This window comes from Arachis ipaensis, chromosome B6 (assembly GCF_059453495.1).
Source record: "Arachis ipaensis isolate K30076 ecotype BB chromosome B6, ASM5945349v1, whole genome shotgun sequence".
Taxonomy (NCBI): domain Eukaryota; kingdom Viridiplantae; phylum Streptophyta; class Magnoliopsida; order Fabales; family Fabaceae; genus Arachis; species Arachis ipaensis.
This window is the reverse complement of record NC_142441.1, coordinates 11,035,319-11,107,407: the sequence shown is the minus strand read 5'-3', so window position 1 is coordinate 11,107,407 and position 72,089 is coordinate 11,035,319. Positions and strand designations below refer to the sequence as shown.

Below are 72,089 nucleotides of genomic sequence, written 5' to 3'. Positions count from 1 at the left end.
ACACTCAACGAACACTGAAAAGAAAAAGAAGACGACTTCATGCAAAGTAAAAGTAGTTAATTTTTATTACCAAAAAAAAAAAAATTAGTTAATTTAAATACCAAAAAGAAAAAGTTGTAGTTAATTTATTCTGTTCACAATTCATATACACAAAATTACAAATTCATGAGAGATTTAGGTGCATTAATTTTTATGTCAAATTAATAATTGACATAAAAATAATTATACTTGAATCTCCAACACTGCTTATGATAAGTGTGATTACAAAATTGATAGGTGTAGATATTTCCTGTGTGCTAATTTGCAGAAATGGTACACATCACACGTGTTAGACCATAAGGCACTAAGGCATGTAAAAAAAGAAAATGAGTAAGAGTACTGAATTGAAAAATAAAAAAGTGATTAATCAGACAGTAAATTTGAGAAAAGCCATAACAATACTTAAATATTAAAAGATTGTAAAAAGTGGGATTATTTTTAAATTTTAATATAAAAATGAAGACCCGAGTGCTAGAATGGCCTTTCTTTGTTACTTGTGAACAATGCCAAGTTTCCAACCCATATTATTCCCTTGTGATTTATTACTATTTTTATCTGAGTTACATGAGAATCTGTTTTAGGTTTTTCATGGAGTAATATTATAGGTACAAGTTCTTTTTCAATTAAATCTAATTAAATTAGTTTAACATCAATAAAATCATTCTCATTATTTTCATTCACCCACTTATAGGTACAAGATTTTATGGAGTGATATTTTTTTTAATATGAAAATTGGAATATAATTTCTACATATAGTTGGGACCCTTTAATTAATTCCTTAAAATGACAAAAATGATACACCAAATTTTAATTTGTAGACAATAAAAACAAGTCCTTCACAAAATAAAAAACTTAAAAAGCAGTAGAAACTAGAAACGTAAAATGGTTAGGTATCTGAGGAATTGTCCTTATAAATAATGCTGGAGATAAAAGTACCAAGTGATGAATATTTTTTTTTTTAGATTCTTTTATCTTAAGATTATTCATATTAAATTATAAAAAAAGTTAGGAGTGTCAAAATGTATTTGAATTTATGAGCATAATTGAGATAATTTAGTTCTTGTAATTCTTTTGATCTTTCTCGACCAAAATATACTGAATCTTTATCTTACTTCAAATAGCAACTCTATAATATAATAAGAATTACAAAAAGATTTTAGTATATTAGGAACCAAAATTTTCATTTATATTTAATTATTGATTCTCACTAAATTTTATAGATTTAAATAAAATAAAATATTTAATTTTATTTTTATTTAAAATTCAAATCAAAAGTAATAATAACTTATTTTATTTAGTATTTATAACAAGAAGATCCTTCAAAAGCAAAACCACCGTAATGAAATGCTACATTAGACCCTATATCCATTGTCTAGTGTGCTCTAATTTTGAGGCACACATGATAATTATGGATAAGCAGTTGCATAGGTTGTTTGTGTTGATGAATGTTCTTATTGTGTTCAGCTTCTTTGATCTCTCAACAGTAGCAGAGAGTGAGAATCATGTTTCTGCAGTAGGAGATCCAGGAATGAAGAGAAATGAACTGAGAGTAGCATTTGAAGCTTGGAATTTCTGCAATGAGGTTGGGGAAGAAGCTCCTCACATGGGTAGCCCAAGAGCTGCTGATTGCTTTGATCTTTCAAGTAAGTCCAATTCACACAACAAAATATAGATCTTTTTGTCTTTGGTTAAAGAATCTGGTTCTAAATTTTATGATGCATTGGTTGTAATGTTATCACAGATTCTCTCAAACACAAGGTAACAAAAGATGATAACAAACTTGGGGTTGGAAAACCAATTCCTGGTATAAAATCAGATTCAATTGATATAAACAACACAGACCTTTATGCTGTTGAAAAAGAACTGTATCTTGGTTCATTGTGTGAAGTTGAAGACACACCAAAGCCTTGGCAATTTTGGATGATAATGCTGAAGAATGGAAACTATGACACAAGCTCTGGTTTGTGTCCCATGGATGGGAGAAAGGTTCCACCTTTTGGTAGTCATGGGAGGTTTCCTTGCTTTGGGAAAGGGTGCATGAACCAACCCATCTTGTGTCATCAACAAACAAGGATAAAAAATGGAACAATGCATGGAATGTTTCATGGTACATATGATTTGGATTCTGATTGCAAGGGTGAGAAAGATGGCTTGTCTTACTATGAAGTTGTGTGGGAGAAGAAAGTTGATGATTCTGGGAGTTGGATCTTCAAACATAAGCTCAGAACTTCAAAGAAATATCCATGGTTGATGCTGTACCTTAGAGCTGATGCAACCACAGGATTCTCTGGAGGGTATCATTATGACACAAGAGGAATGCTTAAAATTGTAAGTATATAGCTTAATTTATCTTCTCTGTGTTCAATAAACCATAAAATTTGGTAAAGTTGCTCAATTTCGTTCCATACTTTCATGTTTTTAGAACACATTTAATGTCTGCTCTAAGAACATTTACAACCGCTTGTTTTTATTTATAATAATTATAAGTTGGATGATTAGGCACTATTATTAACCATTTGAGTCCATGTTTCAGCTTCCAGAATCACCAAATTTTAAGGTCAAGTTGAGCTTAGATATCAAAAAGGGTGGGGGTCCCAAGAGCCAGTTCTACCTGTTAGACATAGGTAGCTGCTGGAAGAACAATGGTGCTCCTTGTGATGGAGATGTCCTAACTGATGTAACCAGATACAGTGAGATGATCATAAATCCTGAAACACCAGCCTGGTGCAGCCCAAAGGGTTTGGAAAATTGCCCTCCATTTCATATCACACCAGACAACAAGAAAATCCATAGAAATGACACTGAAAATTTCCCCTATTCTGCTTATCACTTTTACTGTGCTCCTGGTAATGCTCAACAATTAGAGCAACCTGTTAAAACTTGTGATCCTTATAGCAATCCTCAAGCACAAGAGATTGTTCAGTTGTTGCCTCACCCTATATGGGGTGATTATGGCTATCCAACAAAAAAAGGAGATGGTTGGGTTGGAGATCCAAGAACTTGGGAACTTGATGTTGGTGGTCTTTCAAGTAGACTATACTTCTATCAGGTATGTTAATGTTATTTGAGTTTATGTTTTGTTACATAATAGAAAAATGAATAATGGGCATGTTTTAATTTATGTTGGTATAGGATCCTGGAACAGCTCCTGCTAAAAGAATATGGACTTCTGTGGATACTGGAACTGAGATATTTGTCAGCACAAAAGATGAAGTAGCAGAGTGGACTCTTAGTGATTTTGATGTTATTCTTACAGAACCAAAGTCATGAATCAAATTTATTTATTTACTTATTTATTTATTTTTATTTTTTTCCCTGCTTTTTTTCTGTTGTAAGAGTTAGATTGATTGGCAGAAACTAACTAGCAAGGAGGAATTATCTGACTGAGACAAAAGGGCAAGACATCTTAATCTTGCTAATAAGCTTTCAGAAATCACCAAAAAAAAGAGATCAATTTTTAGTTTTTAACTTTTACTTTTTTTCTTCCCCTTCTCTTCTAAAGAAGCCACAGAGCTAATTCAAAAGCCACCTATTGGATCATTTGATGTTATGTTAATAAAAGAGCTTAGTTTTTAAATGCTGCTTATTATATTATATATCCAATACTCGATCTATAAGATGATCAATTAAGAGAAGAAATCACCTAGAATTATCCATTTGCAAAACAGCTAATTAAGAAATTAAATTCAAATAATTGGAAGAAAAAAAAGGTTCACACTCACAAATGAAGTTAGGATGAGTCATTCCACACAATTATCACGGTCCGTGAAGGACTCCATGTAATTATGTAAAGCAATAGCAGATAGTTGAGCCCAAAGGACCTACCACCACGTGCCCTCACCTAACTTTAACTTATCAACCTAAGTTCTAGTCTTGGAACAAAAGACACCATGAGCTTCATGGGTTCTAGCTAGCAACTCCTTGTTTTGTTTTTTTATTTAAGGTGAGTTTTTCGCAATTGAAATTTATTTGATTTAGAAATTAGCTTTTTTCCGTTTAAAACATATATAAAAAAATAGAAATTGATTTGAGCTATAAAATTTATAGATTTATTTTATAACTGATATTATACTCTTATTTTTTTTAAAAGATTTCAATGAAATTGAAATGAATTGATATTGTAAAAATATAAACCGTCAACTTTATATTTCAAATATAAATTTAATTTTAATGTATCACTAGTATAAAAAAATTTAATATGTAGATCCAATTATATAATACTACACAAATAAAATAATTATATTTTATATTAATTCTGTGAATAATTATATAATTAAATGATCTTATAAAATATCAAACGCATTTTAAAATAAATCATGATGATAACGATGACTGTAACCATTCTACAACCACCAAAAAGGACTTGGATAATTAGGACTTTATGGAGGGGAGGGGTAGGTTCATGGTACTATTTTATTATTTTATAGTAGCATGTATCTACATAGGGCGATTAATTCTTGCGTTTTAATTTTGTTCGATGTACAGAATAAATATTACCGTGACCAATTATATCTCTATTAATTTTACCACATGCAGTGGAAGATTCTATCAATCTCTATAATACACACCTAATAAGTAATAAGTAATAACCATTAAGGATATGTTTGAGAAACTTTAAAAATAACTTTTTTGAGTTTTTAATTTATAAAAAATAATAATATTAATGTCAAGTGTAATTTTTAAAATTAAATTACAATTTTTTAAAAAGTTATTTAAAAATTTATAGAAAAATTAAAAAAAATTACTTCTCTTATAATATTATTACATTTTATCATATTTTTATAAAATAAATATTTTTAAAATTAAAAATTCAAACATAAAATAATTTATTTATAAATCATTTTTAATATAGCTATTTATTATTTAATCTATTTTTTTAAAAAAATTAATTAAAGTATTAAACTGATTATCCAAACTAACCTAAGTAGCGAGTTTGAATGTGCAGGCGTGCGACTTATCCGTAATTGCTCTACAAGCTGCAACCACCCATTACTCTTTATGCTTCCTTTTAACTAAATCCATTAACTACTTAACACTAATTAGGATTGGATCCCCACTATTCATGTTTCGATGAAATTGGACTTTGTCTCTCTTGAATTGCACATGGCCAGTTGCACATGTTTTAGGTAAACACGATCGGGTGATTAAGTTAGATGTTTTTACTTTTTATTCTATCCACATGCAAAAATACTATTTTCAATTTTTTTATTCTCTAAAATTAGAAAACGATTAATGAAAATACTCACAATTTCAGCAGAAAAATTGTCATACTCAATTCAACTCTAACATTTTGACCTATTACATCTTGTCAAATGATAGTTTCCCTTATTTTGCATAACGAATGCTATCATTTTCTTTTAACAGGGGAAGAAAATGAAAATAAAATTAGGAAGCATACTATTTTGTTCATGAATAATTATTAACCAAAATAGTTTTGGCAAGTGACAAATGGTCATTTCAGCAGCACAAGAAAGTGACATAAGCACATAGGCATATTTTTGGTACTCTTGTGCGTAGTAGTAGTGTAGTACAACTGAGATCTCCTTGGAGCTTCTTGTTTCACAATTAAGATTTAACAAGTAGTACAGGAGAAACATTGGACATAGTATATAGTAGTACATGTTGTACTATAATAAATATGTAATTATTAATTCATAATAATGTTATATAAGGAATAGGATTGCATCACATATAATTGCATAATCTGAAAAACCAGATAAGAGATAATAGCCAGAGAAAAAGAGAAGAGATGATAAAGACTGGGAACAGGCAGAGCATGAATGGAGCTATCAATAGACACATTTGTTCATTGAGTTACAGAGGGAAACACACACATATACATACACACATAGATAAAGACATGATACATCATCTCATCTATTGTGGCTACGCTCATGCACTGCCTCTTCCCTGGCTCTCTCTTTCTTTTTCCTTTTTTATTTATCTTTTCTTCGTGGAATAATTGCTGCAATAATCTACTCTATTTTATAAATCCTATCTTTTTAACTGCTCTATTCAATTACCTTTAACTGCTCTATTATTCAGTCACCTAATTTTTCTATCAATTCAATATTTCCAAGCTGTTATGTCAAGTGGCTTGTACAGTTTATAAATATTTTTCTCATCTGCAATCTATAAATTACTTCCCCAAGCTAATATTATAGACTGTACAGTTTATAAATAAATATTACCGTCAATATTTTATAAAAAAATTTATATTCCAATCATTTTCTACATAACAGAATAAATATTTTCAGCGTTTTAATTTTAGTTCTACAGATGAAAGAAAAGAAAAGGCAGATGGAGAAAGAGTGCACTATTTACGCGGGATAAATCAACAAAATACTTAAATGGTACAACATCTGATGTAGAATATAAGAAACATGATATTGAAATAAGACGGAGAAATGTTGAAGTCGTATTAGAAGAGGTACAATTTCTCTGAGTTCCATAATAAAGAAAGTAATTTGCAACGAAAGAGTGAATTTTAGCTATTTCTTCTGCAATTGATAGGTGGATGTTACAAATGGTAAAGAAACCCAAAGCAAAATCAGAAAACTAAAGAAAAATGAAAAAAAGCATGTACTCCCTTCACATACTTAAGAGAACAAACTAAGCAATCTCTTCAACCTAAGGATACTGGCCCATAGCATCAAGAGCTAAGATATGGTGTAAATCAGTCAGTTGAAATATTAAAATTGTGAAAATCATGGGAGGTTTTGACCTTTCTTGGCTCAGTTACAGAATATATGTATAATTTATTTTTAATATATATTTTATATTTGATTATATATTTTATATAAATTACATTTTTTTTGTACAATAACATTGTTGTATATAAAATTATAAATTCTAAAGATAAAAATATGTATTTTTAATTATAATTGCAAAAAAAATTAAAATTCAATGTTATTTTCTTTTGAAAATAAATATCTATATTTAGTTATTTTTATTGTATTTATAAATATTCTTAAAATGTTTCTATTTGTTTTCTATCAAGTCTTTGAGTTGAGAGATATTTTGGTAGTTTATCAAAATATTTTCTATCTATATTTTTAAATATTATTAACTTTTGTTAAATCACCATTTTTTTTCGTTCAACTCCTTATCTAGGAAAACATGCACAGGCGGGTGTGTCTCCCTCAGAATGCAGTTTCTTTTTAAATAATTTATTTTGTTGTTGCAAGGGAGGGCTAAAAGCTCATACCCAGTAGGGACGATAAAGAGTGCATAGAGTGCAGGTTTTGGCTACAACCATTTACCATCCATGAACAAATCTACTTTCTGTCATTTGCCGACTTTTTTTTATAACATACAATAAAATAAAAGAGAGTTCCGGTGACAGAAAAATTAGGACGAGTTCATACCAGTGCTGTTTCTGTCGCAATCCTCCCTCAGGCTGACGAGGTAATTAAATAATTAATAGCTTATCAAAATTGAGCACTTTTTATTTAAGTATATGAAGTAGTAGTTTTAACATTTTGTTTCCTGGACATAATTTAAAGGGAACAAAAGGTATCCTATAATTTATGTACAGTTAGTATGAGACAATATGATATGTTTCTACTTGTCTTTGCTTTTGTGCTGTTATACAGGTTGATGTTTCAATTGAAGAAGGAAGACTTAAAAATTGATACCTACAGATCTGGTGGTCAGCATGCAAATACAACAAACAGTGCTGTTAGAATAACTCACATTCCGCTGGGACTACAATTGCTATATAAGATGAGCGCTCTCAACATCAAGTGAATATTTTCAAAAGATTGGGTATAATTTTCATTTGAATGATTTTAACAGGAAATGTGTTCTATCAGTTAAGGTATCTCAAATTTGATGCACAGCTTATTCCATGGCTATTTTTTTGTTTAAAGAAAGCAACTTTGCAGTATTGATAGTTTGATACATTTTATTCTCAATACTTTCTGAGTGCATGGATAGACTTATCAACCTGAAGAAAAGCTAGAAGACATATTGGAAGCTTGTTGATTGTTATGTCTTTTTATTTAGTTTGTTGATGAATTCAATATTTTGTTGCTGTGAACATTTCTCGTAATTGTGTGTTTATGTTTGTGTTTTTTTTTTTGCTTCTTTACATTGTACATATGTTTCCTTATTTCTTTTAGAACAAGGCCAAAGCACTTACCAAAGCACTTAAAGTAGTGTGTGCAAAGCTATTTGAAATGGAAAGGGTCCGAGCTCATAGATAACACAATCAAAACTTCGGTCGGAATAGGTAGGAGAGTTTTTTTTGTTGTGAACTGTGTTGAATTGCCTATACCTTAGTTTGCTTTTTGGATTGACTTTGAGTTTGTCAAACTGTAAAGATTGGCAGCGGTGATAGATCTGAACGCATCCGGACATACAACTTTCCTCAAGGCCGTGTCACTGATCATAGAGTTGGTATAACTTATCACTCAATAGATGATGTGATGCATGCTGAGAATCTTGAGGTATTTATTGATGCTCTTTTATTGCAAGAAGAAATGGATGCAATTGCAACTTTTAGCTCTTCTCAGTAACACCAACTGATGGAACCAGGCGTTACTGAGTTAGTCATTGTTGTACTTCCCATGCTGAAAAAGAAAGGTTCTTGTATTTTGAATAAGATATGCTAGATTTAGAGAGAAAAAAAGGTAGAAATTCTGATAGCATAGTATCAAATGATGTGTGTATGATTATTTGATAATATAATTACACGATATATTTGGTCACCTGTGTAACTGTGTTTCCCGTTTCAGATTATATCCCTTTATTTTTCAACTTTGCTTTTGCATTAAAACTCTTGCCTTTCAAAAGAGCAGAGTATATTTTGACAAAATCCTGTGAGACAAAATCCAATAAAGGAAAAAGAGTATAGTATGACATAAATTAAGAATATGCAAAAAATTAAATCATTTTGCTAATATGAAAATGTTTTTAAATAATTGAATCATTTGGTGTCTAGTCACCAAAAAAAAGCATTTGGTGTCCAATCTTAGAACGTTAAAGCGTTTTCAAATTCATAACCACGACAAGTCACTTACTTTTCTTGCAAGACATAACGTTGAACTATGAAAAAGATCAATGATAAATTGATAACCATAATTAAAAAGTGATAAATAGCTTTAGGTTTGCCTTCTCTACTCTACCATGGTACAATACAAGTAAATTATGTTAGAAAAATATTCCACATATTTATCTTATTTTATACATCAAATTAACATAAGATAAATGTTTGGAGACTAATATTTTTAATGATAAAACATGAAGAATTGGTTAGTATTAGCTCAAATATCATTTTTTGATGAATCTAACTCCATTTCAAGTGCTGTTGAGAAAATTGATGCAGGAACCGAAATTGCACAAAATTCAGATAGAATTCATGGAAAAGACAAATTTAAACTTACAATGGAAGATGTTGTTCACAATTCTGCAGACCAGAATCTAGGAGACGATTCTATTTTGTCTCCTCCTGATACAGAGATTTCTGAAAATCACAATAGAACTGATCATGTTCATACTCAACCTGAGATCACCTCACCAAAATCAAGAAAGAAAGTTCTTGAAGAACCATCTTCATAAATTCATTATTGAAGATCCCTCTTGGATAAAAGGAATGGAGGAAGAACTGGTCCAATTTGAGCAAAATAAGATCTTGCTGAGATCGTGAGATTGTGTGAATAGGAATAGCATTTCAAAAATTTGTTGTTGTCTTGGACAATCCATGTGTGGTTAAGCAAGAAGCAAGCTACCTGTGTCACGGCTGAGGCTGAATATATCTCAACTTCCTCTTGTTCTCAATTGACTTGGTTTAAAACACAACTTGCACATTACAAATTACAAGTCAATAGTATCCCTATGTTTTGTGACAACTTGAGTGAAATAATTTTTTTAAAAAAATCATATTTTACACTCAAGAACTAAGCACATTGAAGTAAGATTCCATTCCATAAAAGAACATGTGCAAAAGAGAACAATTGACATACAATTTGTGAAATCTGAGGATCAGTTGGTTGATATTTTTACAAAACCTCTATGTGAAGATAGATTTTGTAAATTGAGAACTACTCTAGGGACTATTGATTGCTGAGTTTTTGAATTAAATATGCTTAAAGATTTTTCTGGTTGTTTTTGTCTCGCAGGTTACAGGGAGACAAAATTGGGCAGATGATGACTCCCTCTAGATTCTATAAAGTTCAGACTATGTGTTGATAATTTTAAATGAATTTAGATCTGAACTAAATTCTTGGTGGTCAAATTTGTTTCCTTAAAACCACCACTAAGCCCAAGAGAAAGTTGTTTTATTTTATGTAGTGGGTCTCATTGCTTATTTTGATCACATACGCCAAAAAGAAGAGTATTTGCATTCATCATTTTTCAAGTCAAATCAGTTTCAAAATCTTTTCAATCTTTTATTTGATTTGTCATTTCAAAACTGCCTATATTGTTTTTAAAATTTAAAATTCTTTGAATCTCGTTTTATTGAATTGGTTTGTGTTTTCAAAGGATTTTTGAACATTTAAAACAGTTATTATGATAACTTCTCATCTTCTCTACTACTCCCATTTTTTCTTACATATAGAATACTTTTAACTTGCATTTTTGAATATTTTGGTGTCGATCTGAGTAATGAAACCCAGGATAGAATTTATATCTTATGGGTAGTGGTGCTATAAAGAAATCTAAGAAAAATGGCACAAAGGCAGCCAATGACACAATTTTGAAAGAAGAAGAAGATCCTCTTGCAACCGAGGATGAGGGATCTGATGTCTAGTCTAACTTGATGCAGCTGTTTTTTTATAATCTATTTTTTGATGATACATTTTACAACTTCTGTTGACACTAACACTCATACCTGTTTTGCACTTGTGGATTGCATATTGAACTGTTTTTGCGTGCAGGATTACTATTCTCGATAATAACAGGGGGAGTAAGCATTGTATGAAAATAAATTAAAACAGTTATAGTGAAACAAGTTGAACTTATGATGCTCGAGACTGGCTGCAATTTTTTTTGTTTTACACTATTATTTCAGGCAATTATGAGTATGCATATTGGTCTGATTATAAATATTGCTTATATTTATTATAGTTTTTGTTTTGTTTTGGTATCTGAGTCTTTTTTTTTAAGGCTGTTCCATGATGTTGCTGCTGAAAAACTGTTTCTGAAACATTGGTTTATCATTATTTTTGTTCTATTTTTTTATTTTAGTTGTTGAACTCTATTGGGTGACTGTAAATTAATCTTTACACTTTTACCTGTTCTACATTTTTTTGCATATATGGTGAACTGTTTTTTCATGCAGATGTCCCTCCTTAATGATAAAAGGGGGAGAAAGAAAAATGAATTGAAAGGCTGTTGTCTATTTCTATATTGATCTATGATGATAATGCTTGAACCTGTTGTTTATAATTTGAATTTTCTGCTATTTATTTTTTGAATTTGTATTTAAAAATCTGCAGTTTGATCTGGTTGTGAATATTGTTTATAGCTTAGCATCTGAGCTCTTGAAGAAATATCTTTTAATTAATATTTGGTTTAGCTCTGATTCATGCTTGGTTCAAGGCTGGCTGATGATTTTTGTGAATTGATAAGAGTCTTACAAATTTTGACATATGATGTGTCCCTCCTTGATGACAAAAGGGGGAGAAAAACGAAAGAAGGGCTGAATTGCTGAATTGAAACGGTTTCTTTGCTGCCCTATTTGGACATGAGCATTCTGTTTCATATTTGTACTCTGTTTAATATTTATACTCTGCTTTGTGCTCTGTTTTGGCTCATTGTTTTGAGCACTTTGTGTTAGAGAATTTCACCTTGAGCTCTGTCTGGATCATGTTGTGAAAATAATGGCTCGGTCTTAAAGGTTTCAGGTTTTGAAAACTTTGTCTTCTTGGAACTCTTTAGAGCTTATATACAGGTGATGGTTTTCTTGAATATTTTGTTAATCAGGTACACATTAAGGGGGAGCACATTGAACAAAAGAAAGGGGGAGATTTTGGCAAATCTTTAAAGGGAAGTTATCTATCCTAACTCTTTCCATTCAATTTAATAATGTTTGTCATCAAAGGGGAGATTGTTGAGTTTGAAAAACTGAAATGATGATCAAACATTATTAAAATATAAATTAGAAAATTATTAAAATTATTATTGAGTATTTTATTTAATAATTTCCAATAGGTTGTTTGATGATTTGTGTTCAAGAGTAGGGATGGCAAAATTCTCCGAGACGCGGGGATCCCTGCGGGGACTGCTCCGAATGGGGATCCGATTGTGGGGAATTTTCCCCGCGGGGATGGGGATGGGGGACAAAATTCCCCCGAAGCAGGCGCAGGGACCCGAGCGGGGATTCCCGCTCCGTCCCCGCTATTCCCCGAAATTTATGAATTCCTTGAATTATCCTTAATAGTTTATTTCTCATATATATTTTTTAGTCATTTCTCACACACATATATATAGAAACCCAAAACTTTATTTGCATAACCCCTCTTCAATTCAGAGATCCCTAAGGCTGTCCATACTCCATCCAACCTCTCTGCAGCCACCCCCTCGTCACCCTTCTCACCGCATCGTCACACCTCACCGTGCCATCACCCTTACCGCGTCGTAATTTCTATTTGCGGCGTTCCTTTTCGTAACTCTGCTGTCGTGTCCATTCTCCTTTCTGTTGCCGCGTCTCCCACCTCGTCCACTGCTTTTTCCTTTGGCTCGTCGTTGCGTCCCCCCATTGCGTTATTTCGAAAGAAGTCACCATCGTGTCATTTAGACTTTTTGTATAAAATCTTGCAGTTTTTGTATAAGATAGATACTTGTAGCTCTATTCATATGAAAATTAATAATTAGTTAGAACTATTATGTAGATGGGGAATGGGATCCCCGCGGGAAATGGGGCTCCGTGGGGAATGGGGATGGGGAGCAATATTCCCCCACAGCGGGGAATGGGACGGGGATGGGAGCAAATCTGAGGGCGGGGATGGGGAGCAGGGAGGCATCCCCCGCCCCCGCCCTGCCCCATTAACATCCCTATTCAAGAGTGCATGCAAGCAATTTAATTTCATATTGGGCCAAAAGTTAAACAAGTCCAATTTGATCATCGAACAAATTCAAGCCTTGGACAAAATTAATCAAATCAGGTGGCTGAATGATAAAATGGAAAGAAATCCAAAATAAGTCCAAATCCATCAAAGCCCATGATGAATTAAAGTAAGAAACCAAAGCTTCCTAAAGTCCATATGGTGATCTCATTGGAAAGTCTTCATGACATAGTTACTGGAACCCAAATCTCAATTCAATTAAATGCATTCCTTGGTAACCAAAAAGCCTAATACGTGACTCCATACATTGGTAACTGGAAGTGAAAATTAAATTTGATTTAATCATATTGAGTGCTTTACACGTTACTTTATGCATAGAAAAATGGAAGTGGAACTTCAATTTGTTTTAATTTCATTCATTACTTTCTTCAAAAATTTTCTTTTCTCTTCTCTCTCCTCTTTCTTGTCTTTCGGTCATATCAACAGGAAAGAAGAAGATAGAAAGTTATCAGAAGAAAAGTAAAGTCACAAAGAAAAGCCTATGGAAGAAAGGCTATAAGGAAGGAAGATCTGAAGTAAGGCATGGCAAAATTTTTGCCATTGAAGGCATGATTTGAAGAAGGGCTTCAAGATTTTCGAAGCCAAAAATAGAAGCAATCCGTCTCGGTCAGAGAGGAAGATCTCTGTGGCTAAAGCTCTGTTCCGTTTTTGTTCATCCAAGAGAGAAGGTAGCTACTGGAGTTACGAAGAGGAAGAAGCAAATATGAAAATGTTGGAGCTATCAAGGACCAGAGAATCATCAAGGGTTGAAATTCTTTCTTGGAGCCAAAGTCAAGATCAAGAGCTCAGATTGAAAAAGTTTGATGAAAAGGGTTGAGAGAGGTACTTGCATGTTAGTTTTTGGTATTCTCTCTCTCTTCTCTCTGTCGGAACTGAAGCTGTTTTTGGTTGGAGAAGAAGTTGCTTGGTTGAACCGGTTTCAATCTTGGAAGCTTCCCCTTCTATAATAAGGGTGAATGGCCAAGGTTTGAGATCAAGGAGTGAGAGCACACGTTTGGGTTCCCATAACTCTTTGAGCTGTTTATTCTTCTCCTTCATGATTTTTATTGAATATTTCTTTTTTTCAGTGAGTCTGTCTATGTTTTATTGGTAAAAGGCAAACTATGAGGTTTTGTAAGAAAAAGTCAATAAGTGAAAAAAGACAGAGAGTTAAAGAAAAAGCTATAGTTATCTCAGAAATTATTTGTATGTATTTCTGTTTTGTTGTCATGATCTTGAGGGGATTCCCTTGCAAATTGGGTTAGCACTTTGCAGTTGAAAGCTTGGTAGGAGTCCAAGTCAAGTTCAAATTTGGAAATAGAATTTGAATTTGTCCCAGATAGGATTGGGTAGATGCTAGGGAAGAATTGGTGTTTGTAATCTTATGATTATAGTGAAATTCCGTCACTATTGTGACAGAGACTGGATGTAGGCTGCATTGCACTTAGCAGTTGAATCAAGATACATCTTGGTGTGATTTTCTCTTTCTCTTCTACTCCTATTCTGTTTCTATAGTGTAGGAAACAAAAATAAAAAATATCTCATAACTCGTTACGAAACAAAAAAAAATGTCTCTTGACTTGTTATCAGACAAAAGCAGAAATATCTCCTGAAATTTTTTTAAAAAAACAGAAATTAATATTCAAAAAAATGGACTAAGATTCAAGCCCCTTCTCTTAGCCACTTATTACCATCACTTTGCAATTGAATATTACAAGTTACAACATTACGTTAATGTTAGGCTAGATTGGGCCGAAATATCATAAACTTTGCAGTGTATGGATTGAACACAAATACAAACATGCAACTAGTAACAAAGGAACATTTAGGAACAAATATCATGCTTTTCAATAAACTTAGCAGTGTATGGATTGAACACAAATACAAACATGCAACTAGTAACAAAGGAACATTTAGGAACAACAGGAGTGCTTCTGCTTCAAAAGAAATCTGAAGTTTCGGTTTCTTGTGAAGTAGCCAAATAAAGAGAAAAAAGGGGTAACAATTAGCATAAACTAATAAGTACCTTAAGCCAAACCATATTATAAGTTGTATTTATTTTTTTGTCTCGCACAATATTATAATGAACATTTCTCTGTCATAAATAATATATAAGACAAGTTTCTCACTCAATTTAATAAGTAAACAGATTTGTATTAGGAAAAATGTTAATAGATCAATTTTTTTATTATATTTATCTTGCATTTGAGCTAATACTAACCAATTCTTCATGTTTTACCATTAAAAATATTAGTCTCCTAACATTTATCTTATGTTAATTTGATGTATCAAATAAAATAAATATGTGGAATATTTTTCTAACATAATATACTTGTACCATGGTAGGGCAGAGAAGGCAAACCTAAAGCTATTTATCACTTTTTAATTATCGTTATCAATTTATCATTGATCTTTCATAGTTCAATGTTATGTCTTGCAAGAAAAGTAAGTGACTTGTCGTGGTTATGAATTTAAAAACGCTTTAACGTTCTAAGATTGGACACCAAATTATTTTTTTTTTTGGTGATTAGACACGAAATGATTTAATTATTTAAAAACATTTTCATATTAGCAAAATGATTTAATTTTGTGCATATTCTTAATTTAAGTCATACTATACTCTTTTTCCTTTATTGGATTTTGTCAAAATATACTCTGCTCTTTTGAAAGGCAAGAGTTTTAGTGCAAAAGCAAAGTTGAAAAATAAAGGGATATAATCTGAAATGGGAAACACAAGCGAACAAATATATCGTGTAATTATATTATCAAATAATCATACACACATCATTGGATACTATGCTATCAGAATTTCAACTTTTTTTTTCTCTCTAAATCTAGCATATCTTATTCAAAATACAATAACCTTTCTTTTTCAGCATGGGAAGTACAAAAATGAGTCCCCGAACTAACAGTCACTAATCAGTAATGCTTGGTTCCATCAGTTGGTGTTACTGAGAAGAACTAAAAGTTGCAATTGCATCCATTTCTTCTTGCAATAAAAGAGCATCAATAAATACCTCAAGATTCTCACCTTGCATCACATCATCTATTGAGTGATAAGTTATACCAACTCTATGATCGGTGACACGACCTTGAGGAAAGTTGTATGTCCGGATGCGTTCAGATCTATCACCGCTGCCAATCTTTACAGTTTGACAAACTCGAAGTCAATCCAAAAAGCAAACTAAGGTATAGGCAATTCAACACAGTTCACAACCAAAAAAACTCTCCTACCTGTTCTGACCGAAGTTTTGATCGTGTACTATGAGCTCGGACCCTTTCCATTTCAAATAGCTTTGCACACAGTACTTTAAGTGCTTTGGCCTTGTTCTAAAAGAAATAAGGAAACATATGTACAATGTAAAGAAGCAAAAAAAAAAAAAAAAGACAAACATAAACACACAATTACGAGAAATGTCCACAGCAACAAAATATTGAATTCATCAACAAACTAAATAGAAAGACATAACAGTCAATAAGCTTCCAATATGTTTTCTAGCTTTTCTTCAGGTTGATAAGTCAATCCATGCACTCAGAAAGTATTGAGAATAAAATGTATCAAACTATCAATACTGCAAAGTTGCTTTCTCTAAACAAAAAAATAGCCAAGGAATACAAGCTGTGCATCAAATTTGAGATACCTTAACTGATGGAACACATTTCTTGTTAAAATCATTCAAACGAAAATTATACCCAATCTTTTGAAAATACTCACTTGATGTTGAGAACGCTCATCTTGTATAGCAACTGTAATCCCAGTCGGAATGTGAGTTATTCTAACAGCACTGTTTGTTGTATTTGCATGCTGACCACCCGAACCACCAGATCTGTAGGTATCAATTTTTAAGTCTTCATTCTTCAATTGAACATCAACCTGCATAACGGCACAAAAGCAAAGACAAGTAGGAACATATCATATTGTCTCATACTAGACTGTACATAAATTATAGGATACCCTTTCCCTTTGAATTATGTCCAGAGAACAAAATGTTAAAACTACTACTTCATATACTTAAATAAAATGTGCTCAATTTTGATAAGCTATTAATTATTTAATTACCTCGTCAGCCTGGGGGAGGATTGCGACAGAAACAGCACTGGTATGAACTCGACCTAATTTTTCTGTCACCGGAACTCTCTTTTATTTTGTTGTTTTTTTTTTTTAAACAAAAAAGAAAGAAGTCAGCAAATGATAGAAAGTAGATTTGTTCATGGATGGTAAACGGTTGTAGCCAAAACCTGTACTCTATGTATTCCACTTTCAAATTTTAGTTTCCCAAAAGCACCATCTCCTGCAATTGCTGCACTAGCTTCCTGAGAAAGTAAAGTTCAATCAAGAAATCCATCAGATGCAGGATGAAATGCAGTTCTATTATATCAAGAACTTGAGGAAAGCACAGAAATCAGATCATACAAAAACAAAATGTATAAAATATGTACCTTGTATCCTTTAAAATCTGATTGAGCAATATCTACTACTACAAATTTCCAGCCATTCTTGTGAGCATACTTTTCGTACCTGTATTATGTTAGACAATATCACTTTTTAGAAAACTGTAATAATAGTTTCCATTTGATTTCGATAACACAAATGCAACCTTACATTTTGAAAATGTCCATTGCAAACAAAGAAGCCTCCTCCCCACCAGTGCCTGCTCTGACCTCCAAAATGCAGTCCCTTTCATCAGCATCATCCTTAGGAAGTAAGGACTTCAACAGCAAATGTTGCAGTCTTCGTTCTTCCTCTATGGCTTGTCCCATTTCCTCTGTCGCCATGTTAAGCATGTCTTTGTCATCGGAACATTCAGCCACCAGTGACTTCAAGCCATCAATTTCCTGCACACAGTAGAAAAAAATAACACAAGCTAACGCAAGACAAAACCAAACAAAACAAAACAAGCTTCTTAACATTACTCTTTATTGAAAGAAACATGATGAAGAGAGTTCAATACCTTCTGTTTAGCCCTCAACTCGTTAATAAGGTGTAACGAACTGCTCAGTTTACGAAGCTCCTTATTTGCTCTTGCGTATTCTGATGGTGGTATTTCGGGCTGTCTTCAAATAACAAGAAAAATTAAAACATAAGATAGAGCATGAAGAGTGAAATTTGAACTTAGAAATTGTGAAGAAACAAGAGAAATGAAATAAGGCATTGCATTACCTGATTGAGAAGATTGTTGAGAGTGGCAGACCTGTACTCAATAGCAGATAGTCTCTGTTCCATTATGCTCAAGAGCTCCGTAGATAGTTGAGGTTGCACTTCTGTTAACGAATCAATTCAAATGCGATCAATCTTCTAGCTATAAATGAATTTCACAAGCTCTAACGATCCATCATCAAGAAATTAATACAATAAATTTTAAATAAAGAAGAAAAGAATGGAATGAGGTACCGGCAGAGTAAAAACGTAGTAAAGATGGAATTCGAGGGTGGAATATTGGGTGTGAGAATGGCGGAGTTAATTGGAAGTGCTTGGGCAAGATACAAAGAGAACGACAAATAAATTTTGCAAGAGTTCTCATAGTCGATTCCTTTCTCTTTTCCAAATTCCCGAAGTTTCACCGTAAATAATGAGAGTATTGAGAAGAAGAGATCACGGGCTGCCAATTTCGCGGTTAGGTCGTTAGATGCTCTGCCCGACTGCCAATCCGCCGCACTTTTGTTAATGGAAATCTGATTAATTTTTGGGTAATGGGCTACGTTAAGCCCACCCTCTTCATCTTTAATCAGCCTCTTGCCAACGGTGTATAACATTCCTTGTGTTTTGTTCGTGGTCCTGGGCCCTATGGGGTATGAGCTTTTAGCCCCTCTCTTGCAACAACAAAACAAATTATTCTAAAAGGGACTGCATTTTGAGGGAGACACCCCTGCGCGTGTTTCTTAGATAAAGAGTTCAAAGTACAAAAAAACTGGTGGACTCAGCTCTATTTTTAAGTTAGTTGAGAAATATTATAGGAACAGCAGAAGTTAATAATGTTCAAAAATATAGATGGAAAATATTTTGATAAACTACCAAAATATCTCTCAACTCAAAAATTTGATAGAAAAAAAATAGAAACATTTTAAAAATATTTATAAACACAATAAAAACAACTAAATGTAGCCATTTATTTTTAAAAAAAATAGCATTAAATTTTAATATTTTGTGCAATTATAATTAAAAATAGATATTTTTATTTTTAAAATTTATAATTTTATATATAACTATATTATTGTACCAAAAAAATTTATCATTTATATAGAATACATAATAAATATAAAATATATATTAAAAATAAATTAAATATTATATACAAATATTGTAAATGACTGGGTTAAAAGAAAAAGGTCAAAACCTCCACCATGATCTCCAAATTTTTTATATTCCAACTCTCGATTTACACCCTGGTACAGCCCTTGATGTTATGGGAACCCTTATCTTGAAAAGGATCGCTTAATTTGTTCTTTAAGTATGTGAAGGGACTAAGGGAGTACGTACTCCTTTTTACTTGTCTTTTTTGGATTTTGGTTTCTATTTTTGCTTTCCGGTTTCTAACCCTCAAAATAAAAAATTTTATAACATTATTATTAAATAGTCTTAATAATAAAATATATTTTTTATTTTATAAATTATTATTTTATTAACAATTAAAAAAATTATACGAAATAGATCTTCTATTAATAGTGACTTTTATAAATATTTTAGCAATGTAAATTAATATATTTTTATTTTTTGATTCGTTACATTCGTAAAAGTTAAAAAATTATATTTATTAATAATTCAATTTATTAAAAGTACAGTATAATCGTATTTATTCTCTTGTAAATCTTGTTTTTTAAAACATCAATAGATTTTTTATCCCTTGATCTATATTAACATTTTTCCTTCAACAAATTTTTATTTCATAACAAAATTTATCCTTTTGTTTTTGTTAACCACAATGTTTGATCACTGCGAGATCTCAAGAATAGTCCTATAAAGTTAATTAAAAAGATCTTTTAATGTTAAATTTGAATTTCTTAAAATGAACACTTAAAAAGTATTTTATCCTTTAAAAAAGAACTAAACGGTATTTTAATTTTTGTTTATATTTATCATAATAAGACATTTTAATATGAAAAAAAATTAACTTACAGAGGCATTTAGTATTTTTATTATTTTATAATCAAATCAAAATTATATTTCTTGCATAGCATTATCATTTTCCACTATAGCATCTTTTGAATTAATCTTGTCTTCACTTGTAGAGTGAATCTTGCTTTTTATTTTTGCCTTTCATAATTTTAGCAATTAAGTCCCTTGAATGTTGATCAACAGTACCACTAATTGAAATGACTTCTTCCTATTTTAACTCCTATTAACTAGTGTAGGAACGTGCCATAAAATTATATAAAAAATTTTTTATTAAAATTTAAATAAAAAATATATATAGTAATTATTATTATAAATATTTTATAATTTAAAAATATTAAAAATAATTAATATTTATTTTAATCAATTTGAATTGGTTGAATGATTATCTTATTTGTCTGCTTAAGCAAGTATTTAAAGTTCCAATCTCACCCTTACTAAATAGAGTATCAATATGTGGTGGATTAATCCTCAACTTGCCGAGTTAGAAAATTCGTAGAAAAAAAATTTATTTGTCTTTAAAATAAATTAATTTTTCATTAATAGCAATACTTATGGACTTTTGTCTTTGTTGAAATTTACTTAGGACACTTTTATTTATTGGTATCATATTCATTCTTAAAGTCAAAACAATATGATCAACATTGTTACTTGTTAAAACTTCACATTTTATGAAATAATTTTTAAATTTTCAAATTCATAAACTTATGTCATTACAAAAGTTATTAGATTGATTAATATTTCTTGATAACATGGTGTATCGAAACACCATCATTGAGTATTAATTAGTGTAAAGAGAAACCAATAATAACTTTTGTTATTCAATATATAATTTATTCTATTAAAAAATAAATTAATATTTCCTAAATTTATAAATACATTTTTTTCTAATTTCTTATACCATTTTATTTGATAATATTTACTATTAAAAAATAACAAATGACCATAATATCTATATATATATGATGTGCAAAATAATTTCTTATCTTAAAATTAATTTTGGTTAGTGAAATAAAATTTAAAATATTTTTTATTTTCTTACTCAAATTTAAATTTAAATTTAGAATTGATTAATGACTATTTTTTTAATTTCAATAAAAAAATAAATTGATTAGATGCAAAATATTTAGCATTTAATAATTTCAATCATTTAAATTTTAATTACCAAAAATGGAATTAAAAATTAATTATAAATTTAATAATCGATATATATATATATATATATACACACGTAAATAATAATATCCAATGTATTAATTATTTATTTTTTTGACAGAATTAATGTATAATCTATTGAGAATTGATTTATTATCCAAATTTTTTTTCATAAACTTTGTAATATTAAAAAATAGTGATCTGTTATTATTATTTAAACAACTTTTCATAATTTTTTAATTAGGTAATTAACTTAATTAATAACTTTTATTATTATTTTTATAGTAAAAAAATTAGTTTATACTATTTACATATTTTTCACTACTAATAAATAAATAAATAAATAAATAAATATTTACACTATTATATTTATTGTCCTAGATGATGACTTAAATTACTTATCTTATATGTTAAATAATATTTTGTATGTTAATTTATTAAATATTAAGATAAAAAATTGTTCAATAAATTATATAAATATTCATTACAGAAAAAAAATTTATATATCATATATAATAATCCTTAATATATATATATATATATATATATATATATATATATATATATATTTTAATTATGTGAGTTATTATTGTTATTTTTACTTTTTTTGTTACATTAAAAATAATATTTAAAAGTAAAAAAGAGATAATTAATTTTTTTTAATTTGAATTAAAAAATGTCTTGTAAATATATTCAACTTTTACATATATTAAGTGTTATAATATTAAATAGTATAGTATTTGCTATAATAATGACTCAAAATATTAATCTAAGATATATTTGGGCCTAGTAAGACCTCAATGGAAGCAAGATCAACTAAAATCCATTGTTAAGGTCCCAAATCCGACTTAGGTTCATTAGCTTAAAGGCTCAATGCAGATGAAGTCCTCACGTCCCCTCTTAAATAGACTCAGATTGGATCTCCGTTGCTAGTTAGATATGATAATGAGTACTCAGAGGAGCGTGAGAATTCCCCTTCTCATCCCTCTCTCCTATTTAAAAAAAAAATATCCCTGTTCCTTCTCTGTCATTGCAGGTTCTTCAGTTTTTGTTTAATTACTCCTTAGGAAATGCAGATCTCCTCGGTAAACTTTTGAAAAAAATTAACACAAAAAGACATAATGTAATAATCATAAAATAATCAGTTCAATATAATTCAACACAATTTATAACATATTTGTTATAAAAAATAACATTTCAAAAGGAGAAAACATAAAAATATATTCCAACATAATAACATAACATAATTTTTTGGGATGATATTGAGCGATGTAGTGACGGACTTGAGAGGCAGAGAAAGTGAGTTAAAGAGAGAGGATCGAGGCTCGAGGCTGAGAATGAGTTTGAAAGAAAAAGGAAGAATTCGAATTGGAGGCAGAAATTAGGGTTACTAAATTCAAGAAATGAATTTATGTATATATAAATTAGGATAAATTAATAATTTTATTCTATGGGGCGGGTGCGTATGTCTGTGTCCCCATTAGGGGTGGCAAACAGAAAAACCCGTCTTGTCTCGCCAAAAATCTACGATCTGGTGGGCTAGCCTGCCCGCCCCGCCTAGTAAGGCGGTCTAAAATTTTTCTCCTACCCCACCTAATGGTAGGCTGGTGGATTGGCAGGCTTTCATTTTTTTATAAATTATTAAATATTAAATAATATATATAATTTCACAATAATTTTAATAAATTTATAATTTCTAAAAATATAAAATAATTATAATTATAAATATATAATAAACATAATTATAAACCAAATTTTTTGAAACAAAATAATAAAATCAATGTTGTCTAAAGCAAAACAAATATTGTCGAAAATATATAATTAAACATCTTCAAGTTTATAATCAATCAAACATAAAAATATAATCCAAAATATAAATAGAACATCTTCAATTATCATCTTTATCCTCTTGTAGATTAATAACATCATAGAAATTTGTAAAAAGATGGTCTTGACAAAATAAAAGCTTGGCCCAACGGGAAAACCTGCACCGTCTCACCGAAGCGCACCAAAGCTCATGGATTAGGCAGTGCGGGGTAGGCAGACTTTTTAAGTTTGGCAGTCTCAAATTTTCAGCTCAACCCTCCTTTTTTGTCGGGTTATGCGGGTCAGTCCGACGGATTTTGGCCCGTTTGCACTCCCAAGTTCCCATCCATTTTCGGGTGGCAGGTCATGAGGATTTCACGTGTCCCAATCTAACCCTAAAATGCGAGTAATCCCTGCAAATACATTTTTTAGCTGTTTTTGTGATCATCCATATTGCTAGCATTCATTGGTTTGTGACGTGGAGTTATTCTAGCCACTCAATAAATTCTCAGATAATCAACGTTTAAGTTATATCATTTTTATACAATCACATGTATCCTTATTATATCATTTTTATTAAATAATTTAATTTTTATTTAATTTTGGTCAAATCATATAATATAATTAATTAGTTATAATTAATGTTGTTCACCCTAATGGTTTAATTGAAACATATCGAAACTCTAAAGGTAAAATTAAAACTAAATGTTAAGAATAAAATAAAAACAAAATTGTATTTGCTATCTTAAAATTTTTTTTTATAAAAAATTTATTTATACATTTTTAAAATGCATCACTTTAATACAATGATTTTTATTAAAAATAAAAATTATGATAAATATCTTATATATTTGTTAGTAAATTATATACAAATATTTTTTGAAGTATATCATTTTTATTATATAAAAATAACTTAAATACTTTTAAATGTGATTATGATAATTCATTAAGTATTATATTTTTTTACTAATTTATATTTAATAATTTACCTCTAACTTTTAATCATAATAAAAATGTAAGATATGATGCCAAAAAAAAAAAGCTAAAGCGACATAAATTTTTCACTAACAAAAAAATATATTTTTTTATTTTTTAGACACATATCTATTTTTTTAAGTTATACATTTTAATTTATATAAATTAATGACAATTAAATGTATAAAAAATACTAATTAATAAAAAAATAAAATTTAAGATAAATATGTCCTGAACAAATTGAAATAAAATAAAAACTTTTAATTATGATCATTTATTATAATCACATATATTTACTTCAATATTTATACTTCAAAAATTCAGTATATTAATATTTTATATTTTTATTTTTTAATTTTAGACTATTATAAACATTAGTTACTCTCCAATAATGACAATACTTTTAAAAAAAATAAATATAATTAAATGATCTTAAAGTTATATAATAATTTTCAAAATAACAATAAAATATACAATTACTTAAAATATAATATTTGTGTAGTAATTGAATATAAAAGTAACATATAATATCATTTCGTAAGCAAATAAGTGTTTAATCAAAGAATTTAATATTTATATATATAATAATATGACAAAATAAATAAAAGTTTGAGTTTAATCATAATTTGTAACTGATTTGATTTAATAATTAAAAAAAATTGAATAACCCTTTTTAGAAATATGCCAATTTAAATAATATATATTGAAGATAAAAAAAATATAACTAAATTATATAATACAACATAATATTCCTAAAAATTTGTTTTATAGCAGATCTAATATCAAGATATTTATCATCATATATAGTAAAACACTATAATAAGCCAAGGAGAATGAAATTTTACACAAATAAGCCAAATGGAAAACTGGTTCATGAATCCACCAATGCGCATTACTATATAGTTTGAATCAGGTTCATTCGAACTCTATTCACACATAATTCGAATCAACAATCATGTTGATTCGAATTATACACAAACGCGCACACACACTAATTCGAATCATGTTGATTCGAATTACTCATGATTTAATTCTGCCAATTTTTTATTAAAAAATTAATAATTGATTAAAAAAATTAATAATTTAAAAATTAAGAAATATATATTTTATTTCATGCATTAAAAAAAAGCTAACAAAATATTTTATTCTATACAAAATAATTTTAAAAAATGGCTTAAAAGATATTAGGAGTACTATAAAAATGTGTAATGTCCTAATAATTTAAGCCATTAAAGAAATACTCTACATAGTCAATAATAATTTAGAAATTAAAAAAATATAGTTATAACCAGTATTTACCTAAATTATTAGAATATTACAAACTTTTATAGTACTCTTAACATTTGTTAAGCTATTTTTTTAAATTATTTTGTATAGAAAATGGCTTAAAATGGCTTAAAATTCCCTTTGTTCTAGGCAAAACAATTTAAAAAAAATGGCTTAAAAAAATGTTAGGAGTACTATAAAAAATTGTAATGTCCTAGTAATTTAGGTAAATAACGGTTGTAACTATATTTTTTTTAATTTCTAAATTATTATTGACTATGTAGAGTATTTCTTTAATGTCCTAAGTCATTAGGACATTACAAATTTTTATAGTACTCCTAACATTTTTTTAAGCCATTTTTTTAAAATTGTTTTGCCTAGAATAAAGGGCATTTTAAGCCATTTTCAGCCAAAATGAATTTTAATACACCATTCAACCAAAGCATAATTTAATATAATTCGAATCTATACGTTTCGAATTATACTTGTACATAGTTCGAATTGACTAACGTCGAATTACATGCATGCATGAAGTAGTAGTAGTTTGAAACAATATGTATCGAATTAGATAGGAGAAATTCGAATCAATTCAATTCGAATTACTAAGGAAGAGTGACGTTAGATGTAGTTCGAATCATATTAATTCGAATTACTAAAGTTTGTGAATTCGAAATTAGTTGATTCGAATTATATATATAGTGCGAATGAAGTTGATTCGAATTACTGTGAAGCAGAGCTCTATATATATGCTGTAAACGTGAGTTGCTCTAAACAGAGAGGTGAGATGGCTAGTGAGGATAGTTTTCTAGTCTTGGTACACCACAGAGGGGGGATTAAGAGAAAAACTCGGTCCGGTGTGAAGTTCACCGATAAGGATCCTCTATGTATTATCGTGAGGCCTATGACGAGCTACGATGCCCTCGTTAGCTCTGTGCTGGTGAAGCTTGGTCTGGAAGGAGTGAAAAGGGTTAAGAAGTTTTTCTATCGCATTCCAACCACGGTGCTCCATGATACGGTGAAGTATGATTGTTTCACGATCGGGAGTGATGAGGACTTGCAGGTCATGTTTCTTTGTCGCAGGCAGTTTCCCGAGGTGAGGACACCAGAGCTGTTGGCAAAGTTGGTTGACGTGGTATACAGCTCGGGTGGTTCGAACCAGAATACCAACACTATAGCCACGGTGGCCGGTTCAAGCTCGAGACCTGCAGTTGCTTCATCCTCCGTACCTGTGTATGAGCCACAGATCCAGCCTGTCGCCTCCCCTTCGTTCGCTGTTGATCTCAGCGGCAACGTTGGCGACGAGGTTCGATATGGGGAACATCTTCCGACCGAAGTACATTGTCCTACACCGGCTGGTGTTGGTGAAGGATTGTTTGATGATCCAGATGACGATGATGTGGAGCCGGATATGATCGCTGATGACAGTGGCGATGATCTCGGAGCGAGTGATCCGAGAGGGGCTACAGGTGGATCTAGTTCTGGCACACAGCAGTACCCACCCCATTTTTCATCGTTGGACCTGGATGCCATGAGGCAGGATGGACATCCTGGGTAGCTTACTGGATTTGGCGCTAGAGATACGGAAGGGTCTACCGGTATGACAGAGTTCCAGGTTGGTCAACAATTTTAGGATAAAGATGAGGCGCTGTTGAGTGTGAAGACCTACAGCATCCGCCGAGGGGTACAGTACAAGGTAGTTGAGTCTGACTATCGCAGGTATGTGGGAAAGTGTTCTGAGTTTGGGAATGGGTGCACATGGTTGATTCGGTTGAGTCTCCGGCAGCGCAATGACATCTGGGAAGTCAAACGGTACAACGGACCGCATACTTGTCTCGCCACCTCCATCTCCAGCGACCATAGGAGTCTGGACTACCATGTCATAGCGACGTTCATTATGCCAATGGTGAGGGCTGATGCATCCGTCAACATCAAGGTGCTTCTAAATGCCACGGCCGCACACTTTGGGTTCAGGCCTACGTATAGGAGGGTATGGATGGCGAAACAAAAGGCCGTTGCTGTCATCTATGGGGACTGGGATGAGTCGTACAACGAGCTTCCTAGGTGGGTGTTAGGAGTTCAGTTGACGATGTCTGGTACTGTTGCAGTCCTCAGGACTTGTCCTGTTCGAGTTGGGGGACAGCTGGACGAGTCTCAGGCTTTTTTTCAGAGGCTATTCTGGACGTTCCCCCTTGTATCGAGGCTTTTCGTCATTGCAAGCTGTTGGTGAGTATTGACGGCACCCATCTATATGGCAAGTATGGGGGAACGTTGCTTGTCGCGATTGCACAAGACGGGAACTCCAGCATACTCCCTGTGGCATTTGCACTAGTTGAGGGTGAGAATGCTGAGTCTTGGTCCTTCTTTCTCTCCCACCTCCGCCACCACGTGACACCTCAGCCAGGTCTGTTAGTTATTTCAGATAGGCATAACGGCATCAAGGCAGCGCTCGAGGCTCCTGATGGGGGATGGCTACCTCCGGCTGCATACCGGGCATTCTGCATTCGACATGTAGCAGCGAATTTCGCCCTCACCTTCAAGGGCAAGGACGCCTAGAGGCTTCTTGTGAATGCCGCATATGCCAAGACCGAAGTGGAGTTCGACTACTGGTTTGACATTCTGCGCTCTGAGAATTCGGCAATGTGTGAATGGGCAAACCGGATTGAGTATTCGTTGTGGACCCAGTATTGTGATGAGGGTCGGAGATTCGGTCACATGACGACCAATATCTCTGAGTGTGTGAATTCAATCCTGAAGAGGGTAAGGAACCTCCCTGTGTGCTCGCTGGTGAAGGCCACATACGGAAGGTTGGCAGAGCTATTTGTCCGTAAGGGGAGGGAGGCCGAGGCGCAGCTGGGCACCGGACAACAATTCAGTCAATACCTGGTAAAGTGTATCGAGGCCAACCTCAAGACGGCTAGGTGCTTCACGGTGACTGTTTATGATAGGGATAACTCGGAGTACACCGTAGCAGAAACGACTCCGACTGGTTCGTTCTCACTGGGTAGCTACAGGGTCTCACTAGGTTCTCAGACTTGTGATTGTGGATACTTCCAAGCACTTCATTTCCCGTGTCCACACGCACTGGCATGCTGTGCCTACTCACGTCTTACTTGGCAGCCATACGTCCACGAGGTCTATCGCCTTAGTTCCGTTTTCGGTGTCTATCGGCTGGGATTTACACCTCCAATTCTGGAGGGTTTCTGACCACCATATGACGGGCCTACCGTTATACCGGATCCGAACATGAGGCGTGCGAGGGAGGGTCGTCCGAGGTCCACCCGCATACGTACCAATATGGATGAGGCAGATCCGAACCGGCCAAAGAGATGTGGCCTATGCAGGCAAGCAGGACACACTCGTCGGAGTTGTTCGCAGGCCGGAGGAGCCACCCACACGGGGGGAATGAATAGGAACGTGCTGTTGTTTGTTTTTATTTGTCTTTGTTTCGTCAGTTGTATTTTATTTTCGTTAGAAAGCGATGTTCTAGGTATGGTCATTTATAATTTTTTAGTGATGAATTTTGTATTTCGACCCACATATGTATGTTGAATGTCTTTCTAATTATAAAATTAAGTTACATAAACAAAGTACACATTCTGTGGAAGTGACTAATACAAAATACGATAACATCAACGTAACTGCTGCATGAAATAATGACCTAGGGCACTCAGACATAACACCGATAACAAAAACAAAATACATAATACAAACATAAAGAGACATCATACACCATCATCCCCCAATCATCTAAACAGGTGCGACCCCGTGAAACAACGGCGTGGAACCCGTGTCCTCTGACCTCTCTGTATAAACGGCTCCTCATCCTCAATATCATCGCCATCATCATCCGGAGCAGGCTGTGTGGGCGTCCCGGGCGGGACATGTATGGGTCTGGATGATGACGGCCTAGCAACTGAATGTGACCCAGGAGTATGTGCGGATGCTGGCGTCCCACCGAGGGCAAAAGCCTGCACAGGAGCCGCCGTGGGAGGCTCGTTCAAATCTACATCTAACGGAGCCTGTGTCCCTGTCGTCTGACCCCGTCCTCGGGCAGCCTCATCCTCCTGCATGATGGTCTGGATATCATCAAGGAAATGTGGTCCACCGAACTCGGCGACAATCCCATCACCAGCAAGGAAGTCTGGAAACATGGACCCCGAACTCACCCATGGCGTACTCTCCTGAAGTGTCTGGTCGTCACCGGGAACACCGACGAAGTAATCTCCGAGCGGTCCTATGCCAAGCCCAGTGGCAGTCTGACTCGAGGGATCTCCCATACCAGATCCATACCACTCACCATCATGCCCCCCGTGAACGGGCCTAGCATCCCCCATAGCAGCACCTCTTCCAGCTGCACCCCGACCATGATCAGGGACATCGTCTCTAGCAGCAGCCCCCCTCCTCCTGCCTCCACGCCCACGTCGTCTCCCGCCCCCCTACCAGCCTCATCACCCTCCTCCATAGCATGATCCAGCTACCGCCACTCACGCTGGCTACGACGTGTCCCGACGCCTGTCAGGAACGTCGTCGACTCGCTCCATATCAGGAACTCGGCCGGCACCCCTCTGCGTCGCCTCGTCCGGAATAGGAATACCTCTCTGATCCCCCAAGTACATCTCTGGTGACAAGAATCTCTTTCCGTGCTGATGCCACCATCCCAAGAACTCATGCGACGGACTCGGGTCGGCCACGATGTCGAACTGTAAAATGTGCTCCGCTCGAGTCTCCCAGTGAAGATGCCAGTACTGTAAGTGGGACGGGAACCAACGGTCACCTCCTCTCCCGTCCTTCGACATCAAGAAGTCGATGTTCAGGGCGGGATGCAGTGGGGGCTGTACGCCGCCAAACTGCGGTAACACTCTATCAACCTGATGCCACTCAACCACCGCAAAATATATCAGGGACGTCACACACCGCCATAACATCGTATGCCTAGGCTCCAAGACCTCCGGATGGACAACCTGGATGACGTCGAGTGCGCTATAGGGCATACATATAAATTGAAAAAAGCAAATGAAATCCATTTGACGAATTTGTTAAACGATATAGACTGAAACAAGTATTAAATATAAATATGAGCTTAGCGCACTTACATCCCGAGGCTGTAGCAAGTCGATCCTCAGTCGAACATTCTGCACCCGAGGTCCCTTGTTGCTAATCCCAGGATTGTAACCTGACCACCTGCTTAAGAAGTTAAACATTGTACTACATTCATGAATGAATTTAAAAGCCATTAAATTGCTTGCAAAATTGAAAATAACTACAACAAGAATACATAGTAGAAAACAATAGTGGTACCTCGAGGAAAGGGGCCAGCTAAACGCATCATACCCACGAGGCCTAAAACCAGGAAACTGCCAAAAGATCCACGACTGGAGTAACTGTAATGGCCCACCTAACTTCACGACATGTCTGTTGGTCACTCGGCACATGCACTGGTACAACCACGCTAGTGCCGCCGATCCTCAACTGTAGCCACCCATCTCCTCAAGCCTAGCAACGAAGGGTAGCCATCTGATGTGTATACGATTGCCGGACTTGTTGGCAAACAGCTGGGTGCCCAACAACATCATGATATAGGCACGGGCAAAGCGCCTAACTGTCTCCTCATCGGCCCCGTCGGGGCACTCCCCAAAAGTCTCCTGGAACCAGGTGCAGTTCACTGCAAATTTTTTAATTTGGTTTTCAGGAGGTAAGACGCCGAGCAACTCATGAAACCACTGCCAAGCTGGCCGGCCACCCTCAATGTATAGGTGGAAGTCTGTCAGGAAACCACTAACGTAATGTCCGTCCACTGGCAACCCTAGCTGGTACGCGACGTCCTGAAGCGTGATGGTGCACTCTCCGAACGGCATGTGGAAGGTGTGCGTCTCAGGCCGCCACCTCTCGACGAATGCACTCACAAGGGGCTCGTCTATGCGGAACCATCTGTCGTTCAGTCTCGCAAGATGGTATAATCCGGCCATCTGCAAGTACGGAACGTACCTATCATCAAGACGCATCCCCTGCTGCCGCCGCACGCTCGATATGCAACGCTGGGGCTAGCCAACAGATGAACCGCATAATTAGAACAAATTAAAATACCACTAACATATAAAATTCACGTCGTAAAGAACCAAAAAGGTAATCATTAACCGTTAACAAAAACCATTAACAAAAACCACTAACATAATCCACATGCAAAAATCATTAACAAAAACCACTAAAATTATCCACATGCAAAAATCATTAACAAAAATAATTAACAAAAACCGCTAACATAATCCACATGCAAAAACCATTAACAAAAATCATTAACAAAAAGCGCTAACATAATCCACATGCAAAAACCATTAACAAAAACCACTAACACTAGCATAAACCACTATCAAAAACCATTAACAAAAACCACTAGCCTATACCACTATCCTAAACCGATAACAATAACGTAAACCACTATCAAAAACCATTAACAAAAACCATTAGGCTAGACCACTATCCTAAACCACTATCAAAAACCATTAACATAAACCACTAGGCTATTACCACTATCCTAAACCGCTGATAAAAATCACTATCCTAAACCACTAACAAATACCACTATCATAAACGGCTATCATCAAAGACTACCATTAACCACTAACAAAAAAAGCTATCAACAGCGCAATATCAGAAACCACTAACCTCGTTGTTGATCACCTCGGCGATATGAGCAACTCCATCCAAACGGTAAAGCCTCCCCGAATCGTCCCCATCGCCTGAATATGCCGCTCCGGTCTTTGTCGGCCCGATTGTTGGTCGTTTTCTCTGTGATTTGGTGGGGTTTAAAAATGAAGAAGTGATTCGAATGAACTTGGTTCGAACTCCTTATATAGGTGAAACACTTGTAATTCGAATCAATTCCACTCGAACTACCTATTGCAACCAAAATGCACGTAATTCGAATCAATTGGATTCGAGCTACCCTAGGCCACGTGCTCCAAGTAATTCGAGTTAATATAACTCGAACTATGCATGCATAATTCGATACTACTTGATTCGAACTACGTTCGAATATTGCTTGGGAGTAATTCGATGTGATTCAATTCGAATTACGTGTAAACCTAATTCGAATTTTATTGATTCGGATTATATAAAAGTGTTATTTGGTGGAATGGTGTATCAGAATTCATTTTGGCTGATTTGAGTAAAATGTTTCCTCCCATGGCTTAATAACGTTTTTTACCCTATAATCTAATTTTACAATTATTTAAATGTTGTTTTTATGAAAAATTGTATTATTTATTTTGAAAAAAAATATTTACTCATTATTATAATTAAATAGAATATAAAATAGATATTAAACCAATTATTTCTTTTAATAATTACTCAGTCACAAATATCCATCAAGGATATGAGATTTAAGAGCATACAAAGTAAATATAACACTTACAACTTTTACACTACCACGATAAGATAATTATCACAAGTCTTTTTAGCATAAATTAAATAGAACAACATATAATAATAAAGAAACAATCAAATCTAAAAAAATTATAGAACACTTGTCATACACTATGACGGTTAGTATTGAGAAAGCTTTAACCATTTATTTTTTATTGAATAAATTACCATTTGTACCCATAAAAGATACAGATGTTGACAAATGTACCCATATAAGAATAAAATGACAATTATAACCACGGAAGATGGCTTCTGTATGCCAAGAGTACCTAGACGTTGGTTACACAATTGGTCTGTTAGGGTATTCTTGGCACACAGAAGCTATCTTCCGTGGGTACAATTGTCGTTTTATTCTTATATGGATACATTTGTCAGTGTTTGTATCTTTCATGGATACAAATGGTAATTTATTCTTTTTTATTAGCTATCTTTTTATCTACTCTACACTTCATCTACGAATATGTTAAGGACTAAACCTATGTTTTAACCTTTCAAAATCTCATATATTCTTGCCAAACACAATATTATTATGTTTTTTTTATAGAAACCATTGAATGGAAGAACCGTTAGTAAAAAGATGAGGTTCTCTTATAATATGTATGACTTTTTATGATAATAAAAATAAAAAGTATAAAATAATATTGTGTATATTTAAGTTAATTTTAATTTTTTTAATAACCAAATTTGTCATAATGTAACTGATAAACAATAACAGTTAATACGGATTGGATATTTTTTGAGTATGTTATACATTTTATGATTTTGTACAAAACAATATTAATTTTAATTTATATATTTATTATTGGGTATTAAAAATAAAAAGTATTTGTATTGTTAGTATTTTTCAAATCTTCCTCAACTCATCGTGATTAGGTCTAAAAGATCACCTACCTCGTTGGACATAAATATAATCCAATCAATTTTTATCTGATAGTGCTATACATTCGCATAATCATAGGAGAATCATATTTGCATAATCATAGGAGAATTAACTTTAGAGAGATAACAATATGGTATTTAGTTACCACATCAGTATTTTTATATATAGAATTATCAATCAATTATGTATGGCTTCTGATGAAAATAATATATTCAACATGGATATTATTTGTTAGGTAAAAGATAACAGATTGACAAAGAAAATTAATTACAATGGGTATATTCATTTTAAAAAATATTTTTTATACTAAATTTTTTTTATATAATACTATAAAAAATATCATGGTCACCATGAATTACTATAGGTTCAACTTCTATCGATAGCGATAGAATGCTTAAATTGAGACATTTTCAGACTATAATATTTGTCAAACAAACAATAATTAATGAAACACTCATCCATACCTTCTCATTTTGAGTATATTTATACATAAAAAAAAGAGTTGAAATAGCAAAAGTGATAAAAATGATTATTTTTATAATTTTGTATGGCTATCTATATATAGAAGACCAGAAGACTATGATTATCTAACAAAATTAATTTTATTTATTGCATTCAATTTGAATAAATAAAAAGTCATCTTATTTTATTTTAGTTCTTAATTCACATGATTTAATTTTAGCTCAATATATATGATTTGATTTGATTTCATTATTAGTGAAAAATATATTGAGAACCTATTTTATGCATAAATTTGTTATTTTAATGATTAATTAATTAATACAAATAATTAGTATAATTAATTTGATTTAATAAATTAAAAAATAAATTAAAAATACTAACAAAACATTAAAAGAAATAAATTAAAAAATACTACCAAATCAATTTGATATAAATTATAATAAATTATGTGATATTTAAATATCTAATCAAATAAATTAGTTGATATAGTTGATTTATCATAATAAATTGTATTTAATGACTTAAAAGAAACAAATAGCTAAACACTCTTATAAGCATGCATGTCACGTCAACTCCATCATTAAGTGCAGAAACCTGATTTTTATATAATAGAATAGATAATAAATAGAATATATGAGAATATGATATAAGACATATTTTAATTATGAAATTGGCATTATATAATAGATTTTTTTTTAAATTCTTATTGCTTGTTCGTTGCTAATTTTTACGTAATTATTTAATAATTTTCGCCTATTAAGCTATCAACTATCTAATATTATGATTTAATTAATAAGAATGATGACATTAATATTTTTTCATAAGTCTTGTTATTATTTATAATTAGGAAATAGCCATAAATAAATTTATTTCCTTAATGAGTGTTAAATTTGTTGTCAAATTCTATATTACCTTTAAAATTTTAGCGTAATTAAGTCTAATTTCTACATTTTGAAATGAATTTACTCAAAAAAATTAATATGTAAATCACATTATTATTACAAATTACTTTTTTAACATAATTAGTGGTGCTTGTTTGAACCATTAAATTTAGCTTCTAATGATATTAAAGTCAACCTATTTTATTATCTTGTGCCTTTAAAGAATTTACACGACTAACATAAAAATATAACAACTGAAAAATTTTTTTATTACAATGAGTATATTCATTTTAACAAATATTCTTCTATCCACAAGTCTACTATAAAAAAAATACATTGGCAACTTTGAATTGCTACAGGTCAACTTCCATCCACATTAGTAGAATGTCTAAATTGAGATATATTTATCAAACAAACAATTAATAAAACACTCATCCGTACTTTCTCATTTTGGGTACATTTATACATAAAAGAAATTATACATAAAGAAAAAAAAAGAAGAAGGAAAGAGTTGAAATAGCAAGAGTAATAAGAATTATGATTCTTATAATTTTGTGTGGCCATCTATATATAGTATGTAAACCCCGCTAAAATCGGTAAATTATTAGTTAATATATTGAATTTTAATTAGGAAAGTTAAAAATACAAAACTAATATTGAAATAGGATAGAGCTCGTCGAAACGAAAATTTTGATACCAATTTCGATAATTTGGCCCAAAATCGGACCGGAAGGGCCGAACCGGTTGAACCGGGGCCCAAACCGGACCCATGGGTTCAACCGGGCCCCTAACATAAATGAAGCAGCAGCTTCATCTTCTCCATTTCACCACAGCAACGAAAAACACAGCAAGGGGGAGAAGAGAAGAAACCTAACCCTCACCATTCCTTCCAACTACCATAACTTCCTCATCCGGGCTCCGATTGCCGCACCGTTCGCGGCCACGCGCTCAGCGCGTCGAGCTCTACCTTTCTATCCAAACAATTTCTCTGGTAAGCCTTCTATTGAGTTCAGAATCTCTATCCCTCTTTCTTTGGTAAACTTGAAAACCTATAGTGAATCTTGTCTAATTTTTGTGTTCTAGGTTCAAGTTAGATTCCGGAACTTGTGGGCTCAAGCTATTGAGCATATGGGTATGGTAAGAACACCCTAACCCTAGCTCAATCTTGTTTTTGGTAATAGAGAACTGAATTGGAACATATATATGTGTATTAGGTGTAGTTTAAGAGGGTGTTTATGCATTGAACTTGAATTTGGATTACTTGGAGCTTTGTTGGTGACAAGGCTTGCTTTGGGGCTGTTTGATTGAGCTTGGAGGGGCTGTGATTTTATGTTGAGAAGCTGCCTTGGGTGAATTAAGTGATCGGCCAAGGTATGGTTTAAGTTTCGCACGTTTAATATTTACGGTGTTGTGAAAACTCAGGTTAGAGGAACCATAGAATAAGTTGGATTGTTTGTTGTATTTAATGATTAGCCTTGTAATGTTGTTAGAATAGATTTGTTAGTGAATTTATATATTAGAATTATGAGGTGTGAAAGCTATTAATAGTGTGCTCTTATATTTATTTATGATGGATTAGAATTGGTGTTTGTTAATAAGGATGTAGAGTTGTGTTGTGGTGGTATTGTATATGCTGTAACTAATTATGTAATGATCGGAATTGCATGAGACCAAGTTTGGGCTAAACTTGGGAATATAAGGAACTAAACTGGAAATTTTGGGACTTTTTTGTTAAATATACAATTTATGGCAAATTTTTAAAGTTAGGTTGTTAAATCTGTCCAGCAGCAGAAAAGATCAAACAGGCAGCAACTTGTTTGTCTTGCTGCGACTTTTACGAGTTGAGTCTTGGAGCGAAACCAATTTTGTTATAAAATTTGATTAACTTTCTTTAGTTCTCTAAAATTTCAGAATTTTAAGAGTTGAGGATTGGGAGCTGTGAATTTTTGAATATTGGTGGTCAAAACTAAAAAGAAACAGATTTCAGCAAGCTATGCATCAACTTCCAATGCTTGTAACTCTTAGAATTAAATAGAAATTGGGTTGCAACCAAGACACACTTGTTTTTAGATGAGCTAGGGGTTCTCAAATCAAAATTTAGCTTAATTGGAGTTTTGTAATAAAAGTTATTCCAATTGAAAGGTACTAAGCTTGTTGGTTTTTAAAACAGATTTTGTCTCATTTTTACTTAACTTCCAGGTAATGTAACTTTTTCATTAAAAATGGTATTGACTCAGAACCAATTGAGAAAGAAACCTGGATGAGTAAATTTTAACTACATTAATTTTCAAAGTCATTGGATTTAACTTGGATTTTATATTGAATTTTGAATATCACATGCTGCTGCTGTTTTTCTGGTTTTATGCACTGCAGAGCAGTCACGGTTTTTCCTTTATTCCTGAGGCTAGAAAAATCAGAAAATTATGATATTTAGTTTGTTAGAAAGCTTATTTCAATATGAACGCCTGGACATAAAGTTTGTGCAATTCCGAGTTCATTTGCTATATTAAAAATAGAAAAGAAAATAGAGTGTCGAGGATGTCTTAGTGATAGTCATGAGTTCGAGAAGTTAAAGTTCAATCCTCGTGTGATGTGATTGATTTAATGTTAGAGTTGGGTTGATTTTAAGATTATTCGATATTAAGAAGGATGAGAAGAGTTTGATAAAAAGTTTGGTCAGGACCCGGAAAGGGTAATCAAGTTGAATTATAAGGGAATGACGATGAAAAATGTGAAAGGGAGGTTGTTAATAAAAGGAGTTAATATGCCATGGCTTGATGAATGATTAAATAATGATTATGACTATGAAATGGCTTATGAATAATGCTATCTGAGATACGAGTTCCCTGGGTAAGAGCCGTGGCTCGCCACCACGTGTTCCAGGTTGAATCTCGATACTCTGTTGACCCTACGTCGTAAGGGTGACCGGGCACGTATAAATTCCCGGGTATGGATAGCCCCCATTGAGTGATTATATGATGATTGAATGTGAACTCTATGCATAGACTCTTGGGGATGCGCGACGGGGGACAGTCTAAGGTTTTCGGACTTGTCGGGTTGGCTGGATAACCGACAGATGGGCCCCATCAGCCATAGGACAGGCATGCATCATATGCATTTGTTTGTATTGATTGCTATGCATTTTTTTGGGTATGCCTAATTGATATATATTACCTGCTATTTGTTATACTTGTTATTTGTACTATTTGATCATTACTTGTGCGTGAACTTGTTTGGTTGCTTGTTTCTGTTACATTCTGAATGATGAAAGGATGGAGAAAACGGAGGAAATGGTTTGATGTTAGGTTAAGCTTGAACTTGAGTAAGTTAGGCAGATTTAGAATACCTACCCCTGTTTATGGCTTCTGTTTAGTACTTAAGTTGGTTAATTGAATAACGGAGTTCTAGGATTGCCTATGGCATTCTCAGGACCGTATTTCTTATACGCGTGGCACTTTTACCATGCTGAGAACCTCCGGTTCTCATTCCATATTGTATTGTTGTTTCTCAGATGCAGGTCGAGAGGCTCCTCGCTAGGCGTCTGGATTCTGGAAAGCGAAGTAGTCCTTGGGTATATTTTGGTTTCTATTTGTATATATGTATGTATATGTGTAGCTTACTCTCCAAGTAACTTATGTATGCTGCTCCTCTTAGAGGTTGAGGGAGAGATAGGAGTTTACTTTGGTATTTTGGTATATTTTGGGGACACTTATGTATGTTTATATGTATATATGTATCCTCCGGCCAGCCTTAGCTTCGCAGGCTGAGTCAGAGGCTAGTTATGTTGTTCCTTGGCTTTTCTTTATCCCTTCGTTTATTGTTTTATCATGTTCCTATTAGGTTTCTTAGCACGCAAGTAATCCTATTCCTTGAGCGTTGCGCTTTTTATTTTGCGATTTTTGTTTACCCGCTCTGTTTCAAGGCTCCTAGTATATTATTTCTTTCAGTATTATATGTATATCCTTACTATTAAAGGTCTGTAATACCACACTACCTCTGTTCTATGACTTAAGCATAAAACACTGTGTAGTAGGGTGTTACATTATGGTATCAGAGCTGTTCGTTCCTATAGAGCCTGAGGACGGACTGATTGTGCTTTTGTGCATTCTCTGTGTATGTGTTTATGTGCTATTAGGATATCTAATTGATGTATGTGGCATAAACGTTCCTGAGCATGCATTTGGGACTTAAAGCACTGAACTTGCGATATTGAGACTGATCAACTTGATATCACCTGTTTGGTGTGTATAGGGACCAGATGTCTACTCGCGGACGCGGACGCGGGCGAGGTAGAGGCCGAATAGGCAATGCCATGCCTGAGGCATCAGGAAACACTCCTAATCCTATAGACTTCATGGCTGCATTAGGCAATATGGCAGCAGCAATGCAAGCAACAGCTGAAGCCCTGGGAAATCAAATTAATAATGGAAATAATGGCAATAATGGTGAGAATGGTCCTATGTCACTGCATTCCTTCCTGAAGGTTCACCCTCCAACTTTCAGAGGGACCTCGAATCCGACTGATGCTGATAATTGGATACAGGCCATTGAGCGAGCATTACAGGCTCAACAGGTTCCGGATGAGCAGTGGGTTGAGTTTGGGACCTATCAGTTGCATGGTGAAGCTCAGCACTGGTGGCAGGGCATGAGGCGCATTTTGCAACCTGATGGGATTGTGATATCTTGGGAGTTGTTCCGAGATGAATTCTATAAAAAATATTTCCCCACTTCAGTTAGAAATGCCAGAGAACTCGAACTCCTTCAGCTTAAACAGGGACAGATGACCATCACTGAGTATACCAGTAAGTTTGAGGAATTGTGCCGCTTCTCACGCATCTGTCAGGGAGCTCCTGAGGACTTTGCTGAGTGGAAATGCATAAAGTATGAAGGAGGCCTTAGGAGTGACATTCAGAGCTTTGTGGCGCCTATGCAGATTCGGGTGTTTTCTGAGTTGGTAAATAGGAGCAGGGTGGCAGAGGATTGTGTTAGAAGGGCTGCAGCAGAAAAAGGGGGTATGAGGATGCCATTCCAGAGGACCACAGGGAGAAATTTTGCACCCAGAGGCAGACAGTTCAAGCGTGGTAGCTTTGTTCCTCAGAATAATCAGGGGCAAGGCAACTCCAGGAGGCCTAATACCAATGCTAATCAGGGAAGGAGACAGGGTAAGCAGCCACAGCAGGATATGAGTTGCCACAGATGTGGAAAGTATCATTCAGGACAATGTAGGTTTGGGACTGGAGTCTGTTACTCCTGTGGGCAGCCGGGACACTTGGCTAGTGGTTGCCCCGAGAAGAAGAGATATGAGACAGGCAGGGTGCAGCAACCAGGAAGGGTATACACTACTTCTTCTATAGGCGCTGAGGGGTCAGAGGCATTGATCCGAGGTAAATGTGAGATGGCGGGTAAAACTTTGAATGCTTTGTTTGATTCTGGAGCTTCACATACTTTTATTGCATTTGAGAAGGCTGATAAGCTAGGATTGAAAATAGTAGTACTGGGGTATGATTTAAAGGTATATAATGCTACCCACGAGGCTATGGTGACTAGATTAGGGTGCCCCCAAGTTCCTTTTCGAGTACAAGGGCGTGATTTCGTGCATAACTTAATTTGTTTGACGATGACTGGTCTTGATCTCATTCTGGGATTGGACTGGTTATCCAAGAACCGCGTTCTATTAGATTGCTCGGCGAAAACAGTGTATTTCATGCCTGAAGACACTGAAGGGCCGGTTGTAGTGAATAACTACTACTTGAATTCCATGATGGTGAACTGTTCTGGGGCTGAATGTCAGGGGATATTGTTGCTAGCTGCGGGTGTTTCGGGTGATGATCAAGATTTGGAACAAATCCCAGTTGTGTGTGAGTTTCCGGAGGTGTTCCCTGATGATATTGATGAATTTCCACCGAAACGGGAAGTTGAGTTTGCTATTGATTTAGTACCTGGGGCCGGACCAATCTCGAGTGCTCCTTACAGGATGTCGCCTCTAGAAATGGCCGAATTGAAGTCTCAACTGGAGGATCTGTTGGGTAAGAATTTTATCCGACCAAGTGTATCTCCGTGGGGTGCGCCAGTATTATTGGTGAAGAAGAAAGATGGAACCATGCGCTTATGTGTTGACTATAGGCAGCTGAATAAGGTTACAGTGAAGAATAAATATCCGCTGCCAAGGATTGATGACCTGATGGACCAATTACAGGGAGCTGGCGTGTTCTCCAAGATTGATCTACGATCCGGATACCACCAGATAAGGGTTAGAGATGAGGATATCCCAAAGACTGCCTTCAGAACGCGCTATGGCCACTATGAATATACCGTGATGTCCTTCGGACTAACTAACGCTCCGGCGATATTCATGGATTACATGAACAGAATTTTCCATCCATATCTGGATAAGTTTGTTGTTGTGTTTATTGACGACATTCTTATCTATTCTAAGACTGAGGATGAGCATGCTGAACACTTGCGAACAGTGCTACAAATTCTGAAGGATAGGAAGTTGTATGCCAAGCTATCCAAGTGTGAGTTCTGGAAGTCTGAGGTGAAATTTCTTGGCCATGTGGTAAGTAAACAAGGAATAGCAGTGGATCCCGCTAAGGTTGAGGCGGTGATGAATTGGGAGCGGCCAACTTCAGTGACGGAAATCAGGAGTTTCTTAGGCTTGGCGGGTTATTATCGAAGGTTCATTAAAGGGTTTTCACAGCTCTCTTTACCCTTAACGAAGCTGACCAGGAAGGATGTTCCTTTTGTGTGGACTCCCGAGTGTGAGGAGAGTTTCCTTGCCTTAAAGCAGATATTGACTACCGCCCCTGTACTAGTGTTGCCTGAGCCGAGAGAACCATTCGAGGTGTACTGTGATGCATCCTTGAAAGGTTTAGGATGCGTGTTGATGCAGCATCATAAGGTTGTAGCTTATGCCTCACGTCAATTAAGACCTCATGAAAGAAACTATCCGACTCATGATTTGGAACTTGCAGCCGTTGTCTTTGCCTTGAAGATTTGGAGGCATTATCTCTATGGAGTGAAATTTCAAGTCTTCTCGGACCATAAGAGTCTGAAGTACCTGTTTGAACAAAAAGAATTGAATATGCGTCAGAGGAGGTGGATGGAACTTCTGAAGGATTATGACTTCGAGCTAAACTATCATCCGGGAAAGGCGAATGTAGTGGCGGATGCCTTGAGTAGAAAATCCCTATGTGCTGCTTGGATGATGCTGAGAGAGGAAGAGTTGTTGAGAGCCTTCGAAGGATTGAAATTGGGAATCAGAGAAGAGTTTGGGACTTTATGCTTAAGCCAATTACAGATCTCAAGCGAATTCAAGGCTGAACTGATAAAGGCTCATCAGAACGACCAAGAATTGTATAAGATTTTGCCGGCGATTGAGAAAGGCAAGCAATGGAGAGTGTCAGAAGATAGAGATGGATTGTGGAGGTTCAAGGGCCGGATAATTGTGCCAGATGTTGGGGATTTGCGACATAACATATTGAAGGAAGCTCATAAGAGCGGGTTCTCCATTCATCCTGGAAGCACTAAGATGTACCAAGACTTAAAAACGATGTTCTGGTGGCCAGGAATGAAAAATGATGTGGCGTTACATGTTTCTAAATGCCTAACTTGTCAGAAAGTTAAGATCGAACACCAAAAGCCAGCAGGAACCCTTCAACCTTTGGAGATTCCACAGTGGAAATGGGAGAGCATTGCTATGGATTTTGTTTTGGGCTTACCAAGGACTCGGACCGGTTGTGATGCTATTTGGGTGGTTATAGACCGATTGACCAAATCAGCTCATTTTCTGCCTATTCGGATAAGTTGTTCTATGGAGGAGTTGGCGCGCTTATATATAAAGGAGATTGTGAGGTTACATGGCGTACCTTCCACCATTGTATCGGATAGAGATCCTCGCTTTACATCACGGTTCTGGGGTGCATTTCAACGAGCTTTTGGCACTCAATTGAGCTTAAGCACTGCCTATCATCCTCAGACGGATGGCCAATCAGAAAGAACAATCCAAACCTTGGAAGACATGTTAAGAGCTTGTGTTTTGGATCAACCGGCGAGCTGGGATCGATATATGCCTTTGGTAGAATTTGCTTATAACAATAGCTATCATGCAAGTATTGGAATGGCTCCATATGAGGCTTTGTATGGAAGAAAATGCCAGTCTCCATTATGTTGGTACGAAGCAGGAGAAAAGAGCTTGATAGGACCTGAAATGGTAAGTGAAACCACTGAGCAAATAAAGAGAATTCGGAGTCGAATGCTTGAAGCTCAAAGCCGTCAGAAGAGCTATGCAGACCGAAGACGGAAGCCTCTAGAATTTGAGGAAGGAGAGTACGTCTTCTTGAAGGTTACTCCAACCACTGGAATAGGGAGGTCCATCAAAACCAAGAAGTTAAATCCCCGTTACATTGGACCGTTTGAAATCCTGAAGAGAATTGGACCAGTGGCGTATAGGATCGCGTTACCACCACATCTTTCGAACCTGCATGACGTGTTCCATGTATCGCAGCTTCGTAAATACACTTTTGATCCTAGTCATGTCCTAGAACCGGAATCAGTCCAAGTGAGAGAAGACCTGACGCTTCCAGTAACTCCGGTTAGGATTGATGATACCAGCACCAAACGTCTCCGCGGAAAGGAAGTTTCTTTGGTGAAAGTAGCTTGGAGTCGGGCAGGTATTGAAGAACATACCTGGGAGCTTGAATCAGAGATGCGAAAGGACTACCCACACCTCTTTTCAGGTAACTCCCTCTGAATTTTGAGGACAAAATTCCTAATTAGGTGGGTAGGATGTAAACCCCGCTAAAATCGGTAAATTATTAGTTAATATATTGAATTTTAATTAGGAAAGTTAAAAATACAAAACTAATATTGAAATAGGATAGAGCTCGTCGAAACGAAAATTTTGATACCAATTTCGATAATTTGGCCCAAAATCGGACCGGAAGGGCCGAACCGGTTGAACCGGGGCCCAAACCGGACCCATGGGTTCAACCGGGCCCCTAACATAAATGAAGCAGCAGCTTCATCTTCTCCATTTCACCACAGCAACGAAAAACACAGCAAGGGGGAGAAGAGAAGAAACCTAACCCTCACCATTCCTTCCAACTACCATAACTTCCTCATCCGGGCTCCGATTGCCGCACCGTTCGCGGCCACGCGCTCAGCGCGTCGAGCTCTACCTTTCTATCCAAACAATTTCTCTGGTAAGCCTTCTATTGAGTTCAGAATCTCTATCCCTCTTTCTTTGGTAAACTTGAAAACCTATAGTGAATCTTGTCTAATTTTTGTGTTCTAGGTTCAAGTTAGATTCCGGAACTTGTGGGCTCAAGCTATTGAGCATATGGGTATGGTAAGAACACCCTAACCCTAGCTCAATCTTGTTTTTGGTAATAGAGAACTGAATTGGAACATATATATGTGTATTAGGTGTAGTTTAAGAGGGTGTTTATGCATTGAACTTGAATTTGGATTACTTGGAGCTTTGTTGGTGACAAGGCTTGCTTTGGGGCTGTTTGATTGAGCTTGGAGGGGCTGTGATTTTATGTTGAGAAGCTGCCTTGGGTGAATTAAGTGATCGGCCAAGGTATGGTTTAAGTTTCGCACGTTTAATATTTACGGTGTTGTGAAAACTCAGGTTAGAGGAACCATAGAATAAGTTGGATTGTTTGTTGTATTTAATGATTAGCCTTGTAATGTTGTTAGAATAGATTTGTTAGTGAATTTATATATTAGAATTATGAGGTGTGAAAGCTATTAATAGTGTGCTCTTATATTTATTTATGATGGATTAGAATTGGTGTTTGTTAATAAGGATGTAGAGTTGTGTTGTGGTGGTATTGTATATGCTGTAACTAATTATGTAATGATCGGAATTGCATGAGACCAAGTTTGGGCTAAACTTGGGAATATAAGGAACTAAACTGGAAATTTTGGGACTTTTTTGTTAAATATACAATTTATGGCAAATTTTTAAAGTTAGGTTGTTAAATCTGTCCAGCAGCAGAAAAGATCAAACAGGCAGCAACTTGTTTGTCTTGCTGCGACTTTTACGAGTTGAGTCTTGGAGCGAAACCAATTTTGTTATAAAATTTGATTAACTTTCTTTAGTTCTCTAAAATTTCAGAATTTTAAGAGTTGAGGATTGGGAGCTGTGAATTTTTGAATATTGGTGGTCAAAACTAAAAAGAAACAGATTTCAGCAAGCTATGCATCAACTTCCAATGCTTGTAACTCTTAGAATTAAATAGAAATTGGGTTGCAACCAAGACACACTTGTTTTTAGATGAGCTAGGGGTTCTCAAATCAAAATTTAGCTTAATTGGAGTTTTGTAATAAAAGTTATTCCAATTGAAAGGTACTAAGCTTGTTGGTTTTTAAAACAGATTTTGTCTCATTTTTACTTAACTTCCAGGTAATGTAACTTTTTCATTAAAAATGGTATTGACTCAGAACCAATTGAGAAAGAAACCTGGATGAGTAAATTTTAACTACATTAATTTTCAAAGTCATTGGATTTAACTTGGATTTTATATTGAATTTTGAATATCACATGCTGCTGCTGTTTTTCTGGTTTTATGCACTGCAGAGCAGTCACGGTTTTTCCTTTATTCCTGAGGCTAGAAAAATCAGAAAATTATGATATTTAGTTTGTTAGAAAGCTTATTTCAATATGAACGCCTGGACATAAAGTTTGTGCAATTCCGAGTTCATTTGCTATATTAAAAATAGAAAAGAAAATAGAGTGTCGAGGATGTCTTAGTGATAGTCATGAGTTCGAGAAGTTAAAGTTCAATCCTCGTGTGATGTGATTGATTTAATGTTAGAGTTGGGTTGATTTTAAGATTATTCGATATTAAGAAGGATGAGAAGAGTTTGATAAAAAGTTTGGTCAGGACCCGGAAAGGGTAATCAAGTTGAATTATAAGGGAATGACGATGAAAAATGTGAAAGGGAGGTTGTTAATAAAAGGAGTTAATATGCCATGGCTTGATGAATGATTAAATAATGATTATGACTATGAAATGGCTTATGAATAATGCTATCTGAGATACGAGTTCCCTGGGTAAGAGCCGTGGCTCGCCACCACGTGTTCCAGGTTGAATCTCGATACTCTGTTGACCCTACGTCGTAAGGGTGACCGGGCACGTATAAATTCCCGGGTATGGATAGCCCCCATTGAGTGATTATATGATGATTGAATGTGAACTCTATGCATAGACTCTTGGGGATGCGCGACGGGGGACAGTCTAAGGTTTTCGGACTTGTCGGGTTGGCTGGATAACCGACAGATGGGCCCCATCAGCCATAGGACAGGCATGCATCATATGCATTTGTTTGTATTGATTGCTATGCATTTTTTTGGGTATGCCTAATTGATATATATTACCTGCTATTTGTTATACTTGTTATTTGTACTATTTGATCATTACTTGTGCGTGAACTTGTTTGGTTGCTTGTTTCTGTTACATTCTGAATGATGAAAGGATGGAGAAAACGGAGGAAATGGTTTGATGTTAGGTTAAGCTTGAACTTGAGTAAGTTAGGCAGATTTAGAATACCTACCCCTGTTTATGGCTTCTGTTTAGTACTTAAGTTGGTTAATTGAATAACGGAGTTCTAGGATTGCCTATGGCATTCTCAGGACCGTATTTCTTATACGCGTGGCACTTTTACCATGCTGAGAACCTCCGGTTCTCATTCCATATTGTATTGTTGTTTCTCAGATGCAGGTCGAGAGGCTCCTCGCTAGGCGTCTGGATTCTGGAAAGCGAAGTAGTCCTTGGGTATATTTTGGTTTCTATTTGTATATATGTATGTATATGTGTAGCTTACTCTCCAAGTAACTTATGTATGCTGCTCCTCTTAGAGGTTGAGGGAGAGATAGGAGTTTACTTTGGTATTTTGGTATATTTTGGGGACACTTATGTATGTTTATATGTATATATGTATCCTCCGGCCAGCCTTAGCTTCGCAGGCTGAGTCAGAGGCTAGTTATGTTGTTCCTTGGCTTTTCTTTATCCCTTCGTTTATTGTTTTATCATGTTCCTATTAGGTTTCTTAGCACGCAAGTAATCCTATTCCTTGAGCGTTGCGCTTTTTATTTTGCGATTTTTGTTTACCCGCTCTGTTTCAAGGCTCCTAGTATATTATTTCTTTCAGTATTATATGTATATCCTTACTATTAAAGGTCTGTAATACCACACTACCTCTGTTCTATGACTTAAGCATAAAACACTGTGTAGTAGGGTGTTACATAGTAGATCAGACAACTATGATTATCTAACAAAATTAATTTGTATTTATTGCACTCAACTTGAATAAGTAAGAAATTATCTTATTTTAATTTAGTATTTAATTCACATTATTTGAATTTAGCTTAATATATATTATTTGATTTGATTTGATTTAATTATTAGTTGAAAATATCTCAGTTGTCTATTTTATTCATAAATTTATTATTTAATGACTAATAAATTAATCAAATTAATTAATTAGTATACACAATAAATTTGGTTTAATAAATTAAAAGAATTAAATTAAAAAATACTAACAGAATATTAAAATAAATGAATTAGAAAATATTACCAAATCAAATTGATATAAATTATAATAAATTATATGATTATATGATATTTAAATATCTAATCAAATCAATTAGTTGATATAGTTAGTTTATCGTAATAACTTGTATATTAATGAGTTAAAAGAAATAAATCGAAAAATACTCTCAGAAGCATGCCACGTCAGTTTCTATTATTAAGTGGAGAAATTCGATTTTTATATAATAGAATAGATTTCCTTTGCTGAGTTTGTTAAATTATCTCCAGTATTTTTTGAAATCTTTTTTATTTTTCTGTCTTCCTACTTTCATTATTGTTATCAGTAACCTGTTTCGTTAATTCCTTTTGCTTGGTCAGAACGATGCTCCTAGGTTTGGACTGATCTTCAGAATTAATTTTGCTGGTTTATGTATTCTTTCTTTTTTATAACTCTGCTAGATGCATTATTTTTCAAGTTGCCTTATATATTTTTGTTCTGCTTTCCATTCTTGGTGCGCTGCTGGTAATTATCGAGTAGAATTGTTGGCATATTGATTGCTTTCAGCATTTACTTCCAAATCTTCCTCAGAAGGGTTCATGATTGTTTAGAACCTCAAATCTTGATGTATGATTTTTCTTAGTGCATAATTGATACTGTTGTGATTCTGCTCTGGCTGACTAATCCCAACAGTGTTGCTGTCATCATGGTGGTTGTTTCGGCTGACCATAGTCGCTTCTCCTTTAGCATTTTCGTCTGCTTTACTGGTTTTTTCTCGACAATCATCTATTTTATGTCCATATCTTTTAGTCTAAAATGATTTTGATGGACGCCTTAGTATTCACTTTTAAATTCCTTTCCAAGGCATAAAATGATAAAATGCAGGTACTTGCTTCTTTTTCAGTTTTACTTCCACACAAATTTGAACAAATTTATCTCTGGAATGAATGAGTTCATTGACTGTACTCTTAGCATAGTTCCAAGCATCTTCTCTACTTTCCATTAAAAATATTTGTTATATAACTCTTTTAGAAGATTGAGAATTTTGATCCGTACTGTAAAAATATCTCTCAACTAAAAAATTTGATAGAAAAAAAAGATAAAAACGTTTTAAAAATATTTATAAACATAATAAAAATAACTAAATGTAGACATTTATTTAAAAAAAAAATATTGAATTTTAATTTTTTTTGCAATTATAATTAAAAATAAATATTTTTATCTTTAAAATTTATAATTTTATATGCAATTATATTATTGTAAAAAAAAAAAACTTGTCATTTGTACAGAATATATAATATAAATATAAAGTATGTATTAAAAATAAATTAAATATTATATATAATCTATATACAAATATTATAAATGACTAGCCAAGAAAGGTTAAAATCTTTCTCCATGATCTCTACATTTTTTATATTCCAACTCTTGATTTATACTATTTCCTAGGCTTTTGATGCTATAGAAACCTTACATACCTTAACAAGGATTGCTTAATTTGTTATCGAGATAAGTATTGTTTTTGTCCCTAACGTTGAGGGTCAGAATCCAATCGTAATTTTCGATTTAAAATCATCCTTAACGTTTTTTTCGTATTAAAATCGTCCTATTAATTTTTTTCGAACAAAAATACCCTCACCCCTACCAGCACTTACCTCCTCCACCACCAATACCAACACCACCACCACCAACACCACCACTACCACCAACACCAAACCAAGAAGCAGAAACAGATGCAAAAACTCAAAATCAACAGAAGCAAAAAGCAAGAAGCAGCAAAAGCAAACTAAGAAGCAGAAGCAAAAAGCAACACCAGCATCAACACCAACACCATCACCACCAACACCACCACCAAACCAAGAAGTAGAAGCAGCAGAAGCAAAAAGCAAGAAGCAGAAGCAAGAAGCAAAATTAGGAAAGCAAAAAAGTGGAAGCAAGATGCAGAAGCAGAAAGCGAGGTGCAGATGAAGCGGCGAGGTGGCGAGGGGGCGAGGCGGTGAGGTTGCGAAGCGGCGAGGCAGCGACGGCCACGATGACGGCGACGGCGGCTCCAAGCTTCGCTGCTGCCGTCCCCCTCCCCCTTTCCCCTTCCCCCCACCCCACGCGTGTTTTATTTTATTTTTTTAAAATTTTATAATTTTTTATTAAAATAAGGATAGTTTAGGAATAAAATTAAAAATTTTATTAAAAATGATAATTTTAATACGAAAAAAAACCTTAAAGATGATTCTAAATCGAAAATTTTGATGGGACGGTTTCGATTCTAACCCTCAATGTTAGGATCAAAACAATATTTATCCCATTGTTCTCTAAGTATGTAAAGGAAGTATGTACTCTTATTTATTGTTTTGGGATGCTCCATAAAAAAGCGTAAAACCATTTGTTTGTAAAGACGTTTACGTGTCGCATTATTATTTGACGTATTAATGAATCGGTTAATTTTTAATTTCTTAACAAATTAGAATAAAACTGATTTTTTTTATAACAATAATAATAAATCTAATTTTTTTTAAAAATTTAATTGTATTTTTAAACTTTTAAAGATTTAAATGTCCACAAAACAAAAAGTTAGGAATATATTTGTTTTTTTTATCAAAAAATTTAAAGATATTCAGTTTAAATTATATAATTCGATCGAATCAAATCGAGTCTAATAATTATAATGCAGACAATTAGGTTTATTATCCAATAATAACATAACACATGTAAACATCTTAACAAAAAAAGACATTTTTAGTATCTTTATTAAAGTGATCCTATTTTTCTTAGTTATTTGTTTTTGCTTTGGAGTTTCTCACCCTCGATGTCCACCTAGCAAAAAAAATATAATAATTTTTGTAAATGATTAATGTTTTAAAAAAAAATAATTTTGTTTTGATTTTTTTTTCTTTTAAATAGTTATCTGAATAATATTTTTTCCTGATTTTCATAATTATTGCACTGAATTTTTCATATAAATCTTTATAAAGAAAATTGCCCAATGAAGATCTTGGTTATGAATTGATGATGCTCAATCGAAATGCAAAATAAACTCAAATTCATAATATATAAAAGGGAAAATATAGGAGGCGAGCAACTTTTAAAAAAGTTGGCTAATATTTAACCTGATTCTACAACATTGGATTTAATTTCACGCTATTAAAAATACTATTATACTGTGAGTCTAGAGAGCCAATGGACTATTTGTACAATATGTACAATGAGCTATTGAGTTACAAAATGAACATCTCCAAGGATCGAACTCTTACCTTTTAAATTCAGAGTTCTAATACCATGTCATCCCAAAAGCTTCAACTGATGGCAAAAGGTAACACTAATGGTCATATCTCTAATACTCCCTAATCCTCCATTGTACACATTGTATAAGGGGAGTGTTAGGGGAACAATAAAAATTTTGAACAACATGAGCAACCATCAATCAAATGAAAATACACTGCACCCTAATTTAATGCTACTAATCAAATTTACTCTTTTAATCCTATTCATTCACATTGTCTACACATTGTTTAAAAACCTTGTTGGTTATCTATACTTTTCCATTGTATAAATATTTTATTGGCTTCTCATACTTTCTATTACACTATTGATGACCAATTGATGGTTACAAAACACAAAAGTTGCTGTCCATGTAGCACTCATCTATATAAAATTAACTTCCGCGGGATAATACTGTAATGAACTTGAAGATGCGTGGGAGGAGAAAGATGATTAAGAAAAGAAAGGGCAAGACTTAACACTATGTCCCACAAATTTATGATCCACTCTTTAATTTTCAACACTGTTATACAAATTGCTGGTGTGTTTCAATTCACACTCATGGTTATACATCTAGCTATCACCATGACTAGTCTTAGATACAGTTACAATTGTACGTATTTAAATTTAGTTCTTGGTGAAGCTAGCATCAAAAGGAAAACCAGTGTCGTGCAACCATGAGTTAGCTTGGAGGAAATTGTCAACAGTGAACTGAGAAGCCTCATCCTTGGAGATAAGACCCTTGGCCCACTTGACCCTTCCAGAAGCATCAGCACCAGCTCCAATGTTTCCGAACTCACCAAAGTATGCGTGCTCGTTGTTGGGGGCAGCTGGTGACCATGGAATGTAACCCTCCTTGTTGATGAAGCCACCGATGGTGTTCTCAATGAACACTGCCCTCGAGAACGCCTTCCATGGTCTTGCCAAGAAGGTTCTCACCTTCCCGTTCTCTGCTTCCAGGCTTGGCTCTGCCAAGATCTGGCAGTTATGGAGGACTACACCCGATGGCATGTTCTTCTGGTCGGTACCGTCAGCAACGATGATGTTCTGCTGGTTTGCCTTGGGCTTCCTCACGATGATCTTGGAGTTCTGGATGTAGGTTGAAGCGTAGCCGAAGATGAAGTCAATGGTGCCGCTAATTTCGCAGTTGCGATAGAACTGACGGTGAGCATGGGCGTACAAGGTATCTTGGTGGCCACGGAACGCGCAGTCGAAGAAGGCTGAGCGGTCACCCATCACGCGGAGGGCCACTGCTTGGTGTCCACCTGGACCGGCGGTGTTCTCAAAAGCAATACCCTTAGCAATGAATCCCTCAGCAACGGTGGTGAAGGTGGCAGTCCTCATGGTCTTGACACCTTCAGCGAAGTTCTTGCGACCGGTGATGATGGTTTTGGCGGGGCCATCACCGTACATGTAGATGTTACGCTTGGCCTTGTCGACGGTGATGTACTCGTCGTAGATACCAGCCTTAACATAGATAACCCACCTGCCTTGGTGTTTCTTGGGGTAAGCATTAATGGCTTCCAAAACAGTCTTGTACTGGCCACTACCATCCTTGGCAACAACAGCGTTCGGGACAATGGAACCCTGGCTGGCCTCATTGATGAGCTTACGGTCATGAGGGTACAACCAACTTGGGAAGCCATATTTATCAAGCCCAAGGAGGCGACGAACGGGCCTGTTGGTCAAGTTGAGCCCTAACTCAGACAGAACCTTAGAGACACCGGCGACAACATCCAGGGCCAAGGCGGTGAGCTTCATCACGCTATCCAAGCTCTCGCTCTGCAACTGACCTTGGACATGCTTCTCCCCATCGGTGTCGAACCCGTCAAGGCAAGATTGCTGGTAGGCGATCACGGCGCCCAACCAGTTCTTCAGCTCCGCACTGTTTGTGAACACTTCCGGAAGCGATTGGCTGTTCACAAACACGCCGGAGGCCTCAAGCTCGTGGATCGCTGATTGCAAGAGGTCTTTGCAGTCGTCCAGAGCCATCTTGACGCCTCCGTCGCTGGTGCCGTTGGCCACGCTCTCCACCATGAGCCTGTCGCTCATGTTAAGGGCTTTCAACACGCTTTCCGTGGAGAATTTCACCACCTGCGTGATGTAGTCCTTGGGATTTGATGAGTTCACAGGTGTCAGCACGTCGTGGCAGAGCTTCTGATCATCGGCGCTTTGACACACTGCGCTCACCGCCTTGTTCGACGTCTTCAACTCTCCTCCATTGTTTCCGGTGCCGTTGTTGTTCACAACTACCACGGCACCAACAACAACTCCTACTACAAGTAGAATTGAAACAACAGCAGCTATAATCTTTCCCGACCCCGCCATTTTGTTGTTGGGAATGTGTTGATTTTCGGTTTTTTTTTTTTTTTTTTTTTTTTTTAAATTAACCTCCGGTGAAAGTTTGAGTAAAGATACTGATATCCGAGAGGAGAAGGAAAAAAGAAAAAAAAATCCTAAAATAACTAGGGAAGGAAGCACCTTCCTACCCTAATGGTTGTGGGTATGGAGAGTGGTGAAGAAGAATGGAGGAGGGTGGGGTTTAAATAGTGACTGATATTACTAAAAAAAGGATGATAAACGGAGACAGTTAGAGGTTTACCTTTTCTTTCGCAAAAGCTTTTGATCTGTAAGTGCATGTGGTGTGAGCTCTTAACGGAAGAGGAATGGGGAAGGTTAATTAAGCGCATGCATGTCTCTTATAACTAAATTTGAAGAAATCAAGATAAATTCATACATAATATTACAACATCTATGTGATATGCTGTGGATTTTGTACGATAAAAACAAATACATACATGATATTATCTAATCAATAATATTTAAATGACAACAAAAAATTATTTTATTTAATATTTATTAATTATTATTATAATAATTATATAATTTTAAATAGGTTTAATTACTCTGTTGGTCCCTATAGTTTCGCAAAATTTTCAATTAGGTCTCTATACTTTTTTTCTTTTAATTGAGTCCCTATACTTTTTTTTTTTTTAATTTAGTCCTTACCGTCATAAAATCGTTTGAAATAATAGAATATTCCATTAAAAAATCGAATATTCTCATAATTTAGTCAAAAAATTTAATTAAAAACATCTCTATTTTTATAAAATACCAAAAATACCCTTTATATTTTTGTCCCCAAAATCAGAGAACTCTAACTATCCCTAGGTTATTCTCCAAAGTTCTCAATTGGATTTCTCCTCCGTCGCACTCTGCTGCCGTCTTCCATGGCATCGTCGTCGTCTGTCGCTGGGTGGTCGTCGTTCCTCTGCGTCGCCCACAGGTGCACTGTTCTGCTCCGCTCATCCGCCTTGTCTATTGCATCCCCTCGTCCCGCCTTGCCTCATCGCGCCTCGCGGTGCCTTGCCTCAAATCGCCGCTCCTCGACTCTGCGTTTTTCTGTCTGGACTGGTTCTGCAACAACAGGTGATGATTGAATTTTGTTTTAGTTTTTCAACATTGGATAATAATTCTTCTCAATAATGTCTTCCTCCCACTACACTAAGAACGGGAGAAATGTTATACTTAAAATAACTAGTAGTCAAACGGCATCCTCTCCCGATTCTAATGCTTCAGGTTCAATGTTGAGAAATCTTAATTGTTAAATACCTCTAATTTTGCTTATGCTTATTTTTTGTTGCTGCTTGTATATAATTTGACTTTATTTGATTAGGTAACCAGCATTCTGAATGATAAAGAAAACCAATTGATCTAATTGTGAAGTTTAGTTTGCTAAAATTAGTTTTGATTATGCTAAAAAATTTTGATTATGAGTTCTGATTATGTATTTTATTTGTAATTAATTCATTATGTTAGAAATAAGAAAAGAGGTGAGATTGGAAATAAGGTGTTTGATTAAATGCCTTTGAGAGAGTTGAATTGATTATGAGTTTTGATTATGTATGTTATCTATAATTAATTGATTATGAGTTTAATTGATCATTGTCATAGAGGCATACAGGTTCTACTTGTAAAAGTTTGGGCTGCAATCCTCAAGGCATTGCTGCTGACAGGTTTCGATACTTGGTTCCGCAATACCGAAGATCGGTGGTAAAAACAAAGGCCTCAGGTACAACTGAATGTGCTGCTATGGTTAATACCAATTCCCGCAGAGACTTTCTTGGATTGGCTTTGGGAATCTCAAGCCTCTTTGTTGGTTCATTGGAAGCCAAAGGAGCTGGTTTGCCCCCGAAAGATAAGCCGAAACTATGTGATAAAGCTTGTGAGAAGGAGCTTAAAAATGTATGGTGAGAATACATTGTTTCCTTCTCTGCCTCCTTTCTTTGTTTTTCTCTGCTAAGACATTACAAATGGTTGTTGTAAATTGCTAATAATGCTTTGATATTTGATGTAATTGCATTACATCTCCTGTTTCTACTAATGTTAGTCAGCACGTTTCTCAAATGTCAGTTATTTTTTAAGAGAAATTCTTCAAATAAATCTTGGAAATTCAAAGCATTATTAGTATTAAAGGAATAGCAGACATTCTTATATTTTCAAAGAATTTGTGCACCATGCAAAGAATGTGTTAATAACCAATCTATATTATTGCACTTAAGTTTTAATATTCACATTTTTAAGATCCTTGATCAATGACCACCATGGTATTAATGGATTTTACTTGGAATATCCATAGCCAAATGACTAATGTTGACTTTGAACATTTTATACAATGAAGGTGCCTATGGTAACTACTGAATCAGGTTTGCAATACAAGGATATTAAAGTTGGATAAGGTCCTAGTCCCCCAGTTGGATTTCAGGTGTGGAATTTCTTCTAATTTGTTCAGTTCTTTTTTATATGCAATACAAGATAGATAATATCTATTCTGCTCGAAGTTAACCGTTGAAAAAGGAAATATAGAAGTAGAACACTTTCGCATTTTAATCAAACATATTTGTATCTAACCAAATGCAACTTCATTTCTATACGCACTCCTTTGGTAATATTTAGAATTCCAATATTTAGAATGATGTTTCTTCCCGTGTTTTGTCTGAACCTCATCCAGGAAAAGAAGCGAAAGATTAATGCAGAAAAGAAGAGGAAAGAGCTCGAGAAGGAGAGAGCGAAGGATGAACTTCTGACGAGAAAGCGCCAGAGAGAGGAAAGACGAGTGAGATACCATGCGCAATGTGGTATGAATTAATATTGGGCTGCAATGCGGCATGAATACATTGTTTTCAATTAAGATTTAAATGTTTCTTGTTTAGTTCAAAAATTTGTTCTCTACCTTTGTTTCAGAATGCTTTGGTGTTGCTTTGTGATTGTAGGTGGTCCAAAAGCAGCATGTGCTGGTTGTGCTGGCTTTGGGGCATTCTCAGTCGTTATAGAGAAGTTCTTAGACAGGCATGAGTAGTTACCTATTGAATTGAAGTCACCCAATTTTGTATTCATTAGGCATAGCATGGATTTTCATAGTGATAATCTTTTGTCCATTTGCTAAAGGGCGCATACAAAATTGTAGTATTTTATTTTACATCGATTATTGTTTATTTGTATACAATATCAATTGGTGGATGCATTCCTCCAATTCCAAACTAGATGTAAGTATGCTCTTAAGTATTAATGTAAAGTTTATTATGTAAATTGGATGCATTATCATAATCAATACTTGAAGGATGAAAACTGAATTTGATATATGCTTATTACTACTATTTCTATTTCATTTTATCCATTCTTTTTTTGAGGTTCTTAAGATAAGGTATTTTGAAAGTCGAAAAGAAAAGAGAGAAAGTATTTTTGGTACAATTTGTATATAAATAAGGAAAAGAATGATAGTGACAAAATAAAAAGGATTATAGGAATATTTTTCATGTCTTAGAATCATTGAATAGGGATTATAGAAATATCTTTCATTGAATATTTATAATTTTACCGAATTTTCAATTAAGTCCCTATATTTTTTTTTCTTTTTAATTAGGTCCCTAAGGGTATAAAAGTAATTTCACAATTCACTAACATTTTTTAGACGTTTAACGTTAGTAGGGACTAAATTGAAAAAAAAATTAACGTATAGGGACCAATTAAAAGGAAAAAAAGTATAGGGACCTACTTAAAAATTTTGCGAAATTATAGGGACCAACAGAGTAATTCAACCTTTTAAATATAATAAATATATAATTATAAATATTATATATATAAAATTATAAATATTATATTATATAAAATTATTTTAAATATTATCTTTCTTAACATTATCGTTAATTATCGTTATTTAATTAAGCTCAAGCGCTTATAAAGCATGCCAAAAGATTTAGAGGAAACGGCCACGCTTTAAAAATGTAACAATAATGAAACCATTTTGCCACGCTTCAAAAGCGTGCCAATTTTCTTTTATGGTTACGCTTTTTAAGCGTGGCGATAAAAAAGCGTGGCCAAAATTTAAATAAGTGGTCACCCTCATAAAAGCGTGCCGATTTCTCTCTATGGCCACGCTTTTTAAGCGTGGCAAAAAAAACGTGACTAAATCACAAATCAATGGCCACCCTCGCAAAAGCATGCCCATATACCATTTTTGAACATGCTTTAAAAGCGTGGCAAAAAAAGGTGCCGACAGACCCTTTTTTCTTGTAGTGAGCATGTCTCTACAATGTGTTTATGGTTGTGCATCAACGGTGTATAAAAGCCTTTGATAAATGTCAGAAAATTAATTTTTTATTAATATTAGTCAATATATAAAATTAAAATTAAAAAAAATTATTATTTTTCCTAATATAATTTTTGGACTTTAATTTTTTAAATATGATTTTTTTTTTCATTTAATCAAGTTCGCCTAACCCTCGGTAAACTCCTTTTAAGTTTTTTTAATTCCGCTTTTTAATCCATTATAATCATCTCCAAGTAGTATATAGATCTACAAACAATATATATAAGAATACATAAATATACACAGACAACAAACATGACCTCTTCAAGGATTTTTTTTAATTATAAATAAATATAAAAAGTCATATTTAACCATGGCAACCATTGTTATCGTTTCTAAAAATATATAGGTTCACCGAAATAAGCCATATTTAACAAGGATTTTTTTAATTATAAATTAAAAAATAACTATTTTCCAAAAATAACAAGGATTGTTATCCTGTGTACTTTTTATGTACTCTTGTGTATTATGGAAACGATAATAATAGTTATCATTGTTAACTTTCTAATCTGATATATTTAAAGTGGATTATTTTTGAAAATGTCAGGAAATTAACTTTTTATTAATATTAGTCAATATGTAAAATTAAAATTAAAATTTAGTATTTAAAATATAAAATATTAATCAAATATTACTAAAATTAATCAATTTTATGTTAAAATTTATATACAGTTATTTTTATATAAAATTAATAATTAAAAATAATTAGATAATAATTTAATTAAACATATCAAATCATTTAATAATTTTTAGTTATTAATTTTACATAAAAATAACTATACATGAGTTTTCATATATTATATAACATTGTTTTAAATTTTTTATTTATAATGTTTGGAGTGAAAAATAAATTTAAAGAAAATTTAGATAAATTCATCAACAATATTACAGGATCTATGTGGATATATATGATGTTGATTTCGTATGATCAAATGATGAAACAGATACATACATGATACATATGTAGGCTATATATTGAACAACAATGCGTGTTATGTACTTATGTACTCCATATTGTTATCCCATGTAATGTTTATTGTTGAATCATGTAAACTTTATCTCTAATCATAATTATTAATTTGCAAATAGATAATTACCTTTGGTATATACTTTAATAACTATTACATTATCATTCAACTTAGTTTAGTAAAACTTTAAATGAAACGCTTTTCGTCCCACTTTGATTAAAAGAACGGAAATATTTGCTAATAAAAAAAATAATAAAAAATAGTTATAATTTATCTTATTTAATATTTATTAATTATTGTGATAAATTTTGACTTTTTTTTTTTTTGTCTCTCTAATATTACTCTCAGTTAAAAACATGCTAAAAAAACATCTTATAAAAAGTACTAAAAAAATAAAGTTTTTATATATTTTTTTCAATGCATTAAAACATCAATCTTGTATTAAGACTTTATACAATAGGCGTTAATGGTCAAAATCGTGATGTTTGTGTTGATTTAATTCTCAAAAGATTGGATAGTGAAGTTCTTAAGCTATGATGAAGCATCCAAGTATGCTTTTATCTTTCGATATTTATTTTATTTTTCTGTTGCGATTGTGTTCCTGAAACTATTGCTTAATACTAATGCAGGGGTATTTTGTAGCTCTATCGGCAACAAACTGTAAATCATACAATGAAAGCATTTCTCGTTAGATCACTCTACGATGCATCTAAACGTCATTAGAACATGTTTTGTCCTTTTAAAATTTTCTTAACCAAGGCGCATGCATGTTAGTTTTTTAAGGAAATTTATACATTCTCAAATAATTTTGCATCTGAAAACCATTTGGGTCTTGGAGCCGGCGCATGTACTGGAATCATTGCCACGTTTGCAACTTACCGTATAGACATGGAGGTTAAACTGAAAAAAGGATTTGTGTATTATTAAATATATTTAAGTTGTATTAAAATAATACAATATAAAAAGATATTTATAAGTGTTAAGAGAATCGAAATAATAAAAATATAATATTTTATAATAAATATTCAAAGAAAAATGTTAGGGCCAGTAACTTTTGTGATTTGTAGTCATTAAGTAGCCATTAATAATATTTTTAATGGTGTGAGATTTTCTCCAATAGTATAAGATTACTCATTTTTATTTTGCTATTTATATACTAAGTAAAATTTAATAAAATTAAATTGTTGACCTCCTAAATTTTTTCATATTAAAATATACTAAATAATTCTAATTGATCCTGCTAATTGTCCAGGTATAGTTAAAAAGAAGAAACTTAGGATTTTTACTTCATTTGTAATTATTTCTACTAGTGTTGTTTATGGAAGATGAGTTAGCACTGCTGGCTGTAACTTTTTAATTTATCTTCCATAATTTTATAACACCAATACAGAGGAATTTTTCATGCTCTGTCAGCATGCCCTCGATCCTTGTATAAAGGATGGCTACAATCAGTCATAGGAGTTGTATGTACTACGCACACAAGTCTCTTTTTATTCTTGAACTAAAAATGTGTTGACTTTTATTTCTGCTAACACCTTTGAACCAAAACTTATTTTTCATTCTTTATGTTTTTAAAAGATTTCCCTATGTTCTTCTTCTTTGTTAATATACTTTGTTTTGGCATTATCCAGATACCATATGTAGGTCTCAATGTTTCAATGTATGAATATTTGAAGGACGGGTGGATTCACGGGCGGAACTTAGTTGAGGTAACGAGTCTGACTCTCTAAATTTTTTAATTTATTATAATTTAAAACATCTAAGTTTAATTTTTATTTTTTATTTTTATTGCACAATAATTTTTAGTTTTAAACATTAAAAATATATTGGATTTGGACTTACCTGAATAAATTTTTGTTGGCTTTCCCAACACATATAGGATAAAAATATTAGAGACAAAAATAATACATTATTCTTAAAAAAATTATCAAATCAAATAAAATAAAAAAAAATTATATATATATATATATATATATATATATATATATATATAAAATAAAATATAAAATATATATTTTTGTCTCTAATGTATCAAATTTTTTTAATGTTTAATTTAAATAAATTTTATTTTTAATTTTATCCTTCAATAATATCAATTTTTTTATGGTACATAGTTATTCAATTATTTTTTTAATAAATTACTCTTAATCACATTACTTTTATTCAAAGTATTTTTTTTTAATTTTATTATTTAAAAATTTTTACTCATCACGGAATACTTGTAGAATGATTAGTACATTTATTTGCAAAAAAAAGAGCATAGTACATATTCAACAAAATATAAATTATATTTTTTTACTAAAATTATTTAATATTTAATTTAGTTAACTTTTATTTTTAATTTTGAAATAAATTTTAATTTTATTCTTTAATAATATTAAATTTTTACGATAGATAATTATTCAATTATTTTTTAAGTACATCTAAATAAATTATTCTTAACCACATTACTTTCATTCTAAATAAATTTATTTTTTAATTTTATTCTTAACCACATTACTTTGATTCTAAGTAAATTTATTTTTTATTAAGAGAAAAATTAAAAAGTAAATTGAATAATTTTCTGTTGTAAAAAAATTGAAATTACAGAAGAAAAAAATTAAAATTTATTTAAAAATTAAAAATAAAATTTAATTAAATTTAATATTAAAGAAGTTCAGTATATTAGCCATAAAAGATATAATTTAAACTTTATTATATATGTATTATGTGTTTTTTTTCCCAAAAAATGTATTTATTAGCCATTTTATAAGTATGAGTAAAAATTTTGAATTCGTAATGTAATTTATTCTGTTAAAGTCGTAACATACACTACTAGTGTAAACAATAATGAATTTTCTTTTAGTTTTAATTTTGAGGTAAATACCAAATCGGTATCCGAAAGATTTAGACGCTGACAAAATGGTATCTGACTTTTGTTATTGACAAAATAATTCCTAAAAAATTTTAAAATTTAACAAGCGTATCCAGCAAGTACAATGCTGACGTGGCCACCATGGTTTGGGGACTTGGCAAACCCCCTCCAACCTTGACCCTTCCCTCCCCAACGTAGTCCCCACCCTTCCCTCTATAATGCACTCCCCTCCTCTCCCTCCCCAAAGGTTCCTCCCTTAATCTCTCATACGTCGAGAACGGTTCCTCCTTCTCTCTACCGATTTGCTATTCCAGTTCTTGTTTTATTGGTATTTTGCTGTAATAATAATAGCCAGTCGTAGCAGTATAACAGTCTCCCAACCTTGTCTTTGATCTCCCTCCACCTGAGAAACCGACACCAATATCTTCTTCAGAATACGATATGTCATTTTTGCCCAACAGCAAAAGACCAAGGCACACTGAAACATAATCCCAAAGACAGACTCAGCGACTTACCCGATTGCGTCCTCCTCTACGTGCTCTCCTTCGTGAACGCCAAACACGCCGTCCAAACCTGCGTCCTCTCGCGCCGCTAGAGGAATCTTTAGAAGCTTCTCCCAACCCTCACTCTTCACTCTTCCCACTTCTGCACCTTCAAAACCTTCACGAAATCTGTCTCCACCTTTCTCGCCGCCGCGACCAGTGGCGGAGCTTGAAACAAAATTTTGGGGGGGCCAGATAGAAGATAATTGTCAAGATACTTTTTTATTTTTTGAAAAAATAAAAAAGTATCTTCTATCTGGCCCCCCAAAAGTATCTTGACAATTATCTTCAAAGACGTCAACGTCTTGCATGAGAAAATCACCCCTTGTCTGAACTAAGCTCCGCCACTGGCCGCGACACCTTCTCTGCCGTCCTCAACCTCGATTTTGAGCGCCATTGTTGCATCGAGCCTCATGTCCTCAAAAGAATTGCCAATTATGCGATCTCGCATAAGGTTCGCAACTTAGGTATCTCGATGAAATGCCATATCGTTCACATTTCTCAGGCGATTTTCTCGTGCAAGATGTTGACGTCTTTGAAGTTCTCTGTTTGTCCTAGGGATTATGTCTATGAAAATACGTTGTTCCCGAAATCACTGAATTTAATGGCGTTGACGAGCCTGCATCTTCAGCATTTCACGTTTTGCGCTAGCGGCGATAGCGCCAATGATAGGGGAACCGTTGGGGAGGGAGAGGGAGGAGTGCATTGGGGAAAGAGAGGAGGGGAGTGTGTTAAAGAGGGAGAGGGGGCTGTGATGGGGAGAGAGAGGAAAGGGAGAGTGTTCGTTGAGTAAAGGGAGGGAAGGGGGTTGCGATGGGAAGGGAGAGTGTTCGTTGAGTGTGCATTGGGGAGGGAGGGGGGATTAGGATTTGGGATGGTTTGTCAAGTCACCAAACATACAGTAGCCACGTTAGTATTGTGTTTGCTAAAGATTTGTTCCAGCAAACTCGAAGACATGCTTGTCAAATTTTAAAATTGTTTAGGGAATATTTTGTCAATAACAAAAGTTAGGTATTATTTTATTAGCGGCAAAATTTTTCGAGTACTGACTCTTTAATTTGACCGAAAACAATTTTTTTTTGGAGAATTCTAAAATGTAGACGCAAAATATTATTAGAAGAATTTTTATAACTAAATGCTGAAAATACAACAGATGACATTATTTTATTATTGATCAAACTTAGATTTTTTGTTGAACCGAAAATAGTTGAATTGAAGATTACTAAACCAACTGAATCACCTAATTTTTTAAAAATAAAATAAATTAATAAAAAAATATTATTATTTAATATTAATTATTTTATTTTATTAAAAAAATCAATAAATTCAGTTGGTTTAATCTTTTTATTTAACTATTTTCGATTTAATAAAAACCAAATTTGGAAAAAACAAAAGAAAACATGTCTTGTCATATTTTTATTGCTTAATCATTATACTTCATCCCGTCAGCCACCATTTTTATTTTTCTTTTTCTTTCTTAATTTGTTTAACGTGAAAAATTGTTGGTACCAGCACTGTATTGAAAAGTAAAAGAAAAGAATAATGCTAGGAGTCATTATATTTTATGATTTATAATCATTAATTAATTATTATTAATATTTTTATTTAATAATATAAAATTATATATTTTTTAATAATTAAATATTACTTAAATTTTAATAAAAATGCTGGTGATCGAGACTTTCTCAAAAACAAACTTGTCGTGCATGGATTTGTACCAAAATTTTAGTTACCAATAAAATTGAAAATTTTATCTCTCTTAATTACATCTCTCTCTCTCTCTGCATCTGCGATGTGCAACAAGCAAACTAAACCGGTAAACCCCTTCACCCTTTGAGGCTGAGGCTTAAAGGTTCACACCGATTGTGAGTGAACCCGCCAAATGGTCTCTGCTGCTACAATTTCATCTCAAAATGGACGCCAATGAAGCCAGAATCTTGCTCGGTTTCCCACCTAATACACGTCCCACTACCTCCCAGGTTTGATACAAATCCTTCCTTTTTCTACTAACTACTGCTTAGGGTTTCCAATTCAATCCTTCAATCGCAATTGCCAATTCAAACTTTCCTATTTCCATCAACTCATTTTGAGTTTTTGAGCCTTACCCAGTTCTTATTATTAGCTCCGGTACTTGTTTCTCTGACTCCCAGCGGTTTAGTTTGTTTGATTCGTTGGATTTGGTATCTTCATAATGCATAATCTTTGAACATTAATCAGTCTTTTAAGTTAAAAAAATTAAAAGGAAAAAAAAATGGAGCTTCATCAGATTACTCTGCTTCTGCCCTCGTTTTATTTGTGAAAATTCTGACTCTTCTTTTGTTTAGGTCAAATCAGCTTATAAGAAGAAGGTTTGGGAATCTCACCCTGATCTATTCCCAACTCATGAAAAGCCTCTTGCTGAATCTAGGTTTAAACTGGTGAGCATTTCAGTTCTATAACATGTATGCAAATTTCAAGGGAATTTTGGATGGTGTGTGCATTTTTATAACTAGCTGTGAATTTGTTGGTGCCTTTATATACTTTATTTGAAGTTAGACTACAATATAAGCCTAGTACTTCAGTGTGTTAACATAGCAGATAGCAGAACATGCTTTCTTTATAGACTGATACATGAGTCTGTTATTTTGTAGATAAGATAATAACATCCAGTTTCCCTTATGGCCTCCTATGCCATGACTCATGAATGAAGTTCATGGTCATATTATTTATTCCTTAAACAAAGGATCAAAAAATCTCATTTGAATTGGATTTTCCCCCCACCCAATTCTTTCTCTAGGCATTGGCAAGGAACGCCAATATCTACACTTGTTTTTCGGGTGTTAAATTAAATTGAACTGAGAGTTGTTTTTCTCAAGTTGGATGGCCCTTCCTTTAGCCATTCTTATATCCACATTCCCCGGCTGGTAAATTGAAAGATTAACTGAACATTTTTTACCCCTGCAGATTTCGGAAGCATACGCATGCTTGCTATCTGGTAAATTTCGAGATCCCTTGACTCATAGTTTATTCATTCCAGAGTCCCTTTTTAGACTTTTGTTTGAAAATTTAAAATGATGTACTTATAGCATTCTAAGGTGGCCTACTCTATGCTCAAAATTCAGAATGAGTGTATTGCTTGAGACTTGGAGTATATAACCAGATTATGGGAAATGAAAATTTGCAGAAACTCATTATTTTAGATCATGTCAGTAGTGAAGGATCAGCTTTCCCAGACGGTTTTCATGGTTCCCATAATTCCATAAATGTACATTAAAATGCTGCTATTGACCAACTGCAAAGCAAATATGCTCACATGTATTTTTCTGCATATTTCATTATTTTGCCTTCATCCTTACAGAATTTTAACTTGAATGAAATCGTTGACTTGCTATTCTAGTGTAGCCTGGCAATTCAAACTTGTATTCTTCTGTTTCTTTTGTCTTATTCGATGGATTTGTTGATTTATCTCCCTTGAAAAATACCTCGAGAGTGTAAGAGTTTTAACAAAATTAGCAACTTCATTCGTGTGTAACTGTGTATTAGTCTTTCTGAACAAAATTCCTGAAACAGGTGGGAGAGGAGGAATTTCAGACTCTGGTAAATGTTTCTCCCAAATCCCTTTGGAATATGACTTAAACTTGTTCTGTTCACTTTCCTTTTTTCCTTAATTTAATTTGGCAAATTTTCTGTACAGTTCAGTATTCACGCGTTGTTAGAACTGGAGTCCCTAGGAGTCAAGGAGGAAGTAAAAACCATGCTCTGATTAAAGTTCCCTTCATTTGTATCATTCTGGGAACTGTTGCACTTGGAGGTTTCAATGCTTCAAGGTGATATGACAATTGACAACCAATCATATGGCAGATTCATTCAGTTCTGGTTTTATTTACAAATAAAGTATGTTGTTTGTTCATTGACACAAAACACATCCTTTTCTGCTAATGTTTTGCAGGGCTTACAAAAAACAAAAGGAAGAATACCCATCACACAATCCATTTCTACCTTGATGGAGTCTTAAGTTGGAATGCAAACCATTTTCTTGATGTTTGATTCCTTCAAGTGATATATTTTGCTGTAATAAGGGGGCAATGTTGTAGCATATATGATATATAATACATTCAAACCATAGCTATTCGTGAATGTAAGTGAAAGTGAATCAAATAAAGTTATGTAATTATAATTGATTGTATTTCTAATCCATCTGGATTCAATTGAAGGCGATTTTTTGAAAGTGAAGCTAGTCTGCATATTTCTCTTAAACAATTTATTTAGTTGAGTGTCTGGAAATTTGGATGGTGACTGATGTAAGACATGCACTGATGGTTTCATTGCGCTCTTTTAAGATGAGTTGTGAAATTGACTTTTGTTAATTTTATTTGTAGTGTGGATATTTTTAACCGAATATTTTGAAATATATTTTTAGTATTGCAATTTTTAAATAAGGGTAATGTATATTGTTTGTCCTGAAGTTTGACAAAAGTTTTAAAAATATCTTTAAGTTTTATTTTGTTTTAATTTTGTCCCAAAATTTTTTTATTTGCATCAAATATATTCCAGATGGCTAATTTTTCAAAAAATTTAAGATCAATTCAACAACAATTTTATAAGAACAATCTTCAACACAAACAAATCAAGCATAATTTTCATGCATTATTATTAAATTAGTCTTAACTGTTTTGAAAATTTAGCCGTCGATGATATATTTGATGCAAATCGAAAACTTTTTGGACAAAATTGAAACAAAATAAAATTTAGGGATATTTTAAAAACTTTTGCCAAACTTCAAAGACAAAAAGTATACTTTACCCTTTAAATAACAATTAACACACAACAATATCGTCTATTTGTTTTTTTTTTTCACTTTTTATTTTTGGGCAGTGTTTATACCTGATCCATAATTTAGTCAAGTCTAAAATGATTAGAAGTCTAGTCTACAGAGCAAGATTCCAAATCACACTTTGAGACCTATCCAACCTTATAAAAGTCGGTCCACACGGCACCAACTTGACCTGACTTATTCAAATAAGATGAATCCCAACCAATTCCTACAATCTCCCCTGCGCATCTAAAAAGGAGATTTTAATAACTTCACTAATAAAGGGGAGTAACAAATCCATCCTTAAACCCACCCCTATCTCTACACTTATAAATATCCTTACACCCTTAGGTATTTTTCGAACTCCAATCTACTAAAAATTTGCCATAAACTCACACTAACTTATGCATTGGAGTCCCTTGCAGGTACCACCCCCACCTCCTCATGAGGAACTCGGATGGCTTTATCCCTGCAAGAGAAGATGTCGGACATTGCACCCAAAGGCGTCTGGATCTTGCATCCAGGTCCAAATCACCCTGGTTCTAGGTAAGCCTTGGAACATTGGCGCCATTATCGAGTACTTGAAAATCAAGACCATATGATAGGGGACGACATCCCAGAAGATGGGCACACCACTTCCGATTACGAAACTCTAGAAGAAGAGCAATATAATGATGAGCGAGCATTAGTCATACCCCCTCGAATTGATAAAGGGAAAGGTGTTGCCAGAGACACACATTCGTCAAAATCCGGAAGGACACAGGATAAGCTCAGAAGTTCATCGACCTGAAGGATCCGGCCCAAGAGATCCCACAGAAATTATAGGACTTGTCCACGAACATCAAAGTCGGTTAGAACAACTCGAGTAGGAGCTAGAGCGACAGCGAGAGTTTGAAAGAGCCTTGGAAAGGGAGGTACATTGGTGAAGGAAATTAGAAGAAAAACTCTTAAAGTTGGAATCTGACTTCAAGAGAAGGAGAATCCGAGCTGCCCGAGAAGAAACGCCTCTAGTAGGGGAAGATCTATTCATAGAATAAATCATGCGGGCCAAAGTTTCTTGAAACTTTAAAAGGCCAGACATGGACGTCTATGATGGAAAGACTGACCTAAGACATCATCTGAGTAATTTCAAAAGTCGTATGTATTTGACAGACACGTCAGATGCAACTCGCTGCAAAACTTTCTCGACTACGTTAACCAAGGAGGCAATGAAATGGTTTGACAGTCTACCACTTAAATTGGTCACCTGCTTTGACGATTTGGCAAAAAATTTTCTTACCTGATTTTCATCCAAAAAGATAAGGTTAAACATGTTCCAAGCCTCTTAGGAGTAAAGCAAGAAGTCATAATATCTCTATGGGCCTTAAGAAAAGATTCAATAAGACGTGCTTGGAAATTCAAAACCTGTCCACCGAAACAGTCATCATAGGACTAGTTAATGACCTCAAAGAAGCTCCATTCTCTCAGTCCATATCAAAGAGGCACCCGACCTCTTTGTACGAAGTGCAAGAGCGAGCTGAAAAGTATATCAATATGGAAGAAACTGCCTCAAGACAACACAATCAATATCCAACTCGAGACAAAGAGAAAGAACTAAAGAAAAAAGAAGAATATAGCTTGGACAAAACTCGAAGGCATCACAACTATACCCTATTGTGAGTATCCCTTGTGGATGTCTATAATGAGATATGCTACACAGAAAAGATTCCACCTCCCAAATTGATTAAAAACAAAAAAGATAAAAGTCGGTCAAAATTCTGCGAGTACCATAAAATCTACAGCAATTCCACCAATGATTGCTATGATTTAAAAATTGTGATAAAAAAATTTGTTAGGGAAGATCGGTTGAATAGGTATTTAGCAGAGAGGCTGGACGATTCGAGCAAGCGGAAAAGAGATAAAGAAGACAGGGTTTGGCGAGATCGGCCACCACGAACCTCTGAGAGACACATCCACATGATTGCTAGAAGATTTACGGGGGGATTAACAAAATCATCCTGTAAGAGACATTTGAAAGAGGTATACCAGGTCGGTGAGGAAGCTGAAACGCCCGACCTGCTATCACCTTCCCAAAAGAAGATGCCCAAGGGGTAGCACTTGGACATGGCGACCCTGTCGTAATCACAATGATACTTGCCAATGCAAACCTTTAAAGAACTTTGCTAGATCAAGAAAACTCAGTTGATATCCTGTTCAAAGCAACTTTTAATGAGTTGGACCTAGAGGAAAAGGACTTAAGAGTATACCTAGATACCTTCTTTGGTCCGGGAGATACTCCTATCCGACCTCTAGGGTTTATTTCTCTCTATACCACCTTTGGAAAAAGTACAAAATCAAGGACTTTGAGTAAAGACTACATAGTGGTTAACATAGCACCGGCTTACAATTTCCTTGATAGATCAGATAACACTAAACCAACTTGCAACAGTAGTCTTCACTCCTCACCTTTGTATGAAAATTTTCACTCCTGAGAGAATAGCCACTATGAGGGGAGACCAAAAACCAGCAAGAAGGTGCTACAATGAAAGCCTGAATCTATGAGGGTACACAAAAGAAAAAGAAGTCAATGCCATTGAATTCGGAGTTGTCCAAATTCGGAAAGAATTGAGACCTCAACCTAAAGAAAAGATTGAGGAAGTCCAAATTAGGGACAAAATTGAAAAAATAACCAACTTAGGAGCTAATCTAGCGAGTAGCTAAAACAAGATTTACTAAAGCTCCTGTGAAAAAATTCCAACATCTTTGTCTAAAAAGCTTCTGACATGTCTAGAATCCATCCCGACCTCATGAGCCACAAGCTTGTTGTTAACTCAGGCTCACGATTTATCCAGCAGAAACAACAAAAGCTCAGTCTTAAAAGAGCAAAAGTCGTAGAAGAATAAGTCCAGGAACTATTAGAAGCCGATTTCATAAGGGAGGTAAAATACCCATTATGGCTTGCCAATGTAGTACTCGTGAAGACACAAAATAAAAAATGGAGGATGTGTGTCGACTATACCGACCTCAATAAATCTTGTTCCAAGGATCCTTATGCACTCCCCAGTATTGACGCTCTAGTAGATTCGGCTTGAGGTTACAAGTACTTGTCCTTTATGGATGCATATTCGCGATACAACCAAATTTCGATGTACTAACCGGATTAGGAGAAGACATCTTTCATTCATTACTCCCAGGACAAACTATTGCTATGTGGTAATGCCCTTTAGGTTGAAAAATACTAGAGTCACATATCGACGATTAATGAACAAGGTATTTTCATCTCACTTCGGAAAATTAATGGAAGTCTACGTGGATGATATTCTTGTAAAAACTAAGAAAGAAGCTAGTCTGCTGACCGACCTTAAAGAAGTGTTTAACACGATAAGACATCACGGCATGAGATTAAATTCCACAAAGTGCACTTTTGCAGTGGAAGTCGAAAAGTTTCTAGAATTCGTGCTCACCCAAAGAGGCATTGAAGCCAACCTAGATAAATGTAGGGCAATCGTGGAAATGAAAAGCCCGACCTGTCTGAAGAAAGTTTAATAGCTAAACGGCAGACTGACAGTCCTATCTAAATTCTTAGCAGGGTCGACTTTGAAATTTCTACATTTATTCTTAATTCTCAAAAAAGGGATATCAATTCTACTGAACTCAAGAATGTGAGCAAACTTCTTAAGACTTCAAAAATTTTTTGACTCAGTCACCTATTCTCACCAACCTGAAGAAGAAGAAGAAGAAGAAGAGTTGTACATAGCTGTAGCAGACAGGGTCATAGCCTGTGCCCTCATTTGAGAAGATAAGGACGGGCAGCGTTGTATACTTCACGAGTAAGGCATTACATGGGGTAGAATTAAACTATCAAAAAATAGAAAAATTTGCCTATGTCCTAGTCTTAGCTTCCAGAAGACTCGACCTTACTTCCAAGTCGATATCATTAGAGTCTGAACTAACCAACCCATGAAACATATCCTCCAAAAGACAAATATTGCAGGACAGATGTTACAATGAGCTGTAGAATTATTCGAGTTCGACATGAAGCTCATAGAACCATCAAATCTCAATATCTGGCCAACTTCTTAGCTGAATACATAGGAGAACAACAAGAAAGCCCTACAGGTTGGCATTTATATGTAGATAAATCATCAAATAAAGCTGGTAGTGAAGCAAGAATCATTCTTGAGAATGAGGAATGAACTCGGGTAGAACTCTCATTAAAATTCGAGTTTCCAGCCTCCAACAACTAAGGTGAATATGAAGCCATGCTTGCTGCCTTAAGGCTAGCCAAAGAAGCCGAAGCCTCAAAAGTTACAGTGTTTAATGACTCCCAAATGACAACCTCTCATTTAAATGGGGATTACCAAACCAAAGATCCTACCATGAAGAGGTATTTAGAGAAAACACTAGAACAACTGACACAATTTCAAGAAACAGAGGTCATGCATATAACTTAGGAGCTCAATTGCCGAACTAATGTCCTCTTCAAATTGGCTAGCACAAAGCCAGGGGGCAACAACAAAAGCCTAATTCAAGAAACTCTTCACACACCATCAGTGGCCAAAAAAGTTGGCAAGTCGGACACTCTAACAATTTCCAATCTAAACTTGGGTTGGATGACTCCTATTATCAAATATCTCAAATTCGATATTATCTCTAAAGAAGAAAGGGAAGCAGGGAGACTCATAAGGAAAACACAGAATTATACTCTAGTTCACAATATTCTCTATAGAAGAGGAGTATGTACACCCCTACTGAAATGCGTTCTGACCTCCAAAACTGAAGAGGTCCAAGAAGAAATCTATAGTGACATATGTGGAAATCATCTAGGAGCAAGGTCACTAGCTAAAAAGGTATTATGAGCTGGTTTCTAGTGGCTAACCTTGCAAAGGGGAGCGACCGACTTCGTCAAGAAGTGCCCACCCTGTCAAATGCATACCAATTTTCATGTGGCAGCACCAAAAGAGCTCATCAGCGTCACTTCACCATGACTTTTACAAAATGGGGTTTTGACTTGCTTGGGTCATTTTCTCTAGTGCCGAGACAAGTGAAATACCTCATAGTAAGGGGATAAATGCTACAATAAAAATTCCAGCTTAAGCAACTCTGAAAGCAAAAAAGTCAACACGTTAGAGTTTGGATCGATACCACAGATGTAACACCCTAATTAGCCTAGGCTTTACCTTGCGTCGTAAAGCAAAGGTTAATCAGAGATTACGATAGTTCTAAGCTCATACATAATGTATATATAGAAATAATAATATAATCTAGAAGCCCAATGAAGGATATAGCTCAAAAACAGGATTTCAAAAGCACAAAACGTACTAACGAAGCTAATATCTTAAGGTACAAGAAACAGATAAGATGTAATAAGAGATAGGTATATAATATCATAAGAAACTAGCCACGACTCGCAGAGTTTGAGCTGGCTTGCCATATACAAATATACAGAATCAGACAGTAAAAACAG

General features: G+C 34.2%; 5 protein-coding genes, 1 long non-coding RNA gene and 1 pseudogene across 6 annotated transcripts; 5 read left to right on the top strand and 2 right to left on the bottom strand.

The window, feature by feature from the left end:
- The first annotated feature begins 1,378 nt into the window (after window positions 1-1,378).
- Window positions 1,379-3,616, top strand: LOC107646023 (uncharacterized). The gene is made up of 4 exons (XM_016350206.3): window positions 1,379-1,682; window positions 1,781-2,367; window positions 2,573-3,088; window positions 3,172-3,616. Exons 1-4 carry the CDS (start codon window positions 1,379-1,381, stop codon window positions 3,307-3,309), a joined length of 1,545 nt encoding a protein of 514 aa, XP_016205692.2. The 3' UTR covers window positions 3,310-3,616.
- Window positions 3,617-7,664: 4,048 nt separating this feature from the next.
- On the top strand, window positions 7,665-8,503 carry LOC107646026 (uncharacterized). The gene is made up of 3 exons (XR_001621611.3): window positions 7,665-7,806; window positions 8,163-8,272; window positions 8,364-8,503. It is a non-coding gene; the product is annotated as an uncharacterized LOC107646026 (long non-coding RNA).
- A 7,323-nt stretch (window positions 8,504-15,826) lies between these two features.
- Window positions 15,827-18,746, bottom strand: LOC107646024 (peptide chain release factor 1, mitochondrial). Its single transcript, XM_016350207.3, has 10 exons — window positions 18,481-18,746; window positions 18,250-18,350; window positions 18,041-18,139; window positions 17,692-17,924; window positions 17,529-17,607; window positions 17,328-17,402; window positions 17,149-17,226; window positions 16,804-16,962; window positions 16,323-16,418; window positions 15,827-16,231 (listed from the first exon to the last, which is right to left on the bottom strand). Exons 1-10 carry the CDS (start codon window positions 18,608-18,610, stop codon window positions 16,037-16,039), a joined length of 1,245 nt encoding a protein of 414 aa, XP_016205693.1. The 5' UTR covers window positions 18,611-18,746; the 3' UTR covers window positions 15,827-16,036.
- A 7,439-nt stretch (window positions 18,747-26,185) lies between these two features.
- LOC107646576 (uncharacterized) lies at window positions 26,186-27,954 on the top strand. Its single transcript, XM_016350753.1, has 4 exons — window positions 26,186-26,421; window positions 26,542-26,952; window positions 27,070-27,462; window positions 27,507-27,954. The coding sequence occupies exons 1-4, from the start codon at window positions 26,186-26,188 to the stop codon at window positions 27,952-27,954; spliced, it is 1,488 nt and encodes a 495-aa protein (XP_016206239.1).
- Window positions 27,955-28,038: 84 nt separating this feature from the next.
- On the top strand, window positions 28,039-28,605 carry LOC148554609 (uncharacterized). The gene has a single exon (XM_088490403.1). The coding sequence runs from the start codon at window positions 28,039-28,041 to the stop codon at window positions 28,603-28,605; it is 567 nt and encodes a 188-aa protein (XP_088346529.1).
- A 22,733-nt stretch (window positions 28,606-51,338) lies between these two features.
- Window positions 51,339-53,340, bottom strand: LOC107646578 (putative pectinesterase/pectinesterase inhibitor VGDH2 pseudogene; annotated as a pseudogene).
- A 10,227-nt stretch (window positions 53,341-63,567) lies between these two features.
- Window positions 63,568-66,058, top strand: LOC107646027 (Chaperone DnaJ-domain superfamily protein). Its single transcript, XM_016350210.3, has 6 exons — window positions 63,568-63,830; window positions 64,176-64,268; window positions 64,795-64,825; window positions 65,401-65,427; window positions 65,525-65,657; window positions 65,780-66,058. Exons 1-6 carry the CDS (start codon window positions 63,765-63,767, stop codon window positions 65,832-65,834), a joined length of 405 nt encoding a protein of 134 aa, XP_016205696.1. The 5' UTR covers window positions 63,568-63,764; the 3' UTR covers window positions 65,835-66,058.
- The last annotated feature ends 6,031 nt before the right edge of the window (window positions 66,059-72,089 follow it).

Bases quoted from the DNA above. Each gene is read 5' to 3' on its own strand.
- LOC107646023 (XM_016350206.3), top strand. From the start codon at position 1,379: ATGAAATGCTACATTAGACCCTATATCCATTGTCTAGTGTGCTCTAAT. The intron at 1,683-1,780 runs GTAAGTCCAATT...ATGTTATCACAG, and splicing joins TGATTGCTTTGATCTTTCAA to ATTCTCTCAAACACAAGGTA. The intron at 3,089-3,171 runs GTATGTTAATGT...ATGTTGGTATAG, and splicing joins GTAGACTATACTTCTATCAG to GATCCTGGAACAGCTCCTGC.
- LOC107646024 (XM_016350207.3), bottom strand. From the start codon at position 18,610: ATGAGAACTCTTGCAAAATTTATTTGTCGTTCTCTTTGTATCTTGCCC. The intron at 17,403-17,528 runs GTACATATTTTA...TTACTTTCTCAG, and splicing joins CAGATTTTAAAGGATACAAG to GAAGCTAGTGCAGCAATTGC. The intron at 16,419-16,803 runs GTGAGTATTTTC...TATTTCTTTTAG, and splicing joins ATGAGCGTTCTCAACATCAA to AACAAGGCCAAAGCACTTAA.
- LOC107646576 (XM_016350753.1), top strand. From the start codon at position 26,186: ATGGCTAGTGAGGATAGTTTTCTAGTCTTGGTACACCACAGAGGGGGG. The intron at 26,953-27,069 runs GTAGCTTACTGG...GAAGACCTACAG, and splicing joins AGGCAGGATGGACATCCTGG to CATCCGCCGAGGGGTACAGT. The intron at 27,463-27,506 runs GTGGGTGTTAGG...GTACTGTTGCAG, and splicing joins TCGTACAACGAGCTTCCTAG to TCCTCAGGACTTGTCCTGTT.
- LOC148554609 (XM_088490403.1), top strand. From the start codon at position 28,039: ATGTGTGAATGGGCAAACCGGATTGAGTATTCGTTGTGGACCCAGTAT.
- LOC107646027 (XM_016350210.3), top strand. From the start codon at position 63,765: ATGGACGCCAATGAAGCCAGAATCTTGCTCGGTTTCCCACCTAATACA. The intron at 64,826-65,400 runs GTAAATTTCGAG...TTCCTGAAACAG, and splicing joins ATACGCATGCTTGCTATCTG to GTGGGAGAGGAGGAATTTCA. The intron at 65,658-65,779 runs GTGATATGACAA...AATGTTTTGCAG, and splicing joins GGAGGTTTCAATGCTTCAAG to GGCTTACAAAAAACAAAAGG.